This window comes from Impatiens glandulifera, chromosome 5 (assembly GCF_907164915.1).
Source record: "Impatiens glandulifera chromosome 5, dImpGla2.1, whole genome shotgun sequence".
Lineage (NCBI taxonomy): Eukaryota > Viridiplantae > Streptophyta > Magnoliopsida > Ericales > Balsaminaceae > Impatiens > Impatiens glandulifera.
The window spans coordinates 41,061,819-41,133,907 of NC_061866.1; the positions used below are offsets into that span (position 1 = coordinate 41,061,819).

At 28.7% G+C, this 72,089-nt stretch overlaps 5 protein-coding genes across 5 annotated transcripts; 2 read left to right on the top strand and 3 right to left on the bottom strand.

The window, feature by feature from the left end:
- Positions 1 to 2,517: 2,517 nt before the first annotated feature.
- On the bottom strand, positions 2,518 to 3,488 carry LOC124939358 (uncharacterized mitochondrial protein AtMg00810-like). Its single transcript, XM_047479838.1, has 3 exons — positions 3,114 to 3,488; positions 2,763 to 3,011; positions 2,518 to 2,697 (listed from the first exon to the last, which is right to left on the bottom strand). The coding sequence occupies exons 1-3, from the start codon at positions 3,486 to 3,488 to the stop codon at positions 2,518 to 2,520; spliced, it is 804 nt and encodes a 267-aa protein (XP_047335794.1).
- Positions 3,489 to 9,152: 5,664 nt separating this feature from the next.
- LOC124940750 (trafficking protein particle complex subunit 1) lies at positions 9,153 to 16,227 on the top strand. The gene is made up of 4 exons (XM_047481289.1): positions 9,153 to 9,611; positions 10,018 to 10,132; positions 15,616 to 15,734; positions 15,905 to 16,227. Exons 1-4 carry the CDS (start codon positions 9,388 to 9,390, stop codon positions 15,954 to 15,956), a joined length of 510 nt encoding a protein of 169 aa, XP_047337245.1. The 5' UTR covers positions 9,153 to 9,387; the 3' UTR covers positions 15,957 to 16,227.
- Positions 16,228 to 17,765: 1,538 nt separating this feature from the next.
- LOC124940053 (probable voltage-gated potassium channel subunit beta) lies at positions 17,766 to 19,723 on the bottom strand. The gene is made up of 4 exons (XM_047480532.1): positions 19,096 to 19,723; positions 18,864 to 19,004; positions 18,175 to 18,339; positions 17,766 to 18,083 (listed from the first exon to the last, which is right to left on the bottom strand). Exons 1-4 carry the CDS (start codon positions 19,657 to 19,659, stop codon positions 17,970 to 17,972), a joined length of 984 nt encoding a protein of 327 aa, XP_047336488.1. The 5' UTR covers positions 19,660 to 19,723; the 3' UTR covers positions 17,766 to 17,969.
- Positions 19,724 to 42,038: 22,315 nt separating this feature from the next.
- LOC124940421 (probable pectate lyase 8) lies at positions 42,039 to 44,467 on the top strand. The gene is made up of 6 exons (XM_047480939.1): positions 42,039 to 42,236; positions 42,459 to 42,515; positions 42,712 to 42,783; positions 42,861 to 43,607; positions 43,686 to 43,824; positions 43,923 to 44,467. Exons 1-6 carry the CDS (start codon positions 42,127 to 42,129, stop codon positions 44,142 to 44,144), a joined length of 1,347 nt encoding a protein of 448 aa, XP_047336895.1. The 5' UTR covers positions 42,039 to 42,126; the 3' UTR covers positions 44,145 to 44,467.
- Positions 44,468 to 45,976: 1,509 nt separating this feature from the next.
- LOC124939359 (LRR receptor-like serine/threonine-protein kinase IOS1) lies at positions 45,977 to 49,783 on the bottom strand. Its single transcript, XM_047479839.1, has 9 exons — positions 49,717 to 49,783; positions 49,124 to 49,643; positions 48,223 to 48,695; positions 47,999 to 48,137; positions 47,822 to 47,890; positions 47,651 to 47,722; positions 46,736 to 46,807; positions 46,394 to 46,656; positions 45,977 to 46,296 (listed from the first exon to the last, which is right to left on the bottom strand). The coding sequence occupies exons 1-9, from the start codon at positions 49,781 to 49,783 to the stop codon at positions 46,115 to 46,117; spliced, it is 1,857 nt and encodes a 618-aa protein (XP_047335795.1). The 3' UTR covers positions 45,977 to 46,114.
- Positions 49,784 to 72,089: the final 22,306 nt, after the last annotated feature.

Genomic DNA, 72,089 nt, shown 5'->3' on the forward strand with positions numbered 1-72,089 from the left:
ATTTCGACCAAGGACCCATAGTTAAAGAGAAAGAAGAGGAGAAAAACAAAATCACAATTGTTGACTTGGGAATCTTTTGGGGTTTTTAGTTTTGAGTTAGAGACGTCCATTCATTGTGGGATCGATTGAAGCTTGTTCCTAGACCCATTTGCAATCTGTGTAAGCACTCAAACACTTTCTATTTTTCATGTAGCTCCATGATTTTTTTTTTTAAATCGACTAAAAGAAAAAATGACATTTTGGTGTTCTAGCTTTACATTGTTCGATTTGATGATATAGTTCAATTTTAAATGTGTTATGTAATGTTTATGAATTGGTTTGAACGGTTGAAATAAACTATAAATGAAAAACCCCAATTTTAAAATTTTGTTGAATTCGTCTATGTAGGTTTTGTTCTTGAGTATTGAACATTTTTGTTTGTTCTGAATACGATAGATATGCTTCAAATGATGTTTGAGAACATCTGGTGTACCTAGAAAATGATCTAATCTCTTCTCTTATTTGTACAAGGAGCATGCCCGAGGGTGTTACGTAGTTTACCACATAATTGCATTACTACCATCGCTTCGCCCAATTCCTATGCCTACCACAAAATTTCATCATCACGTGACTGCTAAAGCAAGCTAAGATTCACACGACCTATCGGAAGTCAAAGAAATAAGGGATTTGCTTATAGAAGAACTTTCCAGAAATAGAATCTTTTTTATTTTTAACATAGTTTTAAAATACGCGGTCTGATCGGCGATCAACCGGTCCGACCGCAAAACGATTTATTGAGTGGTTCGGATTTTGTCTTCAAAACGGTTATCTTTTGAACTGATCAAAATCTAGTCCGACCGGACGATTCAACCGGAAAATCAAACCGGTTCTAGTTCAAAAGGTTATGTTATAAACTATTATTATTTTCTTTATTTCCTGATACAAAAGCTCTCAGATCTATTTCTTTCCTCCGGTTCGAAAGAAGAAAGAGACGAATATGATTCATATCTCTTCCTTAACAGTTAACTCACCTTAACTCTTCATATCTAGATCCGCCCCTTCCTTCAGATCTACGGCTATTCTTCAGTTGAAACTCATCCGTAAGTTTATTATTTTCCGTAGTATTTCCGATATTGTTACATTTATTGATATGTATGTATGATATATTGATAGGTAATTAATAAACAACCTTAAATAAAATATGTGATTGATCATGTAATTTTGTGTGTATTTGTATATCTTCATGGCGGTTGATCGGCTTGGTCAATTATTTTTTGTGCTAATCGATCCTGTGTTAGTTTATGAGCAGCAAGTAGATCAATTTACAGTAGAATGAGAAGGTAATGTAGGATTATGATTCTTCAAGCTGGACATTTGTTGGTAGAAGTACTATAGAATTAGGTGCTGATATTTTTCTTTTAAGGTTCTTGGTAGAAGGAATATTGAAAAGCTTTACTTTATTAAGATTGTTTAATGAGAGTAATTATAGAGAGAATAAGTGTATGTGAATCTGATGCGTTTTAGTTTAGAAGAGAATAAGTGTGATGTGTTTGGATTTATTGAGTTTAATTAGCATTTATTTGATTATTTTTCATATGCCTAAGTGATTATATGTACAATTTATGTAATAATATATTTATATTTATTTTTAAAAAAAATCCGATTCAACTAGTGATTGGACCGGTCGGACCGAAGTTTACCAAAAAAAAAACTAGCTAGGTTGATGACCGAAATAGTTTTTAAAACAATAATTTTTAAGGTCGATGTAATTGAGCAGGAATCTCATCCTAAAAATATAGGATCCCTCTTTTTTTGCTACACGGGGCTATAATTCATTTCGAAATCAATAGATCTCTTTTGGAGCAGGTGCTATTCAAGAACAATTAGCCGATTTAGATTTACGAAATATTATGAATTAGTCGTTAGTAGAATAGAAAGAATTAGGGGAAGAAGATAATTTAATGGGAAGATCGAAAAAATGGATCATGTTTAAAGTTGTTGTAATGTTTAGATTGTTGTTGGGAAGCTGCATTTGGTGTTGATGTTAGTCTAGAAATGCCCAATGATTGATTTGGATTCGAAAAGTAATAAATAGTTTCTAAATTTTTGGTATACTTTATTGTTAGCGGGCGATTAAGACTACTAGTCGTGTCTTGGTTTTCAAACGAGAACTTCATCCCACTTTCTGACCGAGAAATTAGGACGTCCGACCGAGATAAATAGATAGTGCATCATTGATTGATCTAGGTGTAACGAAGTCACAATCAGGACTTCGATAATCGAACCGTGAAGAAATATATATGAAAGTGAATAGAAAATTTAGAGAATGAAAAACAAACTGGAATGAGATTCTGTTTATTGAACTTACTAGAATAAGAACACGATTACAAAACTTAAATAAAGTAAAGAATAACTAAGAGAAATGAAGAGTCTCATTTACTAGAGATAAGACCAAGAGGCTTGGAAAATCCAAGAGACTCTTGCATAACAAAAAGATTCCTTAATTGTTATTATTACTTTAATTTCTAACACTCCCCCTTAAAGTGATGTCCGATGAACTAGTTTCAACTTAGATCGTAGATCTTCGAAATGACCTTTAGGAAGTGTTTTTGTGAAGATATCAACAACATTGTCTTCACTCCTTACTGCAGCCATCTCAATGATTCCCTCTAGTACTTTTTCATGAATAAAGTGATGCTCCAACTCAATGTATTTGTCCTCGCATGAAACACAAGATTTTAAGTTAATTTAATAGCACTCAAATTATCTTCATGGATAGGAACCGGCTGATCAAACTTGACATGAAAATCCTCCCAGAGTCTACGAAGCCATATGCACTCCTGTGCTGCGTGAGTTGATGCTTTGTATTCCGCTTCTGTTGTAGACAAGGATACCGATCCTTGTTTTCTACTACCCCAAGATATGCTAGTGTTTCCATAAAGAAAAACAAACCCATATGTGGACATTCGATCGTCTCGATCTCCAGCAAAGTCAACATCTGCATATCCTTGCAAGACAAATTTCGCATATTTCTCATATAGTAGACCAATATCTAGTGAAGTATTAATATACTTCAAAATTTTCTTCGCTTCTTTGAGGCGTGGTTTCCTTGACTCCTACATGTATCTACTTACCACTCCATCTGCATAAGCAATGTCAGGCCTTGTTATAGTCAGATAAATCAGACTTCCCACAAGAGCACGATAAGGACGAGGATCTGGTAGACATGTTCCTTCGTCTCGACTGAGTCTAGGATTTATGTCAAGAGGAGTATAACTCTTTTTTCCATCAGTCATACCGAATTTTTTTACCAACTTCTTTGCGTAGTTGATCTGCGATACAAATAAACCTTTATCAAAATTTTCGATATGTAGACCAAGGAAAGTTCCAAGTTCACCAAGCTTCTTCATCTCAAAACGAAGAGATAGCTCATCTTGTAGACGAGCAACCTCATCATAATTATTGTCTGTCAATATTATATCATCCACATAAAGAAGCACCATAACCATTTGTCCTTGACTCTTCTTTATAAATAGACTTGAGTCGGATTCTGAAGCCTTGTACCCACAAAATTAAAGATATTCTACAATCTTTCCATACCAAGCACGCGGGGCTTGATTTAATCCATATAGTGCCTTCTTAAGTCTATAGACTAACTGGGGACCACTAGTCTGCTCGAATCCATGTGGTTGTTCCATATATATTGGACGATCAAGTTCTCCGTAGAGAAATGCATTCTTGACATCCAATTGCCACAACTTCCATCGAGAACTTGCTGCTAAGGCCAACACAGTGCAAATTGACGTCATCTTCGCAATTGGGCTGAATGTCTCCTCGTAATCTTCTCCATACTTCTGTGAGAATCCTCGAGCGACCAATCTAGATTTGTATCGATCTATGCTTCCATCAGCCTTTCACTTGATTTGATACACCCACTTACATGTGACTGCTTGAATATTAGAAGACTTCGGAACGACGTCTCATGTCTCATTCTTCTTGAGAGCATGCATTTCCTCCTCCATTGTTGCCACCCATTCCTTGACATTCTTTGCTTCATTATAAGAAGTGGGTTCCTCGTCGTCTATTGCGTTTTCCAAGAAACAAAAGAATGTTGTTACAAAATTATCATCCCTGAATCGATAGGGCCTTATAATGTTCCTTTTTGGTCTAGATTCCCCATTCTGTTGTTGACTTGATTCTTCCTGATGTGGACTTCCTGGAATCTTTTACCGTTTGCTTCTTCATCGACTGAAGTATCTTGAGCTAAGTCAGGGCTCCCCCTATCACTATTATCACTACTACAGGAGCTTCCCGTAGACGTGGGAATGAGAAGATTAGTCTGAACAGTTTTTCTTCAACATCCTTCATGTAGTACGAAGAAATTTCGTCGAAAACAACATCTCTCGACATAGTGCATTTGTGGGTTGATGGATCCATACACTGCCACCCTTTCCTTCTCTAGTCATAGCCGACGAACACGCATTTGACTGCCTTTGCATCTAATTTGCTCCTTCTCGAGTCTGGAATATGGACATAACAAGTTAATCCAAAAACTCGAAAATGCTTAACATTTGGCTTAAAACCAAAAAGCATCTTGAATGGAGATTTGAACTCATTTGGGCTAAGAGGAACTCGATTGATGACATGAGCAGCACAACTCATGCCTTCTGCCCATAACTGCTTTGGTATTCTTCATATGCAGCCAAGACTAACAAGTCTCTATAAAATGTCAATCTTCCTTTCGACTATCCCATTCTGTTGTGGGGTCTCAAGACAGGAGAGTTCTCTTTTTATGCCATTTTGCATACAAAACAATTCAAACTCTTTTGAGCAAAATTCCCCACCATTATCTGTCCGCAATACTCGAATTTTTCTTTCTTGTTCTCCTTCTACCGTCTCCTTGAACTAGAGAAATTTAGAGAACACTCCAGACTTCTCTTTCACAAAGTACACCCAAGTGAACCGGAAAAAATCATCCACGAACAACAACATATATTTACTTCCCGAGTATGAGGTAGTTCGAGTTGGTCTCATCAAGTCACTATGAACTCGATCCAAAGGACCCTTACTTCTCGATACAGAGTTGTCGAATGGAAGTCAATGAGCCTTCCCATATTGACATCCTTCACACACACTACCCTCCTCAATTCTCAGATCTTCAGGTAGACCTTCGACAAGTTTCTTTCGAGACATAACACTGAGCTTAGTCATATTGACATGCCCAAGTCTTGCATGCCATAAAAAGAGGTGCTTTTGTCGTTCACCTTTTTTATGTACGAGTTTGAAGCTGAAAGGACAAATAGATCATTTACCCGAGTTCCAGTATGAACCACATCCGCCTTGATTTCTTTCACGTTCCTTAAGAACTTCACATCATGTGGACCGAACAATACCAGATTTCTAGCGTCTATAACATTTGCAACCGAGAAGAGATTCTTTCGGATTCCTGGAACATGGTAGACATTATTCAAAGTAATAGATTCTCTTTTATCGTTATCAATGACAACCGATCCTTCCTTTTTAACTTCGTGAACCGAGTTATCTTCCGTGATAATGTCACCGCCCCCATTATGAACTCAACTCGACAAAAACACAGAATCATCTCTAGTAACGTGATGTCCGCACCCTGAATCGACGATCCACCTTTGATCGATTTCTTGTTTACCATGAGACGCCTCTGTTTTCTTTTCCTTCGAAGTTGTCACATCGACATGAAAAGCTTTGTCCCAATCCTCCTCAACATGCTAGTTAGACTTTTCTCCGAGATTTGAACTAACAAAATTTCCATTCAAATTTACTTGACAATCTCTCTTAAAGTGTCCAGTCTTGCCGCACTTGAAACACTTAAGGGGCTTTTTAGGAATATTTGAAGAATCCTAACATATTTCTTCCTTCTTCGACTTTCCCTTTTTCCAGCTCGATTTCTTCACGAACAACGCATTGTTCGACTTCTCATTTATACTCGTTCCAGCCATTTGTGCAGCCAATGACTCTTGAGATGATAAGAGATTTTCAAACTCCTCGAGTGAAGGTTGTTGAGCCCAACCTTGAATCGAGGTGATGAATGAAGTATATTCAGGTCGAAGTCCTCGAACAATATGCCTCTTTGTTCGAGCCTTTGAGATTTTCTCATCTGGGTTCAATAAAGAAATTTCAGAGCATATGTTCTTTACCTTAAGAAAGAACTCCGAGACAAATCCGATTTGTTTTGCGGCTGCCAACTCGTTTTCAAGCATCTAGAGACGAGCCTCATTCTTCTTGTTGAAAAGACGATCAGGCGTTTCCCAAATCTCACGAGAAGATCCACAGTCGATGATGTGTTCGAACAGATTGTGGAAGATTGACCTCTTCAACACAAATTCTGCCTTTGCATTGAGTCTCTTCCGCTTCTTCGATGCTTCCGCATTTTCAGCAACATCCTCAGGAGCTACATCATCATCGTCTACGACGATGTCCCACAAATCTTCCCCAACCAGGTACGATTCCATACAGGTTTTCCATATCCGGAAGTTTGACTGGTTTAACAACTCCAAACCGAGTCCAGCTACACGACCACCACTTTCCATATCGAAAAACAACGATATCTTCTTCAACAATATTACCAAAGCTCTGATACCATGTAACGAAGTCACAATCAGGACTTCGATGATCGAACCGTGAAGAAATATATATGAAAGTGAATAGAAAATTTAGAGAATGAAAAACAAACTGGAATGAGATTATGTCTATTGAACTTACTAGAATAAGAACACGATTACAAAACTTAAATAAAGTAAAGCATAACTAAGAGACATAAAAAATCTCATTTACTAGAGATAAGACCAAGAGGTTTGGACAATCCAAGAGACTCTTGCATAACAAAAAGAGTCCTTAATTGTTATTATTATTACTTTAATTTCTAACACTAGGGACCTCCCATCCGCTTCGCGTCCCTACAAACTTAACCTCACACCACTACGCTAACAAGCCTCATCTATCACCACTTACCCCGTCTACTACCTGAACCTTCTCCCATAATTCGAACCCGGGACTCCTAGTCATATTCCAACGACCAACCCACATACCAACTGAGCCAGGACTACACATGTGTCTAGACCTGAATGCTTATCCACAGTCCGTGGTTAAACCTACGCACCAGGACTACACATGTTTCTAGACCTGAATGTTTATCCACAGTCCGTGGTTAAACCTACGCGTCTGTGCTCGATCCGATGCCTGAACTGGCCCGCCAGCTTGCCTAAAGGCTTGTTTGCTTCTTCATTTTTAATATTTATTTTATTTTGTGCATTCAAGTGTATTAATTTATTTTTAAAAAAATTAAAAAATATATATATAAAACATAAAAAATATTATTTCAAAATAAGCCAAAAAAATATATATTAGATAATGGTCTATTTGAATCTTATAAGTATTTTAGTTAAATTTATATAAAAAAAATTAGCATAAAAGTGTGTGGTTTAGGATTAATATAAATAAAAAATATTTAGTTATGGGTTCAAATCTAAAAAAAAGAAAATAGGTCAAATTTTTTCCACGTTTTTCCTATCTAGGGCATCACAATTCTCAAGGTCGGCACTCGTCCATTTTCACTTGGCAGAATATTTTCCTACTTTGTTTATTAACCCTCGTCTAATGATAATTTTAATTGTCGGGAGAGACTTTTTTGACACTGTTTCATTGATTTGTTCGGTTTCTTTACTTAAACACTCATCATTCGAAAACTCAAATCAGTTTGTCTTTAGAAACCCTCAACAAATTACATGATTGTTGGATCTTTTCCATTAAGAGTTTTATTTTTATAAATAATTTATATAATTTGATATCTAGATCATTAATTTTGTAAACGTTATCTTATATAATTTACTAATTAATTTCTCTTATATAACTTCGAATAATAATAATAATGTATAGTTTTTAGATAATATAAAATTATAAGAAATTAAATATATATAATAATAAATTAAATAATATTTTGGTGAAATTAATATATAACTTTGTTTTTTAACTCATTATTTTGTCATCTAGATAGCTGAGATAATGTTAAATATTTTAAAGATAATGAAGGTCTAGATATTCAAGATCTTATTTCTTCTATCAAAATGGTGTAGTATATTTGTAATGGAGTCAAATAGTCTTTGGGAATCGATAATCACATATAAGTATGGTAATGATTGGTCTGGTTGGTTTACCAAAATGTATAATTATCCAGTGGAGTGTAGCATTTGGAGGAGAATTTATTCTATGTATAAAAGTTTTCGTGAACAGTGTAGATTCATTGTGAAGGATGATTATTCGATTAGATTTTGGGACGACATTTGATGTAGTGTTAAAAGTCTAACTACGACGTATCTCGAGCTTACTTCTATTGATGTATGTAGAAATGTCATAGTTAAGGACATGTTTGATCATTGGTCTAGTGGTTTCGTTAGTCGAATTTAATTTAGAAGGGGATTAACTATTATGGAGACTTCGTTCCATAATAGAGTTGTACTTTTGGTAGGACGTAAACAAGTGTCACTGTCTGAACAAAACGTTATGCGTTGGCAAAATATTGATAGTTTCCATGTGAGGCATTGCTACAAGTGTTCGCTAAAATAATTTCATATATTTTTTGTTGGGAAAAACTTTGGTATTCAAAAATTCCATCCAAGATCTCATTTTTGGATGAAACGTTATTCATGGTGGAGTTTTAACAGATGATATGTGCATGAAAAAATATTGTATTATGATTAGTCGTATGTGCCATAAAGAGGTTGAATCGGCAATTCATTTAATTTTGTATTATTGAAGAGTGACTAATATTTGAAGTCTTTTGTAGAGTATTACTGAGATTCATTGAGTAATGTTCGAGTCTTTGGGTAGTTGTTGAAAAGTTTAGATTGATGCGATTGATATGTAAGACTTACATATTTGAGTTATCATCCCATATTTTTTGGTGGACTATCGGGTTGGAGAGAAATCGTCGAACTTTCAATGATCGTAGTCGTTTAATGCGGATCATTCATAATACTATTATTACGACGCTTTCTGAGATTCGTTCAAGAAGACAATAGAGTCTATCTCGAAGATTTATGAGCTCGATATCTTATTGAGTATTTTCTTTTTATATTATTATTTGTAGTTACAATCTTTTTCAGATAAACTCAGTTTTTGTTTTCTCTTACAAATGGTCTTCGTCTTCTTTCTTCCATAAGATCGCTAGACAATCAACTCTTCAAGGTACAGGAGATCTAAGGCTTTGTTTCAATTTGGAGCTAGCCGTTCTACATTCAAGAACGCAAACCCACACTCTCCACTTACTACAACCTCGCTCTAATTCTCTAATTGCCTTTCGACGTAACCCTCTGAGCATTTCGCTCTTCTGTTTCCTATTCTCTTCTGGTGATCAAGAGACGACACAAAGAGGAGATGCAATTCTTTGGTGGGTCTGATATCAGTCCTTCGCCTCCGCCACCGACCGCTTCAGGAAACAATGCACACGTGATGTATGTTTTCAATAGGAATGGGGTTTGTCTCCTCTATAAGGAATGGAATCGCCCACTTCGAACCTTGAATGAACAGCAAGATCACAAGCTTATGTTCGGTCTCCTCTTTTCACTCAAATCTCTTACCGCCAAGATGGATCCGACCAGGTGAAATCTTTTCTCCGTACCATGATTCAGATTAAAGTACTGTAATCTATATGAGATTTATCTATTTCCCGTTGAATCGCAATTGTGTCAATGCTGTTACTAACTTCAGTTGTCTCATCGTTAGTGTTCACAAGAGATTGAAATTGATATAGGTATATCCAATATTGTTGATTGATTCCTGGCCAAATCTGGATGATAGCTTTGTTTATGACGATTCCCAGGATAAACTGGGGATCATTATTATCCTCAAAGGCATTATATTTGCTGAAATTCACATAAACCCTTGCCCATTTGTGTTTGTGACCTCTAGCTATTTCTTGAAAGCCTGAACCTTAAAGTGATGTTGTCTGTCGTCAAAACCTCAAAGTAAACTTATATCTGGTTGATGTGTTTTGTATTTTGGCAGTGTGGAGAAAGGAAATCTTGGGGTGCCTCAGTTACCAGGTCAAGGATGTTCCTTTCACAGTTTTAGGACCAACACATACAAACTTAGCTTCATGGAAAGTCCATCTGGAATAAAGGTCTGCAATTTTTTTCAGAGCTTTGTTTCATGAACTATTTTGAAATTCAAGCATCATTTATGGACTTTTTCCTTGGATGAATTAGCTTGCATAACATCATATAGTTCCACAGAAAGATAAAAAGATTCGATAATACTATTAGAAACAATGGTCATCACTGTGACTCCATAAAACTATCCTGTCTGTGCTGTGTTGTTTTAGAAGAGGGTGTATTTAGATTATTTAATAAAGGATACTGTTAAATTCCTTTATTGGGGATGCTTTATGTCCTCTGAAAAAATGTCTAAATGGGTGGAAGTGGTATCATGATTCATAAGTTTAATTGAGTCCCGAGTTGTAAAAGTAAAATTCCTTCATGTATCTCCCAAGAGGAGATTGTCTGATTTGGGGAGTCTTCTCGGCTGGAAATCGGTGATGAGGATCCTCATCCTTCATATGTGTTTAGTCCAATGGTGCCCTAGTGTAATGTGGATTCTGACCATGTCTACCACTTTTGGAGTGGCCATCTTGATAAGTTGATTTCTTTATTTCATGAAAAGGCACAGTGGGAGCTCCCAAAATTTTTTTGTAGGACTAATTCATATCCTAATGATATTAGTAATATAAATGAATTTGTTGATTAGGTCGAGGTATTTGTTCCACTAAATGTGGTGCCTTTACTAATTGATATGAACCGAGTGGGACAGTTATTTAGATGGTATGAATCATGAGGAGGTTTATGTCAATGTGGATTTCAAGGATGATGATGACGATGTGCATGTAATTTGAGCAAGACAAGAGAAGAGCATATGAGAGTCTTAAGATGATGGGTGTAGAATGGATGGGAGGGTAGGTTATGGGATTAAAGAAAGCTTGTGAATCCTTTGAGAATTGGATGGTTAGCCTTGAGAAAGGTAATAGTAGAAAGAATGAAGTCCTCATTGTGATTTTGTTAGACTTAGTGACGAAGCTCAGATTCCATGATAGAAGATTGAGGTATGATGATTCATGTATGATTTGCATTTTTAGTTTGTGTATGGTTTTTTTATGCTTTGGAAATGAGTGGAGTTGATCTTCTGATGTAGCTCAAAGTAGAACTATCGAATTACAGCTATGAATTAAGAGTGCCTTCAGAATTGCATAATGTGAGTAGAGAAGAGATGAAGACAGATTGAGGACAAATAGAAATTGCAGCAGAATCTGCCATGAAGAACTTAGGGTTAGATGAGAAAAGATAGGAAATTTGGATTAGATGAGAAAGGGAACCTTTTAGAGAGGAAACGATTTGTCAAAAAGTTCTAATTTCCTGGCTTGCCAGCTGCCTCCTCTCTTATAAAACAATTCTGTTTTATTATTTTCCATTATTTTGCTGAAGAAAATAGGTTGTTACACAGCTTTTATTCCCTGCTGGCCACTGATTTTTCCGCCAGCTTATCTTAGAGTTAGAAACCCTAAACCTAGTTATTCTCTTGTAACATCTTTATGGTTGTGGAGGCTTGTTTCCCTCCCTCCCCTTCCTTTTTCTTTTAGTTTACTTTGTCTTGTTGTTTGAACCGAAAGAAGTTGCTTTATCAACAGGTCACAATTCGCATCTTGATTAATACAAATTTTAACATTAAAAAATAAATAAATTATTGTCCTCTAGAACAACATTATGTGAGCTGGTGAACCTGTCATTGTAGTTTTTATATTACTGAAGGTCTCATACGTTGTATACTTCAAAAACTTATCAGGCATGGAGGTTGATCTCCTTTCTCTTGAACTTGGACTACTATCAGCTGCTTCATTAACTTCATTTTTCTTCAATTTTAGTCAATAATTTGAATATCTTACCAGCAATTTTGTAAGTTAACTTATTAACTGTTTCATCATATTTTGAGGACTACCTGGAACTAGAAACTTATTCAAGGTACTTGCAGATTAACCAACCCAATTATATTAGCATACAACAAAGATAATAAAGGAACAAATTAAACACCGAAAAAAAAAGAAACAAAGAAACGTATTCAAGGTCATGAAAGATTTGGCTTCATGAGGGCCTTGAATTATTTCAACAATGAAGTATCAAGGAGTGTTAAACTTTTTAATTGGCTAACTTTTACCATATGCTTTTCTATCCCTATTTACTTGTTTGAAAGATATATTAGTGACATTGTTTCCCCTTTGGTGTTTTTTGACTGTGGAATAAGAACCTTTAGATATATTACTTCTTTTTTTCTGAGATCTACATCTATTTATTTATTTTTTGCGAAAAGGAAAACTTTGTATTAATAATGAAAAATATTTGATGAGCTTCAAATGAGATGCTAAACAAGATCAGTTCTCATTTTCTAAAGCAAATATATGCATCATAAATCTTTTTAGTTGAATACAACTAGCCTAATCAACTACATTGCTAACTCCATGTGTCGTTGATAACATCTGATGAGATCCAGTCCCCATTGCAAAACTTTGCATAGCGTCAAGTTGGTGATGTTTGTTGGACTCTGCTTCCTCACTCGACTGTGGATATCCATCTCTATATATGGGACATTTACTCACATGAGCATGCATAATCTTATATGCAAAGAATTTTGACTCCTATATTTCATTAACAGACATTTATTTTGAAGTTGTTTTATTTGTATGTCATCAAAATCTCTTCATTTCTTTCTGGACACAATTGATTATGAACAATACATCTTCCTCATTTGAAGCAAGCATGCACTCATTTTTAATACTTCTTTTGGTTCTAAGAATTCCAATCTAAACAGATAAAAATGACATGATAAAATCCTATATTAATATAATAGGTAAAATTAAAAATAGGCAAGGAAGGCAGTGTGCTGCCTTTAACTTCTTCTGAAGAAAATGTTGCTTATATCATTTGTCCTTTTAATTCCTATTTGTCTGTCCCGAAGAAGTCACCTTGAAGCGACTACTCCTCTCATGGATGCATGCACTCGTCACAGTTGAACATTTTTTTCTTGCTAATAATCACAGTGAAACTTGGTCTTGCTAGATATGTATATTTGTCAAGAGCAAAGCGGGTACTCATATTTTTTCACGAAAACTATCTCTACCTTCCAAGATTATGGATTACACAAAGATTTCAAATTCAATGTCCTAAACTAATTATATGCATAAAAAACTCCTAAACTTATGCCGATTAAATCAGGTTAGTTTTTGTATATTTACCTTGATTATATGATTTAGTCACAAAATTCTATCAGGTTGATCTCTAGAAGTTGAATGTATTAATATTGGTGAAGGACATTGATTTTTCATAAAATATGTACATAAATAAGAAATTCAATCATTTATAGGGATATCTTACTTGATTGGTCATTTCTTGTTTTAGTGCTTATAAAATAAGTGCTAAAGGTGGAGAAATCACCATGTTAGACTGAGCTTCCCACACCTATAGATTGGGAGGGGTATATGCTCTATCTCTCTTGCCCTTCTTCAACTTGTTCTAGTTTGTCTAATCAAGATGGTGACATGTATGCAAGCAAATTTTCGTCTCTTTAGATTTTATTATTTTGGCTAATAAGTCTTTTTAGATATAAAACAACAAAATTTATAAATTACAATAGAATCGTGGGAAGAAACAATTAAACACAATCTATGAGGTCTGTGCTTGAGATGATGAATCTATTAGGTCGAAATGGAGATACCGGTACTCTTCTAGCACAAGTGTAAGTGTCTTCCTTCCTCTTGAAGACTGAGCATTTGGTAAAACTTCTACTAGAATCTTGCAATTGATATAAGTAGCATGGCTTGGGAGTGCCAGTCTTTTTTTTTGGTAGTTAACACAAGTGCTGATTATCCCATGATAGTCAAGAGTGACCTGAATCAGTCTGTGCTTGTTTTCCTTTAAAAAATTTTAGAGGGAATACACTTATGAGTTAGGCTAAATATTTTACTTATGGGTTAGGTAAAATTTACACTGCTTCTGGTCTTCTTGGTGGTGTGGAAGAATGAGGTTTTGGGTGTGCTTGTTGTTTATCTGTGATGAGTAACAAAGACAAACTTGTAATTCTTATTATGTTTGCCGGCTGTGAAGGAATAACAAAACATTCGTGTGCATGGTTTTTCTTCTTCTACAAGGAGTCAAGGCGAGCTAAGTGATTCTTATGTAGAGAACATAATTTGTGTTGGCTATTTCCAGAGGATATTAATATCTGGAAGTTATGAGTTAATAGATGGAGGTGATAGCTGGTTGGAGTGCAGTTATGAAGCTAAGGCTTGCAAAAACACGTTTTTATATTTGTCCTAGAGGCTTGTATTTTGTTTTTCAAGATGCAGCTGTTTGTATAACCGGCTTTCATTTCTGTTTAAGAGGTGAACATTCATTTCATTAACATGGTGAACCCGAAGTTTGTTCACATGAAGGAAACAAAAGGAATCCAAAAAGTCAAAGAAGAGACAATAAAAAGGAAAATCAGATTCCGAGCAGTTCAAAGAAATCCCAAGGTCACCCTTATTTTATTGAAGGGAATGCTGGAGGAAAAAACCCATTAATCATTTTGGTCTTCGATTGCGCTCATTTCAAAGGGTGCACCACATGATGAAAAGGGTGATCTTCCATTATGCATCACCCAGTCCATTGGGCTCAATATATTAACTAACAATACTTAGTTGGCATTCAAAATAAGTATCTAATGGATTGTGATTTCAATAAATCCTGTTTAGCTGACAAACGGCATTTCTTACTCATTACGAGACAATCACTTTTCACAAACCTTGTGGTGCTAATTGTTTTCATCCCCATCTAATGGAAAACCTTTTCCATCTGCCTAGCCTTATTTTATTGATAGGTTCTATAGGAACTAGAAGATCCCATTTGGTTAAATGCTTGGTGACCAACTCATGTTCCTTCCATCACAATTTTTCTGAACAAGTACCTGATAACAAGTCTAACGGTGGATATTCCCTCAACAGATTCTTTCTGTTGCGAGTGGGCAATGAAGGATATGATACACTGTCTCTTCATAAATCTTGCAAAGGCAGCATCTATTATCCAATGCAATATCTTTCCTTTTGAATTTGTTGAAACTAAGAACCTCCCGGTGGATGGCCTCCCACACAAAGAAATGCGCCATTTTTACTTTTACATTAATTAGTTAAGCGAGACTAATTTCTATTCAAAAGACAAACATGTCTTCCAAGTATAGTTGTGTTTATCCGGAGGAGATCATGCTTCAAAGTTCAGATGTATCTTGCACCTCTAGGAGTGTGGCCACAAAAATGGACTCATTCTTTAATCAGTATTATACATAAACCTCAAACAAACTGTAAATTCAGGCTCTTAACATGTTAGTGAATTGCAGGTTTAACCTTTTCCCCATGAATATAACTCATATTTCTGTTGTTAGTAGCTATATTTTCATATAACCATTTGTGGAAATGAAACATTCTTATTACAACTGCATAATAAAAATCGATTCTTGGACAATTCTCGCGTATTATCATTAGTTTTCACCTGAAAACCTAAAACTGCACACTCTTATATATCTTGACAGATAATTCTGGTGACTCATCCAAAAACAGGCGATCTAAGGGAATCTCTGAAGTATATATACAACTTGTATGTAGAATATGTTGTGAAGAATCCACTGTATACTCCAGGCACTCCAATCAGGTTGGCAAACATTTTTCTCTTGTGCCCTTAGATCCCATCTTCAATGCACTTGAGCAATTAGTATTGCATCCAAAATGTCCATCTTAAGTTCTATATTTCACTAACTCTTTTTGTTATAAAATGAACACATCCTAAGGTTCTACACAATGTTTTCTTTTTTAATATTGCAGGTGTGAACTGTTTAGTACAGCACTTGACCAGTATGTGAGAGGCCTTGGTTGATGATGTCTACAAATAATACTAGAAAACCGATGAAAAGGACGATGTTCAATCTATCCTACTTTTGAGATGATCATTGAGCTGAGTGTGTTGGTTGGATACATTCTTCTTTTGTATGAGTTCTTTGAAGTGTCATTGCTATCAAAATGAAACTCTATTATATATGGTTTTTCATTTTTCTTCTTTTAGTGTTAGTTAGTAAAGTGTGAGACTTCGTTATGTGATCATAAGACTTCACTCGTAGATTTGATTAATGAATGTTGTTAAGTTCTACATTTGGCTCAAGATTATTATGAGCATACATACAAAGTGAATTAAAGATGCTCCATCATAACTCTTTCTTATTTGTTTTTGGTAAGAAAACTTAGTAGAATGTGTACTGATTTTCATTTATTTACAATCTTTTTTGAAAAAATCATTACAATTTAATCAGAGGCATTTAGTTAACATTAAATTTTGACTGCATAAACTTGTAGATTTGCTAGAGAATAATAGTTAAAAAGTAGTCTCATTTCAAATTAAGATAAACCATCTTGAACAAAACAATTTTATAATATTTTTATCCATTTTTTATATTACAATTTTGACTATTTTTTACCCTTCAAAATTTTTCCCTTAAATGTAATTGATTAAAATATTTACATTAAAATTTGGTAACAAATAAGTTTTTTTTTGTGCTAAAAAGAAATATGTAGAAATTTTTGTTATATTAAATGCGATATTAAGTTGTTAATCTGAACTATAGATTAATGTGAAATTTTTTTTAAAAAAAAATTATTCACATCAATATAATTTAAACTATTAAATCACTCATTTTAAATATTCAAATACTTTTAATTTGAGAAAATCTCAATAATCAAGATCAAATAAGCTCCAGATAAAACCTTATACATAATTTGTTTCTCAGATTTATAATATTACTCATAACTACAATCCAATGTTATTCCACCAACAATCAAATTTAGGTAAAACTATTAGAATTAATTTTACCAAGGTTTAAACCCGAACTAGCTAGCATGATCCTTCTCAGTCATGACTCCATTTTATTTAGGACATTCTTGTAGTTTTGGAAAAAAAACAAAAAATGAATGACCTATAGGATGAATAAAATTTGAGAACAAGTAAAGTCGGGAAGGTAACACAATGCTCACCATCTTTATTGATTCAATCCATACGCCTTTTTTTTGTCAATTTAAAAAATGACAAAGTAGGCTAATAAGAATAATAATGATAGATCACATAAACATCACATTATAGTCATTAAATTCATATAAACGCTAAATTTTACGAGTTTACTTAACCACCGATTTTACTTAAACTCTCGATTTTGACCGTCGTCTTACTCATCCTAACTTTTTCTTATTTACCTTTTTGTAAGAAAACTTGTAGAATGTGTACTGATTTTCATTTATTTACAATCTTTTTTGAAAAAATCATTACAATTTAAGGCATTTAGTTAACACTAAATTTTGACTGATAAAACCTTACACCTTTTTACTGATAATTTGTTTCTCAAATTTATAATATTACTCATAACTTCTTTTTAACTACAATCCAATGCTATTCCACCAACCATCAAATTTAGGTAGAACTATTGGTTTTAATTTTACCCAGGTTAAACCCGAACTAGGCTAGCACAATCCTTCTCGGTCATGACCCCCATTTTATCGAGGACATTCTGTTATTTTGGGGGGGAAACGAAAAAATGAATGACCTCTAGCATGAATAAAATTCGAGAACAAGTAACGTCAGGGAGATAACACAATGCTAACCGTCTTTATTGACGCCTTTTTTTGTCGATTTATAAAAAAAGACAAAGTAGGCTAATAAGAATACTAATAATAGATCACCATAAACACCACATCATAGTCATAATGAAAATAAAATCATCCAAAACAAAATATAAGATATGCATATGAAAGAAGAACAACAACAATATTTCTAGTCAAAGATTGTGACTCAGACTAGGCCAAATCCGTATAGAAAGAATCCTGGCAGGCGATGATCATCGATCACTCACCTATATGACTCCGATCGCTTTGGTTTGCTCTGAATTACAGCTTCAATTTTCTCCAACACAGTTGGAGTCAGCAATGGGATCACATCAATTGCCTTCATGTTCTCTATTATCTGCATTATCAATTGAAATTGACAGGACCATTACAAACTGTCATCATTTATACTTCCAAAATGGAAATAATTTCACTCAAGAAAGTTTTACCTGATATTCCTTTGTAGCGCCAGTAATAACAGACGACACATTTGGATTTACAGCACACCATGCAATGGCAAGTTGAGATAAAGGCACTCCAAGCTCATCAGCAATTGGTTTCAATCCATTCACTTTTTTGAGCACATCATCTACCAAAGACCGATTAGCAAGATTCTATAGAAGAAGAAGAAACATAATCAGGTAACTCGATAATGTATCAATATTGTGCTCTATTAAGAGAAAGTTCAAATTTTCCGACCCCCTTCACATAAAGATAATTAATTATCTTTGTCAGATGGCAAGGGTTCTTAACTAAGATACCAAAAGTCTCATGTTCTCCTTGATTAGAAGTGTGAAAGACAAAATTATTCGATAACCATTTTTTTCTTTAAAGTGGTTATAAAAAATGTTTCTTTTGCACATATATCATTAGTCCTGTTTCCAAATGTGATCACATCTAAATCCACATGATTAGAAATCCAGCAAAAATGATGTTACCTTTGCATCAAGAAATTGAATTTTCTAATTGGAAACACAACACTGTGAATGAATTTGGTCACACTAAGTTTAGATACATCAATCTTCCAAATGTGATCATCATCCACTATGGATGAGAAATATGCCATGTTTCCAAAATGAGCATCATCATTATTAGTAAGGAGTAAAGGGCAGGATTATTTGAAAACCAAAGATCAGACCTTGTAGTTTTCCAAAGCAAACCGACTGTCAGGTGGGACTCCAGAGTTGTATTTCCCAGTGAGAACTCCAGAAGCAAGTGGACTCCATGTGGTAAGACCAATACCATAGTTTGTGTACAAAGGAAGATACTCAGATTCAACCTACAAACAAACAAACAAACCAGATCAATCATCATAAATCTAGCTACAAATCATCAAATGAAGATGAAGATCAGTAGTAGTTAAGTTAAACCTTGTGCCTAGATAACATATTATATTCAGGCTGTTCAACAATTGGACCAATAAGATCCAACCTTTCAGCAATTCCCCAAGCCTCAGTAATCTGTTGTGCAGACCACTCACTAGTTCCCCAATAAAAGGCCCAACCTTGATCTATAACAAAGTTCATCGCCCTCACAGTTTCTTCAATCGGGGTTGAAGAATCAGGTCGATGGCAATAAATTAGATCGACGTAATCCATATCCAGACGTTTCAAAGAAGCCTTTGTGCCCTCGATTATGTGTTTTCTAGACAAACCCTTATCATTTGGACCTGCTCCACCCCAAAAGATCTTGGTGGAAATGACGAGGTCCGATCGTTTCCATCCAAGCTCTCTTATGGCTTGACCCATGATCTCTTCGGCACGGCCGTTGGCGTAAACCTCGGCGTTGTCGAAGAAGTTCACTCCATGATCTCGGCAACATTGGAGAAGAGATTTGGCTTCTTTGACATCTAATTGGTTTCCGAAACTGACCCAAGCTCCATAAGAGAGCTGGCTCACTTTCAGACCCGATCTGCCGAGGTTCTTGTACTGCATCTTAGGATAACACCAACTGTGTGTATGTTTGTGTGTGTGAGAGAGATATAAGAGAGATAAATAAATAAGCCGGAGAAGAAAGGTGGACTCCCTATAGTGTGAAATCTAGACAGCTCTATCTATTTTTGAACAAACTTTCCCATTCTACCCACCTCTCCCTTCTTCTTCTTTTTTTTTTTTTCAAACTAAACTTATCTTCTCGAACCAATATTCAAGATGTCTTGTTTTATCTTTCGAACTAACTTAGAACTTGTTTGATAAAAAATAAGGTTTTTAAAAAAATTATATTCATTATACCCTGGATGGAATTGGTAAAAAATCATGTTTTTAAAAAAATTATATTCATTATACCCTTTCTATATATATTAATTAATAATATATTTTGTAAATGAAATAATTTAATTTATATGAAATTAAATAAAATTTTAAAATATAATAAAATAAATATTAATAAATTATAAATATATTAATATTAAATTTTATTAATAAAAAAACTCTATTTATTTATATATTATAATTAATAATACTTTTTTAAATAAAATAATTTAATTTATATTAAATTTAATTTTGAAATATAATAAAATAAATATTAAAAAACTATACATATATTAATATTAACTTTTATTAATAAAAAATAAACTATACATGCATTTACTATCCCCGCCTTGTTTTAATTTCGGAGATTTTTTTAATACCATTCCCGCCCTGTTCGAGTTTTTTTGGTTTCGGGAAATCTCGCGGAACACCGTTAATAATTTTTTTTAAAAAATAAATTAAAATTATATAAATGAATTTTTTAATATAATATATTAAAATTTTATATTATTATAAAGAAATAACATTACTACTCTTATAAAATATAGTGAATAAATAAATATATTGGTGATTTAATATATTTCATTATGTTTATGGTGTTCGGGGCAAAATAGGGATGAAATCGGGGCGGGAAACACAAATACCATCCCCGTCCCATCCCCGTTCGGTTTCGGGGAAAAACCATCCCAAACAGGACAATTCGGTTCGGTTTTTGCGGGACGGTTTTAAATTGTCATCCTTAACTATATATATATTATAATTAATAATACTTTTTTTAAATGAAATAATTTAATTTTTATTAAATTAAATTTTAAAATATAATAAAATAAATATTAAAAAATTATACATATATTAATATTAGCTTTTATTAATGAAAAAATAAAATTTCAAATGAATATTAAATCTATAAATTATTACTATTAAAATTTAAATATTATATTATATAACATAGTATGTTATAGTTTTATTTATATTATAAATTTATTTTAATTAATATAATTAATTAAATTTTTTTAAATAAAATAATTTCAATTGTCTATAATTATAATTTAAATGTCATTTATTTTATTATCATTACTTTATTGAATTACATTATAATATTTTTATTTTATTAAATTAAAAAATTATATTAACTTAAATTAATTAATATATTTATTTAGAATAATTATTTAGAATTAGTTTATATATATAAAAATAGAATAATTTTTTTCATAAATATTTAATTTATATGAAATATATTTAATTAATATTTGTTATTCAAATATATTAACTTTATTTTTTAGTATAATTATTTATTTATTTGAATACCTCCACTTAGAGATGAGATGTCGAAAGATAGAGATAGAATCGAGACAGATTTTCTTTCTTCTATCTTTCTTGTGGCATTCATCATCATTTAAATTTTAATATGGTAGGTTATAATTGAATTTATATTGTGTTTTAATTTTTATTTATGATAGTTAATAAAAATATTTAAAATGAAATAATTTTATAATTTTAATTTATATTAAAATAATTTTTAAAATGTAATAAAATAAATATTATAAATATATATATTAAAGTAAAATATTATTAATATAAAATAAAATATTTAAGTAGAGTGTAATTTTGGTATTTATATGGATAAAATTGTTGATTAGATGTGTGATGGGATATATGGGTTTTGGGATAAAACCTAGTTACATCAAACGAGCTCTTACTTTGTTAACGGTTTAAGCTTATTTATTTTTTATTTTTTTTGTTTTAATTAATTAATTAATATATTTATATTTAAACTTATTATATATATATTATTAATTTTATAAATTTGGTATATATTTAAACTATTATTTTTATAAATTATATTATTTATATTTTAATATATTTTAAATTATTATTTTTATAAATTTAATTATTTATATTTTAATATATATATATATATATTTACATTTCAATTATTAATTTATATAACTTTTTTTATATTGTATTTAATATTATATAAACAAAAATCATTTAAATATAATGATAAAAACATTAAAAAAAAATATAATCTTTCAGAGTGTCATTAAACAAAGTCAAAAGATTTTTCTCAAGAAAAAAAACAAATTCAAAACATAAAGAGATTAAACATTTGAGAAATAATAATAAAAAGATAAGTCTAAAATATTCATCAATAAACAAGTCTAACTAACGTTAACAATTTTAGAAATTTTCAAAAAAAAATAATAAGTTCACCCGATCACTTTTACTGATTTTCCAGAAAAGACATTAATCTCTAACACCATGACAATATATTTAAATTATAATTTTTCATAAACATTTACTCAATACAATTTTTTATTAGGAATAGTCTAGTTTAATTTTTTTATTGTATTGTTTATTTTTAACAAATTTATTATGAATATTCTAATTAACTTTTTTTTTATTGTATTGTCTCTTCACAGAAAAATAAATCATATTAAACGTTCCCAATAACATATGATTGTGAGAAAAATGATAATCTTGTTCTCAATAAAAATTGAGAAAAAAATTAAAATATATCTCAAAATATAAATAATCTAATTTATAAAAATAATAATTTATATATATATATATATAAAGAGTTTAAATTTAAATTAATTAATTAAAAAAAACTAAATTTGAAAATTAAAGTAAGTTAATTTGAAAATAAATAAACAAAGTTAGTTTGGAAAAATTTCAAGAACTAAGTCATTTTGGAAATTGGTTTCTTCCTTTCCTCTCTAAATTATTAATTAACCGAATCCGTTCTCATTAATTAACTAATTAATTAATCATCTCTTAATTAATTAATTAAAATATATTATATATACATATTAAAATAAAATAACATATATATTTCATTTTTACTTAAATTTATAAATATAATATATAATTAAAATTAAATATACAAAATTAATAATTTATATAACTATTATAAATTAAAATAAAATAATATACGCTGAAATATAATATATTATATAAACATTCAAATAATATACATATTTTTATCTTTATAATTCAATTTTATTTCTACAACTTTGGTCTTTATCTTTATAATAAATTGTCCATCCAACTTTTGAGTTAAATAAATTATATCAACTTTTGTAGTGATTTGTAAATTCAATATTATATTTATAGTGAATTGTCAATTCAACTTTTGAGTTGACATTTCATATTAACTTTTAAAAATTATTTTTTAATTCAATTTTTTAATCTTATATTTGTAGTGAATTGTCTGTTTCATATTAACTTTTGTAGTGTTTTATCCATTTAATTTTTGTCAATCTTATTTTTATTTTTATTTTTGTAGTGATTTGTCAATTCAATTTTTGAGTTGATAATTCATATCAACTTTTAAGTGTATTATCAATTTAAATAATTAATGTTAGCGCTAAACTTTTGTTTAAATAACTCTTCGTAGTATTGAGAATTTAAATAGACCCATAAAGTTAAATTTTTAAGTTATGTTAGTTTAAGTTTTATGTATTTATAATTTATTATTGATATTTTTTTATTTATGACTGATGAATAATCTTCTCAGCGAAATTGAAAGATCAAATGCAATATACAACGTAAGTGGTGTTGATGCTGATCAAAATCATGAAAATGAGTTAGAAAACGATGATCTGAATCCGGTGAAATACACAATAACGAGCAAGATGACTTAGATCATAGCACTGACAACGATGATGAACATATTTCAACTACTCCTTGATTTGAAACTGGAGAGATTATTAATTCAAGTAATTATTCAAACATCGGTCCACTCAATTATAATTTATTTAAAAGTCAATATATTGTATATAAACAATCTGCAATAAGTGCGATAAAAAATATCACATGAAAAGTTCTAGAAATTTTCATGTTGTGAAAAGTAATACAACACGATATGAGGCATCATGTGCTGTGAAAGATTGTCCATTGAGATTTCGAGTGATGAAATTAAAAATATTTGGATTGTTTAAACTAACGTTTATAATGATTGCACACGTAATAAAACTACAAGTAAGTATATTGAATAGTTTATATTAATTATAAATTTATTTATTTTATGTCATATTATAAATTATTTTCCTATATTTACGCCAGGTTACAATCTTTATCTCAAAGTAAACAGCATCCGAAATTAAATTACATCTATGTACAACTATCATGTTAGTTACAAGAAAGCATGGATCGGAAAGTAAAAAGCAATATCAGATGTTTATGGCGATTGTATGACTTCTTATGCTAAAATTTCTTTAATACATTTTAATCCATGCACAATTGTTTTCATTGATGTTGAAGCTCATGGTACAAAACCAACACATCTGTATGCAAACGTATTTTGTGGGCATTAAAACCAATGATTGATGGATGACAGCATGCTCAGCTTGTTATTAGCATCGATGGTACTTTTTTAAAAGGAAAATCAACGGAAAATTATTGATTACAATGAATTCTGATTCAAATAATCAATAGTATCCCATTGCATACGCCTTAGTTCATGAAGAGACAAATGTTAATTGGTCTTGGTTTTATATCATCTCTGACTATATGTTTGTCAAAATAGAAAGGGTGTTTGCATTATTTCTGACTGATATGCTGGAATTATTGAAGCCATGAAAATGGTAGCTAGGAAGTGGCTTCACCCGTGAGTGGGGTATACATCGATTTTGTTAGTTGCATTTACGTAGTAATTTCTGTTCAGTTTTTCCAGGCGCACATTTGAAGATGTTCTGTTGGATGGCCGAAAATATTTCTCAGGTACGAAAATTTGAAGCAGCAATGACGCAAATTAAGGAGATTAATCATGATGCCGAAAGATGGTTGCGAAAGATTTTACTAAAAAAGTGGACTATGTCTCATGACGGAGGTTATCGTTATGGCCAAACGACAATAAATATGGTTGAAAGTTTCAACAAACTTTTACGCTCGGTTAGATTTCTACCAATTACAACAATGATAGAGTATACATATTATCGATCTATGAAATTAGTCGCACAAAGACGAACTGAGACGTTTAATGACCTTCAAAATGGTCAAACTTATTGTCAAAGGCCCAGAAAATTATTTGAAACTGTTGAGAAAAAGCAAAATCATTACTGCACAATACGAAATCATAAATGGGTATTGAAAGGGTGGTAACAAACATACTATGAATTTATATAAAGGTTTTTTGCTCTTGTGAAAAATGGAGTCGATATCATTTTCTATGTTCACATATTGTGACAGGTTGTTTGACATAAATTTATATTAGAAACAATATATTGAATCATGTCACAATTTATCAACACTTTGTGAAATTTGAAAATATGAGTTTAACTCAATTATTAATCAAACATATTAGACGTTTCCACTCACAAATAATTAGAAAATGTATGGTGTTCTCATTGTTGATGAAGACATGAAAAAGAAGAAAAAACTGGTATTAGGGGTTAAAGTTCGCGTATTCGGACTGAAATGGACAACCCTCAAAAAGTGAGAGTTTGTGGACGATGCGGATAAAAAATACATACAAGACGGAGTTCGCGATGTACTGAACGTGATTAATATTTAATATGTATTTTATTGTAATGTTTATGTTATGTATTTTATTGTGATGCAATGTTTATATATATAATGTATTTTATTTAAACGTTTATGTAATGTATAATATTATAGTGTATAATATTTTATTTTAGTTTATAATAGTTATTTAAATTATTTAATTTAGTATATTTAATTTTAATTATATATATTATATTTATAAATTTAAGTAAAATAAAATACATTTGTTATTTTATTTTAATATTTATATAATCTATATATATATATATATATATATATATATATATATATATATATATATATATATAATAATAATAATAATAATGCTTAAATTCAACTATCACCACATTAATCCGCGTCATCATCAAGTATAATTCACTTCATCTCTTGTTTCTCATCTCCACTACTCTATTTTTCTTAATTAAATTTTATTTTCCCATACCATATATATATATATATATATATATATATATATATATATATATATATATATATATATATATATATATATTATATATATATAATTATCTATATTAATATTAATTCAAATTTTTCATTAATTGAATTTAACATTAAATATTAATTATAAAACCTCCAATAACCTAATGAATTCTTATTGAATTTAGCATTAATATTAATTATAAAACCTCCAACAACTTCAACCTATCAACTTATACTATAATAATTATATGCAATTAAACCAAACTTTTCATCTTCTTCTCCATCCAAATATTATTTCTTTTTATAATTAGATCAACAAAGTACAACTGCAACAACCACGTTAACCCAATGATATTTTCTCCCTCCTCTCTCATACTCTTTATTTCTTAATTAATTTTGTTTTCATTTACTATATATATATATATAATATATTTCCTTACTATATATAATTTTAAAAAATTATTTTCATTATTTTTTCTTAGTGATCATGTCTTTTTAGCTATGTATAAGAAGCTAACATTTCTTAGCTCTTCTCAAATAAATTTTTTAAATTTAATGTGTCGGTATGATGGATTTCTCCGTAGTTTTGATATGATCATCAATCTTGGGTTGAAAGGTTTGAGGCCCTTATTGTGAATTCTAAGGAGTTCTTCATATATTTAGTAGATATGTGTAGAATTACATAGCAGGAATTGCAAAGTTGAGGAGGTATAACAAGAAATTTTGCCTTATGTTCGTCAAAGGAACTGTTCGTCTGGTCCTGTTGAAGAGGAAATTTTGTACCCTCATTGGTGAGGAACACTGGATGGCTAGGGTTTGGAAAAAAATTCGCATATCAAAAAACTGGGTACGAAGATATTTCGCATGAGAACAAGACTCTAGCATTTTGGTGGCTACTACTAAAGTTTTTTATTTTGCATATTTTTTTATGTGGAGCGTTATAATTTAATGTCTATTTTATGTGTATATTCTTGTAACCATTTTTAAAAACATTTTAACATTTTAGATGTGGTTTTCCATAATTTAATAATATGTTATTCTTTTCTCTTTTATGGGAATAATATTTGTTAAATCTTTATTTTTTTTGGAATGTGTACACTTTTTTCCTTTGGTTTATAATGACCATACATGGTTATACAAATTTTTTGTAACCATTATTAAAAGTATTTTAATATTTTATATCTGATTTTTCATAATTTAATAATATGTTTTTCTTTTTTCTTTTATGGGGTTAATATATGTTAAATCTTTATTTCTTTTTTAGAAATGTGTAAATTTCTTTCCTTTCTGGTTTATAATGACCATATATGTTTATACAAATTTTTTGTAACCATTTTTAAAAGTATTTTAACATTTTATATCTGGTTTTCCATAATTTAATAATATGTTTTTTTTTTCTATTTTATGGTGTTAATATTTTTTTTTTAGGAATGTGTATATTTTTTTTCTTTGTTTATAATGACCTTTGTAACCATTGGTAAAAGTATTTTAACATTTTATAACTAGTTTTCCATAATTAATAATATGTTTTTCTTTTCACTTTTATGGAGTTAATATTTGTTAAATCTTTATTTTTATTTTTTAGGAATGTGTACATTTTTTTACTTTGGTTTATAAGAGCATCTCCAACGCATGACCAGTGCCCGTATCGGACAACGTGGAAAAGGGCATGTCATTGTTTTTTTTCATTTTTTGCATTGTAGATAAAAGCAAAAAGAGGGCAGTACCCTCTATGTCGGCCATGCCCTTCTATGACATTTTCATAATTATATAATATAATATACTCTATAATATATGAATATTAGTTATATATTTAATTATAATATTTTTTTTTTACTATTTTTAATTTTAAGTAGCATTATAATAATATTAAATAAATATATATTCTAAAATATTAGAACAAATATAGTAATATTAATTATATATTAAATTATAATAATATTATAATATATTTTAAATTATAAAAATATTTTATATTTTATTATAATATAGAAATATTAGTTATATATTATCAAATTTTTCTATAATATAAAATTTCTATAATATAGTAATATTAGTTATATATTTTCAAATTTATTAAATTATAAAAATATTTTATATTTCAATTTATTTAATATTAGTTATATATATATTTAATTAATAAATATATATTTCAAATAAATTAATATATTTTTTTATGAATTATATTAACATGTTTTAAGTGTGAAATTCTCAAATTTTTCTATAATATATATAATATAGGAATATTACTTATATATTTAATTAATAAATATATATTTTAAATAAATTAATATATTTTTTATTAATTATATTAACACGTTTTAAGGGTTTAAATTCTCAAATTTTCCTATAATATAGGAGTATTAGTTATAATAGTATAAATTAGTTATTTATTTAAAATAGTATAAATAAAATTATTTAAATAATAGGGCGGAAGCATTGGAGTGTTATGCCAAGTACAATGTGTGCCCGGTTTCTGCTGAGGTGGAATATAGATTTGACAAAATAAGAAGGCAAAAGGTTTTGTGAGCTACTGATGCTCTAATGAACATATATGTTTATCACTGTTTAAAAAAAAAAGTAAATATTTTTAATAAATATTACTATACCATTATTTAATATGGAATAATTGAATTAAATTTAAACAATTTAAAAACTTTTAATATTTCATAACATCCAATTCTTACATTAGAGGTTAATTAATTGTCTTCAATACTATCAAGAAAGGAAGCACAACATTAATTTTCCACCATGTTTGATTTAATGGAAAAATGGTTAAATCAAAATCAAGTTATTAAGTCAACCACGGCTAATCTGACGTTTATAGGTAAATTAGGTCTTCCTCAGTTTATTTATAACTAACTATGATATAAAAAAAGAAATATTTTTAATAAATATTACTAGACCATTATTAAATATGGAATAATTGAATAAAATTTGAGTAATTTAAAAACTTTTAATATTCTATAACATCAAATTCTTACATTAGAGGTTAATTAATTGTCTTCCCGCAACATTAATTTTCCACCATGCTTGATTTATTGGCAAAATGATTAAATAGAAATCAAGTTATTAAGTCAATCACAGCTAATCTTTCCTTGAATCTTATACTTTTTTATACAACAGAAATAATGTCAACATCAAGTCTCTAGGTAAATTAGGTCTTCCTCAGTTTATTTATAATAACTAACGATGATATTTTATCACCGTTTCAGAAAAAAATGAAATATTTTTAATAAATATTAATAGACCGTTATTAAATATGGAATAATTAAATTAAATTTGAACAATTTTAAAACTTTTAATATTCCATAACATCTCATTCATTCTTACATTAGAGGTTAATTAATTGTCTTCAATACTATAAAAAAGGGAGCATAACATTAATTTTCCACCGTGTTTGATATATTTTATTGGGAAAATGGTTAAATAGAAATCAAGTTATTAAGTCAATCACGACTAATCTTTCCTTGAATCTTATATTTTTTTATACAGCAGAAATAATATCAACAGAAACAGTTCTGGGTAAGTTCATAAATATTCCATCAAACAGTAATTCATCTCAAACCTAAAAACTCAAACTCAAAAAAATATTTTCAGAATATTTCTTTTTATAATAATTTTTAAGTTTTTCAATATTATCTTTATATTTATCTAAAATTATAAATTGAACCCATAACTTTATAAATACTTATTAATTACTTTTAAATTCTCATTCAATTAATTTTTTTTTATAAAATCAATTATAAATTAATAATTTATACAACTGCATAAAACAAATTAAACATTATTAAATAAACAAATTTTTATCAATATTATTTATTATTATAAATTTATAATACGTAAAAAAATATAAAATATAAATATAAACAAATTTAAATATAAGTTAATCATATAAACAAATTAAAATTATCATGAATTAAACATATAAATAAATTAAAATATAAATAAATTATATAAATTAATTAAAAACAAACTAAAAGGACTGAAATGAATGTTTTGAAAACTTTTGAGTATGTGAACAATGTCCCTACATATTTGGGTTTGGAGGAGGAGATTTTGCAGCAAAACAAAAAATGCAGTTAAGTTTGCAGGTGGATTGGAAAATTAAAACCTATAATGGTGTTGAGTTTACAGGTGGATTGGAGATGATATAAATTAGGTCTTTTTTTGGTTATTGAACAATTTGGTTTTAAATTAGTTTATTTACTTCAATTTCTCAACTTTTGTTAATATATATTATTGGTTTTCTATCCTTAATTTTTAATTTATTTTTTAATTGTTCATTTTGATAGTTCATTGGACCTCTCTGAGAGTAACCATGTGATTTAATGGAAATGATGTCATGCTATAAACAAATGTGGTCATAATTATAATTATTTTGAACGGTCGAAGATTATCGTATCATATTGACGTAAGTATTCACTGCATTGTTGTGAATTAAAAATAATACTTAAAACATAAAAAAAAAATATAATGTTCAATAATTGCACATATTCCAAACAAATTATTATTGTTGAGTCTTAAGATTTTTAAGGCGATTTGCGGTCATAAGTCGTTCATACAGAATCTCGACTTGTGGAATTTTATCGCCGAGTTTCAAATTTGACGGGCATGCAAGCATTTGGTACGGGTGGTTGTTAAAAATACAAACAAATTTGGAGATACTCGCTCGAATGACAATTTACTAGAACATAAAATTTAATTTCTCTTTTTTATTTTAAATTCTCTAATTTCGTTTTATAAAATTTATTCTTTTTATTAATATATAGTTTAAAATGTCTTATTTTTCTATAATATAGAATATTTTAAATTACTGTCTTTCAATTTTTATATATAGTTTTTTAGAATTATAAAATAATTTATATTAAATAATCTGTTTTAACTTAAATTTTTTATTTTGTTTTCAATAATTTAAATTAAATAAACCAATAAAAGAATTAGTTGTCTTTCGTATCTTTCCTTATTAATTTTTATAAATATATTTTCCTCACATAATTTTTTCACAAAATATATATATATATATAAAATTATATGACTATTAATTAAAACAAACTAAATTTACATTAAAAAAAATCATTATCTAACATTAAAAATTATAAAAATGAATAAAAAATATTGCAAATTCATATTTATATGTATATCAAAGTACTTGGTTCATACAAATTTTTTTCATAATTTTTTTCATATATATATATATATAATATTACATATTTATTTATATATATATATATATATATATATATAATTTATTTATAAATATTTAATACAATTTATTTATATTATAATTTATTTATTTATTTTCTATTTTTTCCTCTAATTATATATGTACATATATATATATTATATATATATTCTCATATATATTATATATATATTCTCTTTCTTATAAATATATATTTTTTTACTAAATTAAATAATTTATAAAAACTCACTTACCTTATTTATTAATGAGAATGAAGATGGATAATTTGAGAAAGGAATGAAAGGTGAGTAGAATGAGAAAGTTTGTTCAAATGATGGGTAGGAGAAGGAATTGGTTCATCGAATTAAAACTCACTTACCTTATTTATTTTTATATTTTTATTAATATTATATCTAGTTATTAAATATTTTCTAAATTTAACTATTTTTATTTTATTTTTATAAATATTTATTTAATATATAATTAATTTAAAATCATCTTGCTATATTCTCAAGACAATTTGAAACCGTCCACAGTAATCGAACTGAATCGATTAATGTTGTTTTCGTTTTGATCGATGATCGAGGACAACTCAAAATATGTTAATCTGAGTTCGGGACAATGATAATATTTATATGCCACGAACTGATTCTCGAATCGAACCAAATCAAACAGAAAAAATGTAATTATTTTTTAAATAATAATTATTTAAAATAATTAATATATATACTTATTTAATACAACCGTTACTTCCCCTTTTTTCACTAATTTTTTTTATCTCTTATTATTTGATGTAATTATTAGAATTTTATATTATATTTTAAAAATATTATTATTATTTTTTATTTAATATTTTAATAATGTATAAGTATAAATATATGAATTATTTTATTTTAATATTTATATTTAAGTTTAAATTGTTTTTTGGTTTTCGGTGCACCGCAGTCGAAACAGAAATAGTTTATATTTAAAATCTCTGTCGAGGATCGTTTTTGGTACACCGCGGTCGAGACAGAGATGGTTTATATTTAAAATCTCCGTCGAAGATCGGAGCGTAGTTGGTAGATTTGGAGCGTGGATGGACAATTTTCTGAACCAAACCGTCTCATTGTCATTCCTATATTTAGACATTTTAACCATCTTTGTAAAATATATATTTTAATTCAAATAATTTAACTTTGAGACGAATTTTATTTAAAAAAAAATTGTATGTACTATTATTTATTAGAAGAACATTTAACCATTAAAAATATTATGAATTTTATAATAGGAATATAACTTGATATAATATTTTAAAATTATATATTTAAAATTTTACAAAAATAAAAATATAAAAGATGAGAAATATTTATATTATATAACAATAATAATTTAATGTATTAAATAAATATACATACATATTCTAAGTTATAATATTAATAAAAATATTTAAAATTGGTGCTAAATTTGACTAATAAACTAAATTAATTTGAGAAAAAATAAATATTCGTTAATTGAGGAAGTTAATTATAAAACATGTAAAACATGTTATTCTAGAAAATATAATTTTTTTTTACGTTCCAAACTAAAAGTATTGTCTAATATTGTTTGGTTTGATTTATTTTAAAATAAAAGTAAATTCACTTAAACCAAATAAATTAAATTTTTTTCTTTTTTTTAAAACATGTACCAAATTTTATTATCTAATTAAAGTATGAGTGCAAAAAAATAGATCTATAAAGAAATGCCACAGGTGATAGTGATCAAGATTATGTATTTTTATCTGGGATGAATGTTAAATAGTTCTTGAGAATGAGTAGATCAAGATCTTTAAATAAAAGTTCAAAATGTTTACTAAATTGATCTCATTCAACTTCTTAGTAAATAGATTAATTAAATGTCACCAATTAGTACTTCTTAATCTTAGTTTAAGTTCATGTTTTGAGTATACAAATGCTCTAATCTAATTTGCTTATTCTCAAATGTAATTGATTCTTTAATGTAAATCCAAATAATACAATTTTTAAATATTCTGAATAATTTAATAACTCAATCATTAAGTTTGACATAATACATTTATCCAGCCCACATTTTTGTCCCCAAATATGGATGAGCTGGTCCAACTCATCTCAAACTAATTATAATACCAAAGTTACAAAATAGTTAAAATGTGATTGATTTAAATAGCAATATTTATTGTCAGATGTTTTTATATTTGTTTTTCAAAATAAATTGTTGTAAGCTATGGATATAACATTTTTGATAATACTCTTATTCAATAAGTATATTTCTGTTTTAGGGCTTGTATATATTTAAGTTATTTAGATTAAATAATTAAAGTATTCTTAGTGTTTAATACATGAACTTAATCAGTTAATTAATTGTGAGATGTATTTATTTTTTTTAGATAGTTTTTATATAATCATATAATATTTTTTTTATATATATATATAAACTTGTTGAGGAATGAAGTTGGATAGAACTAGAATGATACATCATAATTTTAACCCGTTTCAACTTAAAACGTTTACAAATAAAACCGAATCCGTTACATCTTTTTCTCCTAACCAATTTTTATCTCATATTTTCGATCATTCATGTCATGTGCAATGGATGGCTGAAAAAGAGTAACCGTTGCACCGATCTGGATTAATTTGACCGTTACGAATGATAGGATTTTCTAGCCGTTATAGATAATTTAGTGGATCATTTATAATATTGACAAAAGAAGATATTGCTATCATATGGCCCGAATTTGTCTGGGCTTATCACCAATTATTCCATGTTGGGCTGGACTTAATAATAATACTTATTTTAGCCAACAGTTACATTTTTTCATTCATTAGATGAATTCTTTTAATATCAAGGTTCCAAAATATCACAAATTTACAATAACATAATCATAAAATAATTTGTTTCTAGGACATAATTTTTTTTATACCAAATTGAATATATAAAAAAAATCCACTATTAAGGCTCAAACTCTTGCACTCTAACAACAAGTTAATGAGTCTTGGTTGATTGGATTCTTATCTAGAAGTAATAAAAATTACATTATAATTTATATGATATTTAAGAAAAATAAAATAATCAATTTGAACTTTTCAGAATATTTTAATGAGATTGTGAGTGTATCAAAATACTTAGTTTTCATATAATTTCATTAATTGTAAGATTTTATCAAGATTTAAGACGATAATCTTATATGGTTTGAATCACATTACGAGACTTTGTTTTATCGTTATTAAAGATTCTATTTTTGTATGAAAATTTTCGGATAAAATTTTACCACCAATATATGCTTCTCATCGAAAAATTATTTGCTAAAACACTCGCATGTCTATCAAGGCATCAATGACCAGCAAAATTATGTTGTTAATATCATAAATTTAACTATCAGAAATATTATTATAGCTAACATAGTAATCAACAATATTGTTAATGGTAAAACCATGAGTAAATGTCTTTGTTAAAAATTTTATTTTAGTTTTCTTGAATACATTAATTTTCATAAATTGTGTTCTTATAATATTTATTATTTGTAGAATCATAACAAAATCTGAATGAAAACATTTTTAATAGGATTGAATAGAAATATCTTATATAAAATTATTTATACTTAAATTATGTTGGTGATGCTTTAATATTAAGAATATTCATTTTAGTTTAAATTATAATTTCCAATTGTGGATAATTAAGTTTAAGAAATACAAATATGGTTAGAGAAATTAATGGATAGATTGGGTTGGAGTAAATATTAATTAAGACAGATCACAAACACAAATATATTTTCTAGCTAATTAATTAATAATTTTAAGCTATTTATTTAGCTTATACCATAATTAATCAGCCTCAAAACAAGCCGCCGAAATTTGCGCCATTTTTATCTTCTTTAGTTGCTGCCTTAGAGTATATATCTGTATATTATTTTATTTTAAATTTTGGAAAGCCATTATAACCATTGTCCAACTTTCATTTTAATATTTTATTAGTAAGAATATACTTTTAATTTTTTTTAAATAAGACATAGTATAATGAATTATTTTAAATTTTGCTAAGATGCAAATATTTTCTTTTTATATATATAACGTTTAACTACAGCTCATGAATTATGCGATAATAACACATTATTCATTTTGTTAGAATAATTAAGTTGGGTATTGTTAAAATTTGGACTATATATAGAAATGGTTTCATTATATGAATGAAAAAGGAAAAAAAATTGAATAAGTGAATAAAGAATAAAATCGAATTAGTGAGTTTATTCCACATTGAAAAATAGTAAAATGTTTATGTTATATTGATAACTCATATATAATATAATGTGATAATCTTGTTGTTTTTACTAAAATGACTTAATTAGAGTTATAAAGTTTAAACTATCTATTTTACCGCTAAAAAAATATAACTTATTTGACATTAGTTTTTTCATTAATTCAAGTGAGCTTAACTTTTTTTTACAACATATGTAGTTGACATAAAAAAATAAATTAATATATTTAAATTAAAATTTAATGAAATGAGTCAATTAAGTGTGATATTCAATATACAACTTGAGAAGTTTTTAATCAAATGCATAATTTGTTGAAACCTTTCAAATTAAATGCAATTGAATGCATTGAGTGATTGTATTCCCATAGATTAGTCGATGATTTACTAATTTATTTTAATATAAATTTTTAATTGCTCACATATTGTTTAATACAATAGTAATTAGAGAGCTACATGGTCTAATCCTTTAATCATCTTAGATGAACTTTAACATCTTTCATTTTTTATATCCCAAAATTAATTACTTTTTAATTTTCAGAAAAATCTTCTATTGATCATTTTAATTATGACTTCACATCATTTTATATTAATCACGGTGATAGTTCTTATACGTTTGTCAAGATCAATGCGGTGTGATTCTAATGTTAAATCACTAATAAATTCGTTACAGTGTATATCTAGTCAATCAATTGATGAACTACAATATAAGAAGACAGCTGTAAAACTATTTTAAAACAAATGTATTAAACACATATTGAATCAACTTTGACTCAAGTGATTTCGTTTATTTGTATCATTATATTTTATGTAATTTCAATACAAACACCTAACAGTTAAACTCACCCACTAAACTTGAATAGTGTTATAAATTAAAAAAAATAAAATTAAAAATAATACATATAAATTTTAAACTTTAAACATATCAATACAAATAAAACACTTTAATCAATTAACCAATATAATTTTATATTTCAAATTCAACAAAAAAAAAATTATAATAAATATCGTCTTAAACACAATCATAAGAGAAAAAAAAGGATAAGCTAACTAACAATTAAATATGTTATACAAAGTGGAAGCATAACCACATGACACTCACCGGCCTCTATCTCGTATAAACCGTGAACCCGCCGTCTATTTCACTATTCTATCCAAATAATGATACTTGTGATTATTTCCGACCAAATATAAATAAATAAATAAATAAATAAATAAATAAATAATTAATAATGTACATTTAGTACGGTTGAATTAAAACACACTCCCCGTCTCTTTCTCCTTGATGAACGGGGAAGAGTGGGGCATAACAAATTAAGTCACGGCCGATTTGGTATATATATATATACATATAAATAATAAATACTAGTTTAATTCAATTCAAGGCTACCCTCCCAACAACTACCCTCATTATTGATTGATACAAAATCCCATTATAAATAAAATTATTTATAAACCCATTCTTCCATTTGTCACAAGTTTTAAGTTTTCACAAATTAATATTTCAATTTGATTGTAGGGATGATAATGAAACCCGTGAGTATCCGATGATCGGGTTCGGGTATTTAAAATCGGATACCCGAGGGTAAATCAAGAGATCTAGCTAGCTAGCTTAAAAGTGTGTCTAGGTTTTAATGACAAAAGTGAAAAATAGTTTCTTGAGAAGATGTATATAAATTCAATATGTGGGATAATTTGAAAAGGATAGATAACCATATATATGCAAGGAAAAATTAAAAAAGAAAAGAAAAAAAAAAGCAAAAGTAACACATGATGATCCAACTTTAAAGGGTAACTAACTTCCAAGGCGGGTAAGATGGAGGGAATTTTTAACTTTTACTTAAGAAGGTTCCTAGATACTGTAATTTTCAAATTGCTTATTTGTACGTACATTTGATGTAAAGAATCTAGGGTTAGGAAAAATGAAGAGTTTAACTAATAAAGTGACATTAACAATTTGACATATGAATTTTCCTTTTGAAAGTTAAACTAACTGCTTTGCTGGCTTGTGTTAATTTCCCAATCAAATCAAAATCAATTAATAGCTTTATTGAATTTCCTTTTTGGTTTAGGGTTTGACTTGGACCACTCACATAAGTTGAAATTTGGGTTTTGGACTTTTGACCCGCCCGATCCAATCTAATTTAGGTTGCTTTGGCGCCTAGGCTAGCTAGCTAGCTAGGCTAATACCATATATATTTTATACATTATCTTCCACAAAGTGAATCACACATATACATAAATGTACGTAGTTAAATGTGATTATTCTATTTTAATTAATCTAAGTTAATTATACTCCAAAGTCTACCAATATTGTTAAATGTATCTTTAACTAAGGCTTCATTGCATATGAATGCCTCAAGGATTTGAATAAATTGCAAGGTTCTTATTGTCACGGCACCATAGCTCATACCAAAATCCGACGGACTCGCCCTTTCCCTCGTTCAATTGTACATTTTCACTAAAGAATTTCTAATTTAATTTGCTTCATTTTAATATATATCCCACACTCATAGATTCCTTCCACTGATATTTTGGTGAACCATCCATACAAAATCATGCCCTTACTTACTTCTAATTATAACTTTCGACTAAAGGCTATTTAGTTCCAAATACATCTCCAACATCATTTGGTACATTGTTGAAATTTGTAATGTCTTTGATGTCGAGTCCCCCTTCATTGATCATGTTTTTCTTCACCTTACTCTATCTCAACAAATGTGTAATGTGAGAATCCATTGATATCAAAGAAACTTCTCACGAGTATCTTAATGTTAACCGTCGCACCTTTAAATAAGGAAACATGTAATTAGTCAAGGGGCAATACGATCTCCCTTGGATAACATCTTGCTTTTCCAAATTGCAAGCCTACATTTACATGGCAATCATCAGGTTTCAAATCTTTGCTTCTTGATGTGACTCTCAAAGGAAGCCCTAGGTAGATTGACGGAGTTACGTAGGTCATTTCTTGAATTGTCATTGCGTTTTTTTTTTTTTTTTTGAAATTGATTAATCAATGTTGAGATTGGAATAGCAAAAAGTAGACAGGTGATACCCTCCCGACCATTCCGATTGCAAAGAGAAAAGATCATGTGGGTTATCTTGTCTTAGCCTCTTGAATAATTACTTAAGAATCTCGTGACATCTCTGTGAATAATGACGCAAAACATTGACGTATATATGCATAATTACTCCATTGTATCTATATTTTGTATGCATTTTTTCCATGATGCCGTGCAAAAATGTCCAAATCACGTCATCTCAATGTTAAGCTTGACTAAGACATAATTAATAATTATATGTACATATTAAATTTTTAATTCACGTGATGAAAACAAATTAGAATAATTAGTTACGACAATGAGTAACAAAATGACATAAAAACAAATAATTAAAGCAAAGACTCATCATCCCAATCTTCTCTTCAAAATCCTCTCATTACATTTGCTTGTAGGTCAAGCATAAAATACAGTTAGGGGCCATGACAAATTTGGAGGGTCCATCTGGTCCCATAGTAAAATCAATGAGAGTGATTGATTATGCAAGAAGAAGCCAATGAATGTATTAAGAGTATTATTGGAACATGTTTTTGAGACACCATGATTAATTCTCTATTTTAGCTTTTCATCTCACCACCCTCTCCCATTTATGTTTTTTTTTTCAAAAATAATACTTCTTAATACATGCACACCACAACACAAGTGTTTTGCCCTTGAAAACATGAATATCTGCGTTTTATCACAGAGTTATGAGTTTCTACGAGTCCCGACAATTGAGTTTCATCATGAGATATGATATGGGTCTAAAGTTTTATCTCTTAAAAGAGTTAGACAATAAGCAAAAGTTTGTTCGATTGTTGTAGGGTTTTAATTAGTTTGTGTAAGTTAAAAGTAAGGACTGCTGCATGGTGCATGAGTAGTTATTTTCAAGATCGAATGAGATTGGTCCACCAAAAGAACCAATCAATGGCTGTTTTTTTTTTTTTTACAATATATCATGTTATAGCAAAAAATGATATATATGTGATGATTTATTTGTGTTTCTTTTTTCATACTATATTATTGGGGAAAGTTTAATAAAAAAAAATGAATGATATGAGAATTAGAATTAATAATATTTTATTTAGATTAATAATTTACGTGGATCGGAGGCGTGAAATAATGCTATGATGGGAGCCACTTGGTGGTTGCATGGGCACATTATCGTGTTCCCATAAAGGCAAATTAATTAAGGGACTCGAAGCAATTTAATTAATTTCGTCATTTTAGGATTACCAATAAAAGGATATATACCAAAAGTAAATTAATTATCAATCACCAATTTCATTCACTTTTACAACAATATTCGCAATCACAATAATATTTTAAAGTTTATACAAGTCTTGTTTATTTTATTTTTTATTAGTATATATGTTTCAATTAACCTTAGGTTAGTTTATATGAAGAAAGTATTGTATAAAAAATTAAATATAACATGTTTCATTCTTAATATGAACGCCCTAAATTAAAATAAGGTTTTATAAGGAATTTGTTAGTTTCTTAAATTAAAATTAAAATTAAAAAAATTATACTCCAATTGACTCTATTAATTGGCTACTTTGATTATTGAATGACTATCTAATTATATACTTTCATTTGTTTTTTTTATTTATCTGGCAATCACTTATCTATGTCATTAAGCCTAATATTCATGCTAAGATGCTCATATTAATTGAAAAGATAACAAATAAATCAAAACTAGTATATGTTACTTTAAATGGCAAGTCCTTTGTATGAAAAAAATTTAAATTTTTTTATTTGATTTTCATTAAAATGTTATAATTTAAAGCTAATTTTGGAAAGTGATTCTACCCATTTCGGAAAATTTGATGTGTACTTCAATGAAAAATAAAAATAAGCAATATTTTGTCTAGAGCATAACTGTGTTAGGCAACCGTCTAGAACAACCCTTCACCGAATACCCAAAATAAAATAAAAAGTACAAAAACAAAATAAGTTTAAATCTTGAACCACAATATGTCTTAACATGATATATAACTAATTAAACTAAATTGATTTATTATTGTTTAGGGTATTCCAAATTGTTGAGTGTCACTACTATAGAAATTAGAGGTGCAATAAATAAACTAATTAAGAATTAAGACAATCATTAATTAATTAGAAAGCTGTTAAAGATGAAATAACTTGTAATGAAATCAAAGATCTAATTGTGGATATCAATGGGACCAATTTGAGTTGATCATGCTCAACAGCTAATTTATAATTAACCTACAATTAATCTTCCATATGAATGACAACCCAAAAAAAATAAAAATAAAATTAAGTTTATGTACTTTTGTAGAAATAAAAAAAAAATATTGAAACATAGATCTAAATACTTTTTATTTTATTTAAAACTGTGTTAAATAAATATAATGCAATCTGAATAAATAAATATTGCATGAAATTAATTGTAAAGTGTGGAGACCAGAACTATATAACTCAGTGATTTCCGCCGAAAACTTCGGCTACCTATTTCACATTTATTATTTCTTACCCCCACAACTGTCTTCCAAGTGAATTTGCTTCAACCCATTTTTTTTCCTTTAATTTTTTTTATATATATTTTACTTGGAATGTCCGTACATGTACCCACCAAAAAGACAGTAATTTACCTCGGTAAATGTGTATTAGGCTCCGTTTGTTTACCCATAACACAATTGACATCTTTAAAAGCAATGATTTGTTATTTGAAAATAATAATAATAATGATTCGTAATTATTTTGAGGAGGTAATAATTTTTTTTCTTTTTTGAAAAGACATAAAATATATTAATATATAATACTAAAATAAAAAATAATAATTTAAATTAAAATGTATTTTAATTAATGAATTAAGTGATTTGATAGATTTTGATTATTTGAACCAGTCGTTCCAATCTAAATTGTTAATTTGAAGCTTATTTATTTATTTAATCGGTGGAGTCTATTATCTACTGACTGCATGAAACGTAACTAACTTGTCGACAAATCGACTTCTTCTCGGCCAGAACTAACTAGCACGTGATATCTATAAAACCAAAAAAATACATAATATCACTACTATATTTGTTTAATTATTTTATAGGAGTTCTATTTTTAACTAATAATAATAAAATGAAGATTTCCAAAATTAAACAAGACAAAAAATAGTAATAAAAAAAATGAAAAAAAGAACTAACCGTATTTCCATCTTACTATCCAATTTGTTCCATCTAATTGTCATTACTATCATTTAATACTTATTATATTACCTCAAATCATATATATATATATATATATATATATATATATATATTAATGATAATAAAACATATATATATGATGCGTATTTAATGTTGTTTTATCTATTAAAATAATATGACCTTGATATATAACTGATAACCAAACAGGGCCTAATATAGAAACGGTAAATTGATTGACACGTGAGATTAATGAGCCCTCTACGGTCCCTACTTTCGTCGGCGTATATCTGTACCATGCCGTTTTAGAGAGAGAAAAAGAGAGCCGTTGATGGCGGTTAGTGAGGTGGTTAATGTTAAACCTAACCACGGTCAAAACCTCTGTTCGGGAGGAGTTAACTAACGGCCGTTAACCAGACAATTTTGCAGCTTTTTTTTATACAGACAACTCTGTTCTTCCCTCTATAAAGCGCCCATTGTTGCCTCCCATCTCACCTTCATCTCTGAATCTCCTTCCTCTCTCTCTTCAATCTTTATACAGAGAGAGAAAGAGAGAATCAAGAATTCTTCAATGGCGGTCTCGAAGAAGTTGATTTCCATCTGTTCCTTGCTGATTCTTCTTCTACTTGTTGTTTTCATTGGAGCTATTGTGAGAGTACAGAAAGACAACATTTCTCATAGGTGAATTTCTCATTTTTGCTCTGTTTCTGATCAATGGCGGTTGATAATACTAATTGTCTGTAATGGGTTTCTTTTCTATCAAAATCCAGTACAATATTATCACAAGAACTGCAGAATTTTCGTAAATTTAATGGCATTGCTTAACATTTAGCTTATATATTGACATTTTAATTGTCCTTGCTTACTTTAAACTTAACTATGGAGAGTTGCTTTTTTCTACAGAGGTGGAGAAACAGAGCAGTTACAGAGCTCCAATAACTCAACCATGGCAGAATTACGGTCAGTTACATTACTTTTTCCAAGACTGGTTCATAACTGCTTAATTTTTGGCATCTAGTTATATGGTGCAATTTCGTTATCGGGTTCTAGATCTAGACTGTTACTTATGTTGCTAATGTTGGATTTTCTCACTGTACCTCCCTCAGAAATGCTCGGATTCTGTGATGAACTGATGAATTCATTATGCTTTTTTTAGGTTGGATGAGGATTTGACTTTGAATGAACATGCTGTGGAGGACCCAGAAGAGATTGTAGCCATGGTTGAAATGTCAGTCTCTTTCTCTCTCTCTTAATATAACAAAAGTGATGATGATGATGATGAAAAAGAAGAAGTTTTGTCTACAGGGCAATCAAGAACAGTACTGAGAGGAGAAAATTAGGTTACTTCTCATGTGGAACAGGAAACCCAATTGACGACTGCTGGCGGTGCGACACAAACTGGCACCGCAACAGAAAGCGTTTGGCCGACTGCGGCATTGGGTTCGGTCGCAACGCCATCGGAGGTCGAACCGGAAGATTCTACATAGTAACCGACCCAAGTGACAACGATCCAGTAAACCCACGTCCTGGAACACTCAGACACGCAGTCATCCAAGATCAACCCCTTTGGATTGTCTTCAAACGTGACATGGTGATTACTCTGAAGCAAGAACTCATAATGAACAGCTTCAAAACAATCGATGCTCGTGGAGTTAATGTCCATATTGCTAATGGAGCTTGTATCACAATTCAATATATAACCAACGTGATTATCCATGGTCTTCATATTCATGATTGTAAACCAACAGGAAATGCAATGGTTAGAAGCTCTCCTAGTCATTTTGGGTGGAGGACAATGGCAGATGGAGATGCTATTTCTATATTTGGATCTAGTCATATCTGGATTGATCATAATTCTTTGTCTAGTTGTGCTGATGGATTAGTTGATGCTGTGATGGGTTCCACTGCAATTACCATTTCAAATAATCATTTTGCTCATCATAATGAGGTGATGTTGTTGGGTCATAGTGATTCTTATATTAAAGACAAACAGATGCAGGTCACAATTGCTTATAATCATTTTGGAGAAGGCCTTATCCAAAGAATGCCAAGGTTGTTGTTATACATCATGATCATGATGATGATGGGTTTTTATAATTATGAATATTCATTTACAATTGTAAATTGCAGATGTAGACATGGATATTTCCATGTGGTGAATAATGACTATACCCATTGGGAGATGTATGCAATTGGTGGAAGTGCTGAACCAACCATCAATAGTCAAGGAAATAGATACTTAGCTCCTGGAAACCCATTTGCTAAAGAGGTAATTTAATAGAATTTCAGTTCAATCATTAAGTATATTACAAACTATCATAATTCATAATCATGATTGTTAATTTGTTGTTGTATATACTTGTATAGGTGACAAAGAGGGTGGAAACATCACAAGGGCAATGGAAGAATTGGAATTGGAGATCAGAAGGAGATTTATTGCTTAATGGAGCATATTTCACTCCATCTGGTGCTGGAGCATCAGCCAGTTATGCAAAAGCTTCAAGTTTGGGGGCTAAATCTTCATCAATGGTAGGTGCCATAACTTCTGGTGCAGGTCCTCTTGGATGTCGCAGGGGACACCAGTGTTAGTTCATTAGTTAGCAGAAACACCAACACGAAAAGAGGTCAATTTCGAAGTCAGTTATTAGTCTTCTTTCATTGATTATTGAATATTGTCACATAGCATCATATACCCATCTTTATGTGTCTATTTTTACGAGAATTGTCGCGCAACCTCGGCTAGCTTCAATTCAGAAAACAGACAAATTATACTGTAATTGATCAATAGGAGCTGGCGCAGAAGCGTTGTTCGATATCTTACCTTTTTTTTTAATTAATTCATCTTGTTTTTAGTTGTGTTGTATTGTGTTGTGTTCTGTTGTCAATACAAGAAGATACTATAATTGTGTGAATGTTGTTTGTTCTTCTGTTGAAGTGTCTTGAGTTATGAGAAAATGGAAAAAGGCCTTTGATTATTGTTATTAATTACTTTTACGAAAATAGTTGGACATGCCATCTTCCTTCTAATTCGTATCTCATGAACACAATCTAAAGTCTAAAGTCTAAAGGTGTTTAAATTTCAAGAAGTTAGCCTCATCTAAAATAGTTATTTTAGCCAAGAATAGTTATTTACATGGTTTTATTTATAAATTAAGAAAAGTGTTCAAAACAAAATTTCCCTTGTGCGAAAATAATTTGATGCAAGAGTACTTTCGAGGGATAACGTTTGGTGGTGAGACAAATGTTATGCTGCATAATTTTCGGTATATCGCACTCCCATAGTTTTGTTAGGAGAATTAGATAGTCTTAGGGATTGAAGTCCTCAACTATGTGAGATTGTTGGAATTAGTGGGATCTAAGGAGGTCAACTCGAGTATTAGTGATATTATGCATTGTGAAATATTGATACATTTAATGCTGGTCACTATTATACATTGTTTAATAAAGGCAATACATCTAATTTTTGTTAGTGAACTTGTTATGGACTCAAAAATGCCTATGAAGATTTTGTCTTTGGTTGGAGTGCTATTAATTGAGATATCTGAACGGATGACAAGTTTAAGCGTAAGTGCTCTGTCATTGTCGTATGTATTATAAAGAGGAGTCGATTTCGCACCTACTCTTGCATTGTGGTTGGGATTTGGAACATTATTTGGACCTTGATCGGGTTCAATTAGTGATGCCAAAGTCCACTGATAGTTGTTGGGAGATTGAGTGGAGGTAGACAAATTGGAGTCCCACTATTTTTTAAAATTATTTGGTTGAATCGGAGAACGATCGTTGAGATTCATTCACAATGAGATCGACATTATCACTACGTTGTCGGAAATGAGATCCGGTAAGAATTGGATTCAGCGGTTGATCTCCTTGTTGTCTTGAAAGTTTTCGTGAATTATGCATTTTTTTCTTCATTTTTGTTTGTTTGTTAATTTTTCTCTATTTTTATTTAATATTTTTGTCGTTGTATTTTAACGATATTTTTTTTTACATTAAGTATTTAAAAAAAAATACCATTCCAATTCATTAATTACAAAGCCTTAATATCTTTGTATACAAGCTTTGTGCAACATTATTAAAGTCTTGAATCTCACAATAAAATGTTTAAAACATTGATAGGATCACTTAATGGGCTATTGTTTGAAATATATTATTTTATTTCAGATTATTAGATTACAATAATTTCTTATAATATAATACATGTGTTCAACTATTTATATAATAATTGTGGGCATAGTTATTATTAGCTTACATATAAAGTATCATAAATTGTGCATTATTGGGAAGGCCCAATTGGAAAGATATTTAGAAAGTGTAGAAGCCAATTGGAAGGAACAATTAAAGGTCAATTTTGATATAGGATTTAACCTAGGACCCCAAACATAAACTTTATCACCCCACAACCATTCAAGAAATTCGTTAATTTATAACAATAAATAATAATTTTATTAAATTTCAGAAAAGAATTAGGTACAATTTGATCTAATAATGTAAAATAAATTGAAACAAACTAGAAAAAAGGGAAAATACAATAAATAAGCTTCTCATTACTTTAGAACCACTCAAACATTATTGTAGTTATGATTGTTATTTTGCTCATCTCCTTGATGTTGTTGTTGGTTGTCTATAATTTCCTCGGTCACGCCGGCCCCAAACTGTTTCCCTAAAAGATATGCGGGCGACGCTTCCGGGTTCTGATTCACGTTCCCATTTGGCTTTTGCCCGACTACACCGCCCGCACTTCCTATTTTATTTCATCCAAATCAATATATTTGAGAAAAACTAAATGAAGTTTAATATTTAAAAAGTATAATAAGTGACAAGTTGACTATTACTATTACCTTGCACTCCAGTTCCGGCTCCTACTCCTCCGACTGCAGCCATGGCGGCCTTTTGTCTCTTGTGCCTCACCACCAATCCACCGACAACAGCCCAAAAAACGACGAAGATTGGAACTATGGACCCGACAATTGCTCCGGTGTTGCTTTTCTTCTTCCTAGACGTGACCACAAACGGCGTTGGTGTGGTTCCCACGGATGTGGGTGTGGAGTCCAATGTGGCACACGATGATCCAGTCGCGCACACATCAGGGTTACCTGTCACTCTGTTTTTTTTTTAATCTAAATTAGGAAACCTTTAATGGGATTTTGTTTTTTTTATAGAAAATGTTTTAGGAAACATACGTAAATTTGATCTTGTTGTTTTTTGATATTGAAGAGGGTATTGGTCCACTGAATTGGTTGTTTGCCAAGTTCCTACAAAGTTTACACCATACAACAAATAATTAGTTATTGAATTCATCTAAAAACGCAAGTTAAATCAATATTGTATAAGGACTAACATCATATGAAAAATGGTCAATACATTTTAAAATACTTATCTAACATTCTAATTAAGTTTGGTTTAATAATGTAATCTCATATAGATGAGATAACTTCATAATAAAGAATTCCAACAAATTTATTAATTTTTTTTTAATCTAAATCTAGATTTAGACTGAAACCCAGAAAGTGTTTCAAAATGATATGGTTTTACCTAGATTTAGAAAGTATATATATATATATAATTAACACTACTTTTATCCTAATATCATTCTCATTTAAGATATTTCATTGCTTCAAATCGCTTAATTTATTATTAACACGTGATTTGATCTTTTAAGAATCAATCCTAACACATATATCTTAATCGTTTAAAAAAAAAACAATGACTTTTGAATTTTCAAGAATTACTCTTTATACACTTAGGGCACAACTTAAGATAAGTCCAACAAACCATCGGACTAGGGGCAGCTCATTCTTTAGAGCAACCAATTTAATAAAAATCTGATATGAAGTTAAATTTATTTTATATTTAAATCAAAAGATGTTATACTATATAAACTAACAAGTTTTGATTTGGTTATGGGTTTAAATCTCTCTAAAAACAATTTATTTTATCAATTTTTAAAACTAGACTTAGGGTAATAAAAATTTACATTTTTCAACCGGGTCTGGGATAGCCCAAAACTCGGACCGGCTCTGACTACAGCTATCTTAGTGGTTTTCAAAAAAACCCAACTTTTCTTAAGACTCTTTTAGAAAGTAAGATGAACTCACAGTTGCTTGAGATTGGGAAATGTTCCAAGAAAATCAAGAATGCCTCCAGAGAAACTATTATCACTCAGATCTCTGCAATTCCAAAAAAACAAACCAAATCCTTATCAAACATAAGATCAAACAGTGTTTAATTTTGCTCTGTTTTGCTCTGTTTTGCTCTGTTCTACTCACATGATTTCAAGAGCAGTCATGGAACTGAAATCAGGTAAAGATCCGGACAACCCATATCCACTCACATTCCTGCATATAATTAACCATTTGATTCAATCCCATAATTTTCTTTCTAAATTCAAATCATGTTTAATTAATTAAACAAGATTTATATATGAATAATCAGATTTTATTTACAGTTCCGTGACCCTCGGCATGGTGTCGCTAGAGCAACCAATCCAGTCCCATGAATATGGTGCCGGAAGACAGGGATCGCCTCCCCATAGGCTCTGTTGTTTAGTACTAAAGGTTTTAAAAATCTGAGATAATCCGTCAACTGCAAAAAAATCATAATCATTCTTAGTATTGTGTTTATGCATGTTATGTTTGGGTAATTGCTATAAATATATAAACACACTTACAATCGAGACTGTTAGTTTGAGCGTTTAGACCCGCCACGACTTGAAAAACCTCCATGGCGCTAATGATAGGCGGCAGTGTCGAGTTTCCAGTAGCATCCAATGAGAAAATGGTGTCGGAAGTAAGGTTGAGATTTGCGAATGACATCTCCAACGCATCTCCATAAGGCGGTGAGATTGGACCGGAGATTGAATTGTTATTCATGAAGATCCTAAACAATCTACTGTCGGTGGTGGTGTCGAGTTGTGTAACTTCGGAGAAGTAAAAGTTAATGTAAACAGGGGATAGAGCCACAGGAATTGTAGCTTGTATGGATTGTGAAATGCTCAGCGTTGTTATGGCGTTTGCGAACACAGCTACAGGCGGTTGATCGGGTAAATCAGTGCTTGACAATGGATTGTCGTTAGTCTTCACTAACAAACCTGTTCCGATACTAGCAGGGTTCCATATTCGATCATATGCATCGTCGCTATACCTAAACCGTCGTAAAAGTGATAAAATCGTTTTAGCTTATGAGTTTATTAGTACTTATATAGAGATGTATAATAGTTTAACTATTAAAATTAATTTAAAAAATAATAATTTATTTTAATTTGTTAGCGTAAGAGAGTTCTGCCTAATAAAGTTTATTATTAGGAATGGTAAATTATTTAAAAGAAATACAAAACTTTTGGTTTATTAGATAAAATTAGGATATAACCAAAACAATCTAATAGATCAATTAAAGTTATAAAAATATACATAATTTAGTTAAACTTATAATTATACATAAACATTCCTTTTAATAGTTAAATTTTCAACTTGTTATTTATTTTCAAACAAACTTTAGGTCTAAAATCGACTTAGTAAGACTTTCTTAAAACCGACTTCAACAGTTTAATTGTGCATTTTGATGTATAGTACCTGATGGTTTGGTCGGTTCCGTAAGACACTCTGAACGCGGTGAACAATGTAAATGAATCGGAGACTTTGCTATACATACTAGAATCCATATCGTAAACTTGAAGAGCCGAAATAAAAGGGACCTGGCCGGATTTAGTTTGACAAAGACAAATGCTAACCGTATCTCCTTTCACCACCCAAATAGCCTCGTGAGAGACGACAGTATTAGATGTCGTCTCGACCGTCACCCACGAGTTTCCGTCCAACGTTAGGAGAAACGACGGGGGTGCTGATTTCCCGTCGTAATTACCGTAGTAAAAACTTGTCCTTATAAAGACCTTATTACCGCTCGTGCTTGGAATGTCATAACAGTTTCTATTAAGGGAAGTGAAAACTCTCATCGAATCCATAACGTATGAATTGGAGTTGTCCTTACCCACCGTTCGCACGATTCCGTTTGTGTTTAGGTCCTCGTCGCCGATCCATATGATCGAGTTGGCATCCGTGTAGTATGACGTTGTTGTTCCACAATCAATATTCACTATAGAATTAATCATTAATTAAGTTTTAAAAAATGATAAAAATCGTTTAAACACGTAATTAGGTTAACTTACTATTGGTAGCATAGATCATGAAAGATGATAGAGCTAAAACAATCAGAGGTAGCAGACGAGTTGCCATGGTAGCTGGCTGCATGGAATTAGAATAGAGAAAAATAAAATTGAAATGAAAGTGAACTTCACAATGAGAAAAGAATGGCTTTTTATTATTATTTTTGGAGGAGAGAGAGAGCTTCTTACTTTGACTTTTCAAAGTATTCGTTTATTTTAAAATAACACGTTCTCGCCGAATTTTGTTTTTTGTTCCTAATACAAGGATACGCGAAATGAATTTAAATAATAGATGTCAATGATTATTTTAGTGTCTTGGTCTTTCTTTATTTGGAAATAATGAATTTAAGTGTTGGAAAATATATATAATATATATTTTTAAAAGAATAAATGATTGAAAACTTATAAAGTGAATATATATATATATATAAATGTCATTTTTTATATATTAATAATGTATTCTCTAATACTAAATTTTATAATAAAAGATATTAATAATAATTTTGTTTATATTTTATTCAATTAATTTAGCGCAAAAGATAAGTTGGAGACTCGGTTTTCGATTAAAGAGGTTTAGGAGTCCATTAAGAGATGCGGAAGTTGATTACTTTGACTTTTGTTAAGAAGGCGTGACAATTTTCTTAAAACGAGAATTATGGAAGCAATTGATAATTTTTATGGTTTTAATCATTTGATATGAGTTTGAACTCCATTTTGATATGCTTATTCGTAAAGCTTCAGTTAGACATATTAGTCTCGTTTCATCTTTCTATAAGATTGTCATAAAATATTTGGCCAACAGATTGAGAAATATATTAGAGACGGTAATATCTATTAATCAAATGACGTTAATCAAATGTCATCAAATATATGATGATGTATTAATAGTCAATGAGTGCATTATTGACTCAGCTAATTCAAAAGATGATAAATGTGCTTTTATCAAGTTAAATATCAAAAAAACTTATGATCACGTCAATTGCGAGTTTTGTTTGATGTAATGTGCAAAATGAAAATGGGTGCAAAATTGATTGAGTGTATTAGATTGTCTCTCGACGGTTAAGTTTTTTGTCATTGTAAATGGTAGTTATCAAGGAGTTTTTGAGAGTTCCCGAGGGATTAGACAAGGTGATCCACTCTTTCCTTTCTCATTCGTATCATTATGAAAGCTCTATAAAAAATGATATTGTTCGTAAAAAACTTGAAACTCATTCGTGGAGTGAGTTGTGGGGTCAAGAAGATATCATTTTCTTATATCACATTTGTTTTTCGCTGATGACACGCTTTAAATGGTTTAGGCTACCTATAAAAATTTTAAACACATTTGGGATATTTTATGGGTATTCGGTGCATGTTCTAATCTTCGAGTGAATCTTAATAAGTCATATTTCTTTTTTCTCAAATCATGTTTCGAATAGAAGAATGATGATGTTGGCAAATGTGTTGGAGTTCTGAATTGGTGATCTTCCATCAACATACATTGTTATTCCATGAGGTGCTAAATTACAATTCAAGGTCTCTTGGGACTCGATTATCACTAAAATGGGATGTAGACTATCTAGATGAAAAAGTAAAATAATCTTGAAAAGGAGTCGATTAATTCTCATTAAGAGTGTGTTGTCATTTATGCTCACATATATAATGTCTTTATTCATTTTTCCCAAGAGTGCCGAAAAAATGGAGAGAATAATGTGTAAATTTCTATGGGATCATCTAACTCATTGTTTTGTCATTTAGTTAGTTGGAATATGGTTAAATGTTTTAAAGATCAAAGAAGTTTGGATATTCGAGATCTTATTTCCTTTAATAAGACTCTTCTATCAAAATTGTGGTGTAGATTTACAACGGAACATAATAGTCTTTGGGCATCGATGATCAGATGTAAGGATGTTTCTGATTGGTCTAGTTGGTTCACAATAATGTCTAATTATCTAGTGGGGTGTAACATTTGGAAGGGAATTTATTTTATGTGGAAAAGTTTTATGAGAAATCTAGATCGTTTATGGGGATGGTTATTCAATCAGTTTTTGAGACGATAATTGGCGTAGTGTCAAAAGTTTAGCTATGACGTATCATGAGCTTGATTTCATTATTATATGTAGAAATGACACAGTTAAGGATATATTTGATCCTCGATCTAATGGTTTTGCTAGCCAAATTATATATATATAGAGATTAAACATTATGGAGAGTTTGTCTTATAATAAAGTTACTTTTGATAGGACGCAAACAAGTGTCCATGTTCTAACAAGATGTTATGCGTTGACAAGATATTGATAGTTTTTATGTGAGACATTGCTACAAATTGTTCGCTAAGACGAGTTCATATAATTTTTGTTGGGAGAAACTTTGAGAGTCAAATATTTTATCCAATATCTCATTCTTTGGATGAAGCGTTATTCACGGTGGAATTCTTATGGATGATATGTGCATAAAATAATATTGTATTATGGCTAGTCATTGTCGTATGTGTCATGATGAGGTTGAATCAACAACTCACTTACTTTTATATTGTCGAGTGGTGACTAGTATCTGTAGTCTTTTGTGGAGTATCACTGAGATTCATTGGATGATGCCCGAGTCTTTGGGTAATTGTTGAGAAATTTGGATTGATGCGACTAATATGACAGACCTACATAATTTGATTACCATCCCAATTTTTTTTTGTGAACTATTTGGTTGGAGAGAAATCGTCGAACTTTCACTAACCGTAGTCGTCCGATGCGTATCATTCATAATGCTATTATTATGATGTTTTCTAAGATTCAATCCGGAAAGTCGGTAGAGTTTGTCGGAGAGTTAATCGTCCTTCTCGAAAACTTACGAGCTTGATAACCTACTGAGTAACGTTTTTATTTTTTATTTTTATTTATTTTCTTTTATTTCAAGTTTTGTTGTTATGTTCAAACTTTTTTATCATTTTTAATATACATTAACCTCTTTACAAAATAATAATAATAATAATAATAATAATAATAATTTGTTGAAAGAGTTAATTTTATTTTATAGAAAAAAATTAAAATAAAAGAAGCAATATATGTAGTGGCCTAGTGGGTTGTTCATGCATGGGTTGACTTAAGTACATTTCCCAAGTCGATTTCATTGGCCAGATAGGATATAGACAGAATCAATAAGAACTCAAATTATCATCTTAGCCAGCTCATGCAAAAATTAAAAAAATTGTCCAAATAATGTAATAGTTGAAAAGTCGTCTTAACTATTAACCAGCTATTTTTTGGTATGAGAATCCAAAAATAATCAAACATTTTATATTTGTCAAAATATTACCATCTCAAACATAATATGAAAACTCCATCCCATTAAAAAAATAGTAACTAAAAAAAAAGGTTAGTTATTACAAGATATATTTAATTTGAAAACTTTTGTTATTTGGGTTTATAATTTGAAACGGACATATTCAATTTTTATAATTTGAAAGGAAGAACATTTTCATTTAATTCATGATAGGGCTTGTTGTAATGGTTAAATATCAAAATAATTAGACAATTAAACAAACTTAACATTCCATCCTTATATTCATTCAATTAATTATACCATCCCAATATTTTTTTGTTATGACATTTAAAATTTTAAATATAAGAACTTAATATATAAATATTGTAATTAATTAATATGAGTACATATGAAGAGTACATAAAAATATATAAGTGGTGGCGTGGAGACGATCACTATTAGCTGTACTTGATTATGCCTTAAAAATTAAATTAAAGTCAACATTTACGGTCGAGATTAGCAACTGGTAAGTCGTTCAACGGATCCTAGCCGTTGACTTCTCGCATTTTTGTCCGGAATAAGTTGGGTCTTGTTTGATATGGACAGTTACAAACATCATGAATGTTTGGTTCAAAATTGAACGGGTGATTGATTTTCTGTTTTCATTGCTATCTTTAATTTCCTCTAAATCACTTTGCTAGCTATTTCATTTTTAGTAATTTGTTGACTTTTTATATTAATTCTTTTTTGTCTGGCATACTTCAATTATAATGGCCTAGTTGGAATTGAAATTTTTCAAAAAATCTAAAAAGAGAAAATATTATAATTGTTAATGATTTTAAGAAGATAACGATTATTTTTGATAAAAAAAAAGACTTTAAAGGTATTAATATATATAAATAAATAATTAATTAATTAAAATAAAGAGTATTTTAATAAATAAAATAAATAATTAATTAAAAAATTAATTTTATTTGCGTTTTTTTTAACCAGAACAAGGCTATTGTTTTTTTTTTTATTTCAAAAAAAAAGTAAACCGTACGAGCTTGTTGGTAGGCATTTTAAAAAACTTTCATCTAATCATCATTTTAGCCTTATAATTACTATTCTTATCTATTAAAATGTCAAAATATTTTATATTTAATTATTTTAAATAATTTATCATTTAAAAGAGAAAAAAAAATTAAGAAGTATATAAATATCACATATATCCCGATTGTCTTTTTTGTACGAGAAATGAGGAGACCATTGATAGTCTCTTTAAGGACTACCCATTTGCTTTCTTGCTTTGGAGTTAGTTCTCCACATCAATAAGTCTTTTTATCTTTTCAAAAGAATGGACTGATATCAATAAAATGACAATTATCAAGATAAATGGTAATGATTTTAGTTCAAATGTTTTCAAGTATTTTTTTACAAATATTGTTTATCATATTTGGATTGAGAGGAACGCAAAAACATTTTCAAGGATTCGAAATGATGTGAAGTTTGTTTGGAATGAAATTATCTTTGATGAAAATTCACTCATTCAAAATGAAGACGAATTCTCACTTGTGAAAGAAATTGATTGATTTGTCAAAGATGGAACATTGCATATGAGAAAGTCACTCTTACTTCTGATTTCAAAGTGCTCTAAGCTTCGTTTTTTGTGTAATTCAGTTTTATTCTCATTCTAGTTTTTTTTCTTTCTGTTTTCATCTTGTTGGTTCATTCATTTTTTGCAAAGACTTGTTTTGCCAAATCCTGGACTCTTGTAATCGTTTATCTTTTTCGGGTCTTTTTATTTAATGACATTATGTCGTTATCTAAAATAAATTAAGGATATTTTAGTTTTTTTTAAATGATCAATTAATAAAAATTTATTTAAGTACAACGATAAAATCATAACATGAAAAAGAGTTATGTACAAATTGAATACATTAGAATAATTAATTAACTCGAAGATCTTCAAAAAGAGCAATAAGATATACACACAAATCTACAGGTTTTCCGGATCTTATCTCTAACATTGTCATGATAATGGCATTGCGAATAATCTTTAACGACCTATTTTCGTTATTAAAAGTTCTCTGATTTCTTTCCAACCAGATAGTCCATTAGAAAATTATAAGGATAAAGATCCGTCTTCTAAGTCTCACTTTTTTAGTCACCCCAATCCATGCCTCCCAATAGCTACTAATGATTTCCTGCATAACCCATTGTATTCTAGTCAAATTCCACAAAAGACTCTATATACTTGCAACAACATGACAATGTAAAAGTAGATGAAAATCCGTCTCAACCTCTTTATAACAAATACGACAATGATTCACAATAATCATGCATTTTTTCATACATCTATTGTTATTGATAATTCCGCCGTGAATAACACTTTAACCAAAAAATAGATTTTGGTAGGCATCTTAGACTCACATAAATTTTCCCAACAAAGATCAATCGGGCTAATTTTATTGAACAAATTGTATCAATGTCCCACATGAAAGTTATTCAGATCACGCCACCGCATAGAATCCCGAGAAAATGGGTTTAGCCCTTATTTCTAACCATGAACAAATGTATACCATTGTACATGCTTTCCTCAATGTTCAGTCTTCTTCTATATTTTTGATATGGTTAACAAAACTATTAGATCGGATGTCAAACATATATCTTTGAACAATGTATCCCTACAAATAGAAATAAAAGTAAGCTCGTGGAAAACCTTCGCCAAACATTTACCACCATTCCAAGTGTCGTTCCAAAAACTATTCGAACTTCTATCACCCACAATAAAAATCGTATGCTCTCAATAAACCTTCCACATGGCATAAATACCACCAAAATATTGCATCTCATGGGTCTATAAGAATTATTGGCGAACCAACTAGACTTATCCTGGCCATATTTATATTTAATCAATTTAGTCTAAATACTCTCTTGTTCACGTGTAAATCTACTACACCATTTGGATAATAAGACTTTATTAAAAGAAACAAGATTGTGGATTCTCAGTCCCCCATACTCTTTTATTAATTTAACTTTATCGATCCCAACTCACTAAATAAAAAAATGAGGAAACAGACGATCCCAAATAAGAATTTATACATAATTCTCTTCATCTTCACAACCACACACTTTAGGAGGACAAATAGAGACATCATATAAGTTGACAATAATGAAAGAACGCTCTTGATAAAAACTAAATGACCTACCTTAGAAATCATCTTACTTTTTTAAATGAGAAGCCTCCTCTCCATCTTACTAATGATCATATCCCAAAAACCTTTGGAGCTAGCTTTAGCCCCTAGAGGGAGCCTGAGATACGTAGACGGAAAAATCTCAATTTTAAATCCTAAAATATATGCAAATCTAATCTTTCTCTTAAACGAAACTAAATTTTAAAAAAAGAATATATCAGACTTACTCAAATTAGTACGCAGTCCCGAACACGCTCCAAATAACCAAAGAATGTCACGAACGTGCTTAACATTTCTCTTAGTAGAATGAATAATGCAAAGAGTGTCATCTGCAAATAATAAGTGAGACATAGAAAACGGAGATCGTCTCGTATTTTAGTTTTTATTGTAATATTTATATATTTTATTGTGATGTAATGTTTATGTAATGTATTTTATTTTAGTGTATTCTATTTAATTTTAATTTATAATAGTTATTTAAATTATTTAATTTAGTGTATTTAATTTTAACTATATATATTATATTTATAAACTTAAGTAAAAATAAAATATTTGTGTTATTTTATTTTAATATTTATATAATTTATTTAATTTATTTATTGAGAGGAGTGGGTTAATTAATGAGTTAATTAATATTTTGAGAAAGAGGAAATTAATTAATAGTTAAAAAGAGAGAGTGTTAATTAGTGGGTTAAGAGAGAGATGGAGTTTAATTAATAATGTTAGTGAATGTGGGTATTTTGGGAAAATGAAAAATAATGTAAATAGTTTAAAAAAAATTATTTGAAACATGAATAGGACAGGAAAGCATTCTTCTTGATTTTGATCTATGTGCTAAATTGCTAATGATCCCAAGTCTTACTAATTTGGAGCTATATACATGGGCCAGGCCATGTCCTATACTTTAGTCTTTGCAGGCCCATTATAAAATAAGCCAGCTTTACCAGCCCACTATAGTCCATTTACTCTTCACTCATTAATATTTATATTATTAATGATTGATACTTAATGTTTAGATCTTTAAATGCAACGGGGTGATTTTTCATATTAGAAGTTCAACATCTTTCTATTTTTCAAGTGAATTGTTATTAAAAGTTGGTGAGATTAATCCATTTAACCTAGTAAAATGAAAGAAGAGTAGTTTAATTTAAAAAATATTAATTATATATTATTATTTTTATATATATATATATATAATTAAGTATTTTATACTTTAATAATTTAAAACATTTATATGTTTAAATATAAAATTAATTAAAATATAATTGTAACCCTGGGAAAATCTTTTAGTTTATGTTTTACGGAAAATATCGAGGTTCGAGAATTTTAACACCGGTTTACGTGTTAGGATTTTTTACAATAAAATATTATTTTTAAAATATATTTAATGATTTCTGACCACTTTTAAAATTAATTAAAAATAATTAATTTCATGGTTCAATTTTAAATAATTCCGAAATTTAAGGTAATCAAATCATGATCTTTTAGAAATTCATTAGTTTAAATTAGTTAAACATAATTAATTTAAAGATTATTTATTTTGAAACCAATTGAATTTTAAAAATAAATAAAAGTTGGCATACGTGTACAAACATATTGGTCAGAGTTTCTTATAGTTCGTAGTTTGGTGATACTCGGGAAAAGGTTTTCACGCTTCATCCTCTGTACCCGTTTTAAAAACGGTCTCTACTTATAAAGTTGACTTTTGAAAAATCAATTGTATAATGCTTGAGTTTTAACAAATTATTCTTCTAGTCATAGTTATTCTTCTATGTTTGGCGTTATTTAAAATATTTAAACAACAATATTTAAATGCTGATACTTGTTGTTGATGATAATTAGGGAGGATTATACTTGAAGAACATCAGTCATTTTTAAGAGTGATAAGGTCTAGAAATAAACACAAAACAAGCCTTAGTCAAAATATATTTTGTGCAAATATCTCAAAAGTATTTTGAAATCATTTTCTAGTTTTTTGGGATTTTTAGATAAAAGTTTGGGGTTCCAAAATTATAAAAATAATTTTGAGTTTTAAAAAGTGAAACCAAACAAGCCTTAGGATCAGAGTCCTATGCCTTGGGTTTGTTTTTATCGGCCGAGATCTAAAAACCCTCGGTACGGGTTGAGGAGCCTCTCGGTCGAGGCTTGGGGTATTCGGTCGGAGTGCCAAAGTCCCTTGGTCTAGGTGCTAAGGACTCCCGATCCTTGGCTAAGATCATTGGTCTAGGTGTATAAACCCACTAGTCTTAAGCTAGCTCTAGGCTAAGTTCATCGGTCCTAGGTTCACGAATTCTCGATCAAGGTCGAGATTCTTCGGTTCTAGGTTTGACCTCTCGATCGGACCTCTCGGTCCTCGATCCTTAGTTAGATCTCTCGGTCCTAGGTGTAAAAATCCTTAGTCGGACCTCTCGGTCCTAGCTCAAGAACATCGGTTGGACCTCTCGGTTCTAGCTCAAGAACATCGGTCCGACTTATCGGTCCTATCTGATTTCTCGGTCGGACCTCTCGGTCCTAAGTTCAAATTTCTCGGTTGGTCCGGACCAATAATTGTCGGTCGAACCTCTTGGTCATAGGTTAGACCTCTCGGTCCTCAAGAACACCAAAGTGCATGTTTTTTATTTTTATTTTTAGTTTGAATTCTTTAATCCAAGGGTTTGTGTAACTTCACAAAGCTCCTAGAAACATGTTAATCATCATCTCAAGGTATCAATCAACCTGAATGATGATCAAATCGTTCAAAATAGTTTGTGATCAAAATTGGATATTTAATTTTAAATTTGTTTTGAGGAGGAATGAAATATCCAATAACTTCCTTATATCTCATATACTTGATTGGTACCAAAACAAGAATATTGACAGTTCGTTTTGACCAAATCAAGAACTCAAAAATTTTAATTATTATGAAAATTTTGATTTTGATCAAACATGATCAAACAATTGCCCAACATGATTACAATCATATTGGGATGCTTTCTGGGATGTGATTCAAGAGAATTAGTCCAAGAACAAAAAACCCATTTTTTTGATTTTTTAAATTCAAATTTGGGTTTTTCTGTTTTAGGTTGATAGATTGTTTCTAACATATTCAAGAAGTTTGTAAATGATCTTATGATCGATTTTCAATCATAAAACACCATAAACATCAAGCATACAAGTTTATGCAATTTGAACTATAAAAAATTCAAATTCAAACTATAAATATGAATTAGAGGGTGATTGAAATCTTACCAAAGATTGGAGAACACTCTTAGATCCAAGCTTTAGAACCATAAAAAGAAAATAAGAAAAATCCGAAAACTTGAAGCTTTAATGGCGAATTTTTGATTTTCTTAGATTCAGGGCTTGAGATGTTATCTCTTAGCTTCAGAATGACTTAGGGGTGTATTTATAGCATTCCTGAGTTGGTGAAAGCTTCAAGTGAATCGAATCAGCCAAAAGCCATTAATGGCGTTTTGGTTGTTCTTGATCCAACTTGTTGATATATGCACTAATTGTGTCTATAGATGTAGGGGAAATGATCACCGTGGTAGGGTGATTATTTCACCTTTTGAACGGAGTCAAATCGTCTAGAAACGACGAATTTTGATCCATGAAAAATTAAAGATGGTTGCTGATGGTTATCCATCTAGCGTCGTAGTGGAGACGATGATGGCGGTCGAAACAACGCTATTTTTGGCACGTTTTAGCATTCACTAGGCGTTTCGTGAGCTCCGTTTGCGATTCAGCTAACAGAGTGTTAACTGGTCAGGTGCGGTGCGGGCGCGCGTTCCCTCGTTGAAGCGGAAGCGGGCATGCGTGAGCGTTGTATGACAATCCAACGCTCATGTGATGGCCATGGTTTCAGCTCTAGCCATTCTTTTGAATTTCGAATACAACCGATTACGATTTTATTTTTATTTTAAAATTTTAAAAGTTTGTTTGAAATTGATTTTTTTTCACCATTTTGGCTTTAATTTCGATCTTTTTAAATATACAAAATATTAAAATAAATATGGCAAATATTTTACCAATTTATTTTATTTTTTCGCATATTTTTAAGGTTAAATAAATAATTTTGGGGATGAAATGGGTACCTCATTTCATCCTAAATTATTTATTTTCATTCCTTGATTTTTTCTAAAATTATTTGAAGATAAATGAGTATAACATTTTTCCCAAATTAAATTTTATTTTTTTATTTTGACAAATTTCCTTAATTAATAATTAATTATTTTTTAATTATCTCAATAATTAATCCAATTAATTGTTTAATTGAGTTTTGGTTATGGAGTTAATTATTTTAAATTTATTAAATCAAATTTTATAAATTGGTGTGGAATTTTAGTGCTTACAATAATTATAAATTAATTATAATAATTTATATTTGAATAAATAATAACTTTTTTTTAATTTATATATATATATATATATATATTTAATATAAAATATTATAAAATCTTATTATTAGAAATTTAAAATATTTTAAATCTATTTAAAATCAGAATTAATAAATGGCTTACTTAGAAGCTCACTTATACGTATGTACTAATAAAATGTCATCTAAACATACATACTATCAAAAATTGGCTTATTTAGCCTCCTTTATTAACCATAGTTAATTTTTATTTTTAAATTTATATATTTATTAATTAAATATTAATATATTTTTTCTCTCCTTCTTTTACATTAATTAAACCCTAATTTATTTCATTCTTTTTTATTTTTATATTAGTTTTTTTTTGTCATCTTCATCTTTTTTAACAGTTTTTATTTCTTATAAATCTTAAATTCTCATTTTTAAAAAAAATTTAGCAACTTTTTTATAAATTTTATATTTTACTATAATATTTTTTTAATTTTTTTTCTTATTTAATATAAACAAAAATAAAATTAATAATTTTATTTTTATTTTTTATTCATAATAATAATAATAATAATAGTAAGTAACATTGTTTTGTCTATTATTTGATTATTACTATTTTGGTGTTTGATGAATAAGTTCCTATTATTATATAAATATTAATTTATTTATTTTTGTGTTAAAGAATTTTTATTGTTGAAAGTATAAGTATTGTTATATTCATCATTGAGATTAAATAATTTTAAAATAATTAAAAAATTAATATTAATATAAAAAAAATATATAAAAAATAAGAAAAAATATAAAGTTAAAATAATTAATAACGAATGCTTATATATATATATAATAAAATCAAAATAATCAATAATAAATACTAATATAAAAATAATAAAAAGTAAAAATAAATGATTCATTTATTAATGATGAAGAATTAGAGAGAAAATATATTAATATTTAATTAATAAATATATAAATTAAAAAATATAAATTAACTATATTTTAGTTAAATAGGTTTAATGAACTAATTTTTTTTTTATAATACTTATATTTAAATAAATTTTTATTAGTACATACGTTCTAAACTAGTTGCACAATTAATACGTGTACTTCTAAGCAAGCTTTTTTTCCTTTATAAAATGTGATGTAAATAAGTTTAAATAGGGAATAGAAGAACTCCTACATCTATTTGAGTCAAGTCAACAGAAGGCGCTTCTTCGGTCCAACGAGTCCATCATTGGACTGAATAGCATAAATAAAAGCTTAATTTTTCTACAACTTAATTTCATTGTTAAGACGTCATGATTTTTATATCTTTCTCTAATGTTTTTGATGGTCAAAATTAATATTGTAAAGAAAAACTTTTTGAAAAGAGAAAACGTTGTCACCTTGGAGGGTTTTGGTTGGAAGATTTATAGTTAAAAAAACGTGGATAGATTCGAATGGTGTTTCTCCCAAGGTCCACCCACCCACCCATAAATAAGGGTGACCCAACCGCCGTTTATCTTTTATTTATTTATTATTATTATTTACCACTAAATTATTATACTTTTAACCATTGCTTGCTCTTACATTAATTAAATATATATATAATCATAATCACTTAAAAATATTAAAATAGTAGGTATGGTGCGCCTAATCTTAGCTCCTCCATGGGGCCTTGTCACGTGAGATTGTCATCAAGTAGTCAAGTTCCAAATTTTGATTATAATATTAATCTTTCTTTCCTCATCAAGATCTTACAAAAAAAAAAATTAACAATTAATTAAGTCTATAACAATACAATATTCATTTAATTAAGTGTGAATCAAATATTATAATAAATGTTTGGTGCCAATATGTTAATTCAATTCAATTAAATTTCATGTAATGTTTATCGGTGGATATATATATAGATAAATGTGGTAAGTTTATGTTTGGATTCAAATAAATATATACGTTCATATTTGGATGGAAATAATTTAGTAAGATATCAAATAGTAGTGTTGGGTATTATAATTATTGTTTTATTTTATTAGTGTTAAGAAGGGACATAAAAAAAAAAATACATCACTAGTTACGTATTCTTAAATGAAATATTTCTATAATTTCAAAATAAAATCTCATAAGAGTTCATATCAACGTGAAGATGGATGACTTTTAGGAGTTGTGTCTAGAGTCTATACTAATTGCTCCTCACTTTTTGACTGGATGACACAATTATGAAAACTTTTTTTTTAAGTTTTAATTTAATAATTTTTTTTTTTAAAATAGTTCACATATATTACAAAATGATATGAATCGTTTAAACATAAAGATAAAAATGAAGAAAAAATAAGTCACAAAACATAAAATAAAAAATATAAACACGTTACCCAAGAGGTTATCGAACTTGTAAATTCTAAAATAATGAAAAACTTCACCGATTTCCAAAATGATGTAAAAAATGTAATAATAATAGCATAACCTTATTCACGCTTTCTTCTTATTCGAAAAAAGATTGTTCATATATGTGGACGGATGTCTCAATATCTTCAGCTTGATTTAGTTAATTTTGTGTTGGATTGTTTGTGTATTTTATGTTATGAGAGCAAGACAAGACTTGATAATGTTAGGATTTGGATTCCCCAAATATAACCTTCTTAAACTAATTTATAAAAATATTATGAAATAAAAACACAAGAAGACATAAATTTATAATAATAATTCACTTAAAAGAACTACGTTAATTTGACTGTCACCAGTTTTAATATGAAGAAAAAGGAATACATAGTTTCGCCTTACACGGTTTATCTATCTAAAATCATGTCTTTTCATCTATAAACTTTTGACAATAACATATTTATAGAGTATATATTTAGGTCATAAAAATATAAATAATTTTTGGTCACTCAAACTCAAACTCAAACTCAAACTCAAACTCAGACTCAAACTCAAACTCAAACCCAAACCAAACACAATAAACTTTAATTAACTTCTTGGAATTTATTATAAGAGTAGATTTTATAACTCAACAATCTTCCACTTGGATACTAACTTCATCTTCTCTCAATCGGTAGCGGCTCTCCATCTGGTGTCTTAACGAAGAAGGTCAACTGAAGTAGCGCACAACTTCAATTTCTCGTTTGTCATAACTTTCGTCAACATACCAACTAGATTCTCACTTCTGGGAATCTTCTCAAGAGTTAATAATCCATCTTCTAAAGTTGATCGGATGAAATGATAACGAACTCTTATATGTTTCGTCCTGTCATGATAAACCGATTTTTTTCCAAATGAATAGCACTTTAACTGTCACATCACATAATACACTTCTATGTAGTCTTGACCCAATTTTTTTTCACAATCAAACTCAAAATATTTTTTTATTGTCATCAATTTGATCACTAGAGAGTCAATACCTTTATTTTGTTGAAATCTTTTCACAACCAATCTTGTCTTGTACCTAATGATTTTATCATGTTCTTTCCTTTTGGTAGCTCACCGAGCTACCAAGTCTGATTCCACATTAAGGAGTTCATCTCATCTTTCATCATAGACTTCCACTTAGCAATTTCATCTAATTGTTTGTTTTCTCGTAGCATTCATGTTCTCCTGTCTGTCAACAAGATATAGTTTAAAGATGGGGACCACCTCTCGACTGATTTTCGATTTTTTTGATAATCTTCTCACCTGTATAATCGGTGTTTGTTGATTTGTCTATGAGTCACGTTCTCAACGATTTCTTCTTCAAACAACACATTGGTCTTCTTCGCCAGTCAATATATGTTCAGCTGAAAAATCTCTCAAATCGACTGTAGAAGGTTCTTCAATTTTAGAAACCAAACAACAATAATTTATACAATTTATACTAACCTATACTATTTATACCACCTTACAATTTATAATATATATAATTTGTATAGCGCACCGAATACTACATAATTATAAAAAGAAAGTAAAGATTATCCATAAAAAAGTAAACATTATAGTAATGGATTCATTGGTCTCTATTTAAAGATAAATAAATGATTAGTTAGTATGGGGTAGGGCGGTAAATAAATCAAGTTGTTCGTGAGTCGTTTGGTCAAAGCTCGACTTGAGTTTGACTTTGACCGAGTTCGAGTCAAGCTCGACCTGACTCATTTAATATTCGAGCCGAACTCGAGCTCATATAATGCTTGCTCGATGATTTGTCGAGTTTTTTTGAGCCTGATAATATATATATATTTTTATTCATTTAATATTAATATTAAAATTAAAATAATATTTTATTCTTCCTTCTCTTTCTCTTTAAAGTCCATATGAATATGAAGCCCACAATCTATATTATTATATTGTCTAGGGCTGCAAATGAGCTAAGTCGCTCATGAGCTGCTCGGTCAAAGCTCGACTTGAGCTTGACTTTGGCTAAGTTTGAGCCGAGTTCGAGCCAAGTCGTTTAATATTTAAGCCGAACTCAAGCTTATATAATGTTTGCTCGATTACTTATCGAATTTTTTCGAGCCTAATAATATATAATATATTTAACATTAAAATTAAAATTTAAAACAATATTTTTTTTCTTCCTTCTCTCTTCAAAGCCCATATGAATATGAATATAAAACCCACAATTCATATTATTATATTCTGTTCCCTAAAGTAAAAACCACAATTTCTAATGTATAGTTATATTCTAATATTCTACACGACTTTTTATCTATTCTTTTTCAGTCTTCACTAATTTTTTCATTCTTCATCTCTTTTTGTTTAGTTTTTCATAATTTCTTTCACTCTTCATCTCTTATTCTTTTACTTCTTCTTCCGTCTTCACCATTTCTTTCATTGTTGATTCATTTTTTCATATTATTTTTCATTTACATAATTTCTCTCATTCATTCACAAGAAACCTACCTGTAATTAAAATATACCTTCTCTTTTACTATATTTATTTATTTTATTTTTAGATAACTTTCATTTCTATTTGTTTTAAGAAAATTCAACGAAAAAGAAGGAAAAAATTCTTTTGTTGGTTAACTCATTGGTAAGTCTTATTCATACTTTCTTAATGTATTGAGAAACTTATATTTATAAAGATAGGGTTTAATGAATATAAAAAAATACTATTATATATAATGATTTTTAATTTATATCAAAATAGGAATTGATTGATGATAAAAAAATAAATAGGCAAACATTATTAGGGATATAATAATTATTATATTATATATAATATTAAAAGAGATAAAAAAATGTTAATATATTAAATATAATAAAAGTATATTATATATGAGAATAAAAGAGATAAAAACAAGTTAATACATTATATATAATAAATATAAATATTATGATATAATAATTAGTATATTATATATAATATTAAAATAGATAAAAAAATATTATATATGATATTGAAAGTGATAAAAAAAAGTTTAAGAGAGAAAAAAAAGGTTAACATGTATATTATAAATAATATGTTTAATTGATTTTTTACTTTTTTAGAAAAGAAGTCCTACCAAGATTTTTTTTTTCGGTATTTATCTATTAAAATAAGTTATTTATTTTTTATATTATTTATTTTTAAACTTAATACAAGTAATTGTACGTGTGATATATTGAAGAACATGAGTTAAAAATATTAATATATTGAATGTTCAAACAATTTATATAGTTTTGTATTTTGATTTTGGATTTTTATGCTTTAGAATTTTGATTATTAACGGCGGTTCGATGTTTTGAATTATCATGTTTTGGAATTTTGAATAGTTATGATTATTTCATATTTTAATTTTGAAATATCATGTTTTAAAATATAGAATAGATATGAAAGTTTGATATTTAATTTTGAAAATAAATTTGATTTTAGTTCGAGATCGAGTTCAATCTTGAAAATTTAGTTTTAGTTCAAACTTTTCGTGTCGAGCTTGTAGGTAAATAGTCGAGTCAAGCTCGAGCTTAAATTTATAAACTTGTTCGAGCTCGAGTTCAAGTTGAGCTCGAATTCAGGCTGGTTTGAGGTCGGCTTGGCTCATTTGCAGCCCTACTATTGCCTAAAGTAAAACCTTAATTTCTAATGTATCACCATATTCTAATATTCTATATGTCTCTTCATCTCTTCTTCTTTAGTTTTCACCATTTCTTTCACTCTTCATCTCTTCTTCTTCACTCTTTACAATTTATTTCATTCTTAATCTCTTATTCTTGTACTTCTTTTTCAGTCTTTACAATTTCTTTCACGATTGATTAATTTTTTCATATTATCTCTCATTTACACAATTTCTCTCATTCATTCACAAGAAGCATACATGTAATTAAAATATATTTTTCACTTCTACTCTAACTATTGATTTTTTACTTTTTGTTTTAAAGAAATCTAGCGAAAAAGAAGGAAAAAAAACTCTTTTGTTGATTAACTCATTGATATGTCTTGTTCATGCTTTCTTAATGTATTGAGAAACTTATATTTATAAAGATAGGGTTGGATGAAAATAGAAAAAAAAAACTATTACATATAATAATTTTTAATTTTTATTAAAATAGGGATTGATTGATGATAAAAAAATAAGCGGCGAACAACATTAGAGATGTAATAGTTAGTATATTATATATAATATTGAAAGAGATAAAAAAATGTTAATATATTATATATAATAAAAGGATATTATATATAATATTGAAAGAGATAAAAATAAGTTAATATATTATATATAATAAAATTAAATATTATGATATAATAATTAGTATATTATATATAATATTAAAAGAGATAAAAAAATGTTAAAATATTATAGATAATTTATTATATAAAAGTATAAAGAAAAATTATTAAGAGGAAAAAAAAAGTTAATATGTATATTATATATAATATGTTTAATTAATTTTTTATTTTTTTTAAAAAAGATTTCATACTAAGAAATTTTTTTACACAGCAAATTAAATTTTAGTTATTTGTTTTAACATATATTTTTTATATTAATTATTTTTAAGTTTAAATCATTTATATTATTGAATATAAGTAATTGTACGTGTGTTATGATTGAAGAAAATGAGTTTAAAAAGTTAATATATTGAATATTCAAACAATTTATATAATTTTTTATTTTGATTTTGGAATTATATGCTTTAGAATTTTGATTAGTAATGGTGGTATCATGTTTTGAAATTTTGAATAGTTATGATTATTTCATATTTTCATTTTGAAATATCACATTTTAAATGTTGAATAGATATAAAAGTTTGATATTTATATTTTGAAAATAAATTTGGTTTGAGTTCGATCTCGAGCTCGAGCTCGAGCTTGAAATTTAATTTTAGTTCAAAATTTTCGAGTCGAGTCGAGCTTGTAGATAAATAATCGAGTCGATCTCGATCTCAAATTTATAAACTTGTTCGAACTCGAACTCGAGTTCGAGTCGAGCTAATAAATACTATATTGAGTCGAGCTTAAACTCAAACTGGTTTGAGCTTGGCTTGGCTCGGCTCGGCTCAACGGCTCGACTCATTTGCAGCCCTACTATTGCCCAAAAGTACAATTTCTAATGTATCGTCATATTCTAATATTCTACACGACTCTTCATTTCTTCTTCTTCTTCTTTAGCCTTCACCATTTCTTTCACTCTTCTTCTTCCGTCTTTCAGTTTCTTTCACTCTTTTATTCTTCTTCAATCTTCACAATTTCTTTTATTGTTGATTCATTTTTTCATATTATCTCTCAATTACACAATTTTTCTCCTCCATTCATAAGAGGCCTATAGGTAATTACAATATATTTTCACTTCTACTATTGCCATTGTTTTTTGCTTTTAAATAATTTTGATTTCTTTTTGCTTTAAGGAAATCCAACAACAAAAAAGGAAAAACTCTTTTGTTGGTTAACTTATTAGTAAGTTTGTTTATGATTTCTTAATGTATAATGAGAAACTTATATTTATATAGACAGGGTTGAATAAATATAGAAAAATACTATTATATATATAATGATTTTCAATTTCTATCAAAATAGGGGTTAATAGATGATAAAAAAAAAAAGTGGCCAACAATATTAGGGAGGATAAAATGTGATGAGAGAGAAGAGATAAAATTTGTTATTTTTTATTGAGTCATCATTTCCTCTCCCAAATTCTCTCCCCCTACTAGGGATGGCAATTTGAAAGCGCCCCGCGAAAACTGAACCGAATTGCCCCGTTTGGGATGGTTTTTCCCCGAAACCGAATGGGAATGGGGCGGGGATGGTATTTGTGTCCCCCGCTCCGACCCGCCCCGATTTCACCCCGAACACCATAAACATAATTAAATATATTAAATTATCAATATATTTATTTATTCACTATATTTTATAAGAATAGTAATGTTATTTTTTTATAATAATATAAATTTTAATATATTATAATATATATTATATTAAAAAACTTGTTTATATAATTTTATTGTATAATTTTTATTTTATTTTAAATAAAAATAATTATTAACGGTGCCCCGCGGGATTCCCCGAAACCGAAAAAAACCGAACGGGACGAGGATGGTATTAAAAAATTTCCCGAAATTAAAACGGTGCGGGGACGGTAAATGCATTCCCCGCCCCAAACCGCCCCATTGCCATCCCTACCCCTACTCCTCATAATAAATAATAAATAGCATAATATATATAATATAGAAAGAGATAAAAAAAGATTAATATATTATATATAATAAAAGAGAAATGATTAGGTGAGGGAATTTGGTGAGGGAATGACTTGGCATAATCTTATTCGCTGAAAAAATCAAATAATTTCCCTCTTTTTTCTCTTTCCTCCCACTTTTACATTTTCCAACAATTAAGGTGATGTCAAGTCATTCCCTCACAAAATTCTTTTACTCTATCACTACTCATAATAAAAATATATTATATATAATATTGAAAGCTCATAATGAATAATAAACAGTATAATATATATAATATAGAAAGAGATAAAAAAAATTAATATATTATATATAATAAAAATATATTATATATAATTTAGAAAGAGATAAAAAAAATAATATATTATATATAATATTGTTAAAAACAAAAAAAAATTAATATATTATATATAATAAAAGTATATTATTTATAATATTAAAATAAATAAAGAAGGTTAAGAGAGAAAAAAAGGTTAATATATATATTACAATGTTTAATTGTTTTTTTACTTTTTTTGGAAAAAAAATTATACCGAGACTTTGTACCGACCTATTAAATTAAGTTAGATTTTTTAGTTATTTGTTTTAACATGTATTTAATATGTAGTTGTAAGTATGTTATGATTGAAGAACATAAATTAAAAATGATTAATATATTGAATATTTAAACAAATTATATAGTTTATACTTTGATTTTGGAATTTTATGTTTTAAAATTTTGATAAATAATGGTAGTCTGATATTTTGAACTAACATGTTTTGGAATTTTGAATAGTCATGATTGTTTCATATTTTTATTTTAAAATATTATGTTTTAAATGTTGAAAAGATATGAAAGTTTGATATTTTATTTTGAAAATAAATTTGGTTTGAGTTCGAGCGAACTTGAAAATTTAATTTTAGTTCACATATTTCGAGTCGAGCCGAGTTTGTAGGTAAATAGTTGAGTCGAGTTCGAGTTCAAATTAATTTATAAAGTTGTTCGAGTCGAGTTTATAAATACTAAATTGAGTCGAGTTCAAATTGGTTTAATCTTGGCTCGGCTGATTTGAAACCCGAATATGGGGTATATAATCAAATTAATAAGGTATTTAAACCTACCCACCATGAACTAAAATATTAAATATAAGTACTTTAAATTTTTTTTAAAAAAATTAAAACTTAAATACTAAAGAAAATTTAATAAAAATGTCTAAATAAACTTAATATTTTTTAAAAGTTCATGAATCAAGTTTTTTTAGCTTTAAACTACATTTTTTTACAAATAACCCTAGTTTGATTTTTACTAGTTTTCTTGTTGAAAAATGAAGTGTCTCATGAGTGGTAGTTATTGACAACCAAGATGCGGTCTTGGGACCTGTGATTCTTTGAGGAAAAATATTACAGGGTTTTATTGAAATATTATATATATTGAAACATATTTTATTCTGATGTTTAATAAATTATTTATTTATTTTATTGAGAACTTCCTAATCCCTATTAATTAAGCTGAAATATTCAATTAGGCTAAGATAGTAAGTTAGGTTAAAATAGTAAGTCTTTTAATAGATTTGTAATTAATTGTGCTTAGATTCCAATGAGAGAACCCATCAATTATATTGAGAAACTAATACAGTTTTATTTAGTAAAAATTGTTGTTGAACATGATTGTAATTTTTTTAGAATTAGATTGGAGATCATAATTGTGATTACATCTCGATAAAAAAATATATGTTCATTCTCGGGAATATCTGTACGATTCAACCGTCGTAATCGTTATTTTTAGTATAAACATTTGATATACATTAACACGCACTTGTTTTGGGAGCTTGGAGTTATACATGATTGACTTAATTCTACAATATTTGAGTGTCTAGTATGATGTAAATATACATTTATTTCACTATAGGGATGTCCAATTATACTAAGTACACTACATTTGCATGTAATCACTAAGGTTCAAATTACCATCCAACCCAAGAAGATGACTTCAATATAACTTTCCACGACGATGCAATAATCTTTGAGCTTTGGATGCCAATTCTAAATCGGATTGAAGTTGCATTTGAGTAATAAATTTCAGGGTTTAGACGACATCGATTTGTAAGTAGTAGATGAAAGAGTAAAGAAATAGTTGAGACTATGGAGAAAAATAAAACAAAAATAGATATGTTGAACAATAGTTAGTCAATGTACTCACATTCAATCGCTATGTTTGCTTTTAGTTTTTTTTTTTTTTAAATTAATGATTCATTTTGTGTGATTTTAATCATTAACTTTATTGTTGTACTTAGTTAAACAACATTTTGATATGCAACTAGCATAGATCATTGTTATTCAAAGATTAATTAAATAGGTTAATCATTTATGTAGATTAATTAAATATATAATAACAAAGAAATGCAATAAGTAATCAACGTTATTATAATCGTCGTAATCGGATACCAAACATCCTTGAAAATTGCATTTGAATAATATACGTAAGTGTTTCTCCTCGTGAAGAAGGCGTAGAAGACATCGACTTGCAAGTAGAAGATGAAAGGATAAAGAAATATATGAGACGAGGGAGAAAAGTAAAACAAAAATAGATATGTTGAACAACGCAATCTTTGCTGTTGCTTTGAGGTGGATCTAGAGCTAGTTAGTTATATTTATTTATTTAATGTGATTTTAATCGTAACCAAGCATGTCAAAATCGAGAGTTTGCGTAAAATTTTTAGCTAGTTGTAAACTCGTAAAATCTAGAGTTTACGTGAAATCGTAAGAGTTTAGTTTGAAAAAATAATAGTTATATATTATTATTATTTATATATATAATTAAATATTTTGTACTTTGTCAATTTTAAGAAATTATATATTTTAATATAAAATTAATTAAAAAATAATAAGTAAATAACTCTATAAAGATTATATTAATTAATTAATTTAAATAAATAATAACTTTAATTTTTAATTTAATTAATTAAATTTGTTTTTTTTAAGTAAAATCGTATAGAATCGTAAAATCGAAATTATTTATAAACTCGTAAAATCATAAAATCTTATTATCGTAAATT

Excerpts from the sequence above, each read along its gene's own strand:
- LOC124939358 (XM_047479838.1), bottom strand. The coding sequence starts at position 3,488 with ATGGTTATGGTGCTTCTTTATGTGGATGATATAATATTGACAGACAAT. Across the intron at positions 3,012-3,113 it reads TTGCTTATGCAGATGGAGTG|AAATATGCGAAATTTGTCTT; the intron begins GTAAGTAGATAC and ends CTACTATATGAG. Across the intron at positions 2,698-2,762 it reads ATGTCAAGTTTGATCAGCCG|GACAAATACATTGAGTTGGA; the intron begins GTTCCTATCCAT and ends GTTTCATGCGAG.
- LOC124939359 (XM_047479839.1), bottom strand. The coding sequence starts at position 49,783 with ATGGCAACTCGTCTGCTACCTCTGATTGTTTTAGCTCTATCATCTTTC. Across the intron at positions 49,644-49,716 it reads CATGATCTATGCTACCAATA|TGAATATTGATTGTGGAACA; the intron begins GTAAGTTAACCT and ends TTAATTCTATAG. Across the intron at positions 47,723-47,821 it reads ATGACTGCTCTTGAAATCAT|AGATCTGAGTGATAATAGTT; the intron begins GTGAGTAGAACA and ends TTGGAATTGCAG.
- LOC124940750 (XM_047481289.1), top strand. The coding sequence starts at position 9,388 with ATGCAATTCTTTGGTGGGTCTGATATCAGTCCTTCGCCTCCGCCACCG. Across the intron at positions 9,612-10,017 it reads GCCAAGATGGATCCGACCAG|TGTGGAGAAAGGAAATCTTG; the intron begins GTGAAATCTTTT and ends GTATTTTGGCAG. Across the intron at positions 15,735-15,904 it reads ACTCCAGGCACTCCAATCAG|GTGTGAACTGTTTAGTACAG; the intron begins GTTGGCAAACAT and ends TTAATATTGCAG.
- LOC124940053 (XM_047480532.1), bottom strand. The coding sequence starts at position 19,659 with ATGCAGTACAAGAACCTCGGCAGATCGGGTCTGAAAGTGAGCCAGCTC. Across the intron at positions 18,340-18,863 it reads TTGCTTTGGAAAACTACAAG|AATCTTGCTAATCGGTCTTT; the intron begins GTCTGATCTTTG and ends CTTCTTCTATAG. Across the intron at positions 18,084-18,174 it reads GCGCTACAAAGGAATATCAG|ATAATAGAGAACATGAAGGC; the intron begins GTAAAACTTTCT and ends TTGATAATGCAG.
- LOC124940421 (XM_047480939.1), top strand. The coding sequence starts at position 42,127 with ATGGCGGTCTCGAAGAAGTTGATTTCCATCTGTTCCTTGCTGATTCTT. Across the intron at positions 42,237-42,458 it reads AAAGACAACATTTCTCATAG|AGGTGGAGAAACAGAGCAGT; the intron begins GTGAATTTCTCA and ends TTTTTTCTACAG. Across the intron at positions 42,516-42,711 it reads TCAACCATGGCAGAATTACG|GTTGGATGAGGATTTGACTT; the intron begins GTCAGTTACATT and ends TGCTTTTTTTAG.